General features: G+C 35.9%; 7 protein-coding genes and 2 pseudogenes across 13 annotated transcripts in view; 5 read left to right on the plus strand and 4 right to left on the minus strand.

Annotated features, from left to right (window-relative positions):
* The window catches only part of LOC103935869 (acireductone dioxygenase 2), a 3,422-nt gene extending 774 nt beyond the window's left edge, over window positions 1-2,648 (plus strand). Inside the window, exons 2-7 of the mRNA XM_009345683.3 lie at window positions 446-557; window positions 832-926; window positions 1,263-1,377; window positions 1,461-1,585; window positions 2,157-2,227; window positions 2,336-2,648. Coding sequence (XP_009343958.2) covers window positions 446-557; window positions 832-926; window positions 1,263-1,377; window positions 1,461-1,585; window positions 2,157-2,227; window positions 2,336-2,402 — 585 coding nt within the window. The 3' untranslated portion in view covers window positions 2,403-2,648. The remainder of the gene's footprint in view (window positions 1-445; window positions 558-831; window positions 927-1,262; window positions 1,378-1,460; window positions 1,586-2,156; window positions 2,228-2,335) is intronic.
* Window positions 2,649-7,247: 4,599 nt separating this feature from the next.
* On the plus strand, window positions 7,248-9,823 carry LOC103935870 (heat stress transcription factor A-6b). Its single transcript, XM_009345685.3, has 2 exons — window positions 7,248-8,087; window positions 8,678-9,823. Exons 1-2 carry the CDS (start codon window positions 7,812-7,814, stop codon window positions 9,470-9,472), a joined length of 1,071 nt encoding a protein of 356 aa, XP_009343960.2. The 5' UTR covers window positions 7,248-7,811; the 3' UTR covers window positions 9,473-9,823.
* Window positions 9,824-18,078: 8,255 nt separating this feature from the next.
* On the plus strand, window positions 18,079-25,748 carry LOC103935871 (dymeclin). The gene is made up of 18 exons (XM_009345686.3): window positions 18,079-18,581; window positions 20,401-20,643; window positions 21,448-21,511; window positions 21,595-21,724; window positions 21,808-21,952; window positions 22,075-22,323; window positions 22,412-22,496; window positions 22,836-22,938; window positions 23,168-23,293; window positions 23,371-23,484; window positions 23,719-23,837; window positions 23,993-24,080; window positions 24,162-24,254; window positions 24,380-24,469; window positions 24,586-24,705; window positions 24,817-24,908; window positions 25,204-25,261; window positions 25,461-25,748. Exons 1-18 carry the CDS (start codon window positions 18,377-18,379, stop codon window positions 25,539-25,541), a joined length of 2,205 nt encoding a protein of 734 aa, XP_009343961.2. The 5' UTR covers window positions 18,079-18,376; the 3' UTR covers window positions 25,542-25,748.
* A 429-nt stretch (window positions 25,749-26,177) lies between these two features.
* Window positions 26,178-30,955, minus strand: LOC103933155 (early light-induced protein 1, chloroplastic-like). 3 transcript variants are annotated; one of them, XM_048571971.1, is made up of 7 exons: window positions 30,674-30,955; window positions 30,465-30,551; window positions 28,263-30,112; window positions 28,042-28,087; window positions 27,628-27,732; window positions 27,243-27,371; window positions 26,178-26,543 (listed from the first exon to the last, which is right to left on the minus strand). In XM_048571971.1, the coding sequence occupies exons 1-3, from the start codon at window positions 30,821-30,823 to the stop codon at window positions 29,765-29,767; spliced, it is 585 nt and encodes a 194-aa protein (XP_048427928.1). In that variant the 5' UTR covers window positions 30,824-30,955; the 3' UTR covers window positions 26,178-26,543; window positions 27,243-27,371; window positions 27,628-27,732; window positions 28,042-28,087; window positions 28,263-29,764. The 3 variants fall into 3 exon arrangements, with proteins under 3 accessions (XP_048427928.1, XP_009341099.2, XP_009341095.2); XM_009342824.3 differs by having other exon boundaries at window positions 28,037-28,087; XM_009342820.2 differs by having other exon boundaries at window positions 28,037-28,087; window positions 28,263-30,109; window positions 30,674-30,948.
* A 3,583-nt stretch (window positions 30,956-34,538) lies between these two features.
* LOC103933160 lies at window positions 34,539-35,658 on the plus strand (annotated as a pseudogene).
* LOC103935874 (probable beta-galactosidase 2) lies at window positions 35,195-37,086 on the minus strand. Of its 4 annotated transcripts, none has more exons than XM_018644671.2 (5): window positions 36,765-37,086; window positions 36,261-36,374; window positions 36,084-36,149; window positions 35,934-35,977; window positions 35,195-35,802 (listed from the first exon to the last, which is right to left on the minus strand). In XM_018644671.2, exons 1-5 carry the CDS (start codon window positions 36,866-36,868, stop codon window positions 35,795-35,797), a joined length of 336 nt encoding a protein of 111 aa, XP_018500187.2. In that variant the 5' UTR covers window positions 36,869-37,086; the 3' UTR covers window positions 35,195-35,794. The 4 variants fall into 4 exon arrangements, with proteins under 4 accessions (XP_018500187.2, XP_048427944.1, XP_048427943.1 ...); XM_048571987.1 differs by having other exon boundaries at window positions 35,934-35,981; window positions 36,765-37,069; XM_048571986.1 differs by having other exon boundaries at window positions 35,195-35,672; window positions 35,934-35,981; window positions 36,765-37,066.
* Window positions 37,087-40,781: 3,695 nt separating this feature from the next.
* Window positions 40,782-42,043, minus strand: LOC103933161 (early light-induced protein 1, chloroplastic-like). Of its 2 annotated transcripts, none has more exons than XM_048571985.1 (3): window positions 41,793-42,043; window positions 41,584-41,670; window positions 40,782-41,233 (listed from the first exon to the last, which is right to left on the minus strand). In XM_048571985.1, exons 1-3 carry the CDS (start codon window positions 41,940-41,942, stop codon window positions 40,886-40,888), a joined length of 585 nt encoding a protein of 194 aa, XP_048427942.1. In that variant the 5' UTR covers window positions 41,943-42,043; the 3' UTR covers window positions 40,782-40,885. The 2 variants fall into 2 exon arrangements, with proteins under 2 accessions (XP_048427942.1, XP_009341101.2); XM_009342826.3 differs by having other exon boundaries at window positions 40,782-41,230; window positions 41,793-42,041.
* A 7,745-nt stretch (window positions 42,044-49,788) lies between these two features.
* On the plus strand, window positions 49,789-51,896 carry LOC103935873 (serine/threonine-protein kinase WNK8-like). Its single transcript, XM_009345688.3, has one exon. The coding sequence runs from the start codon at window positions 50,371-50,373 to the stop codon at window positions 51,724-51,726; it is 1,356 nt and encodes a 451-aa protein (XP_009343963.1). The 5' UTR covers window positions 49,789-50,370; the 3' UTR covers window positions 51,727-51,896.
* Window positions 51,897-52,202: 306 nt separating this feature from the next.
* LOC103935872 lies at window positions 52,203-58,555 on the minus strand (annotated as a pseudogene).
* Between the last annotated feature and the right edge of the window lie 6,338 nt (window positions 58,556-64,893).

A 64,893-nucleotide genomic window follows, 5' to 3' on the forward strand; every position in this document is an offset into this window, starting at 1 on the left:
TGGATTGGATTAATGGGTGATTAAGGTGATTCCAGTAGTAGATTATATTGAATTTTGAGTTATTACCTATTTATCTTTGTGTGATAAGTTGTGGGAATTAAGATATTGCTTGAATGTAATTTTGTTGAATTGAAGTAGTAATAGAAAGGCAGCTAGGTACAATTTTTTTTGGCTATGGCGGCAACCCCGCCAATGGGTTTGTTTTGATTGTAAAAATTGTGATTAAAAGGGTTGGAAATGTGATTGTCAAAGAATTAAACAGAGAGGATACACATTAGGTTCAGATGTTTTTGGGAGTTAGACACTTTTTCGGTTCAATGGTACTGAATCTTGGGGTTTTCTATGCTACGTTCAATGTTATTCTGTTTGTAGGAATAAAGAGGGAAAAGAAAAAACATGCATTTTTGTGATCAGGATATCATTCTCATAATGTTGTCATATGCAGGATCCTAGAGAAGAAGTCATCCAAGCATGGTACATGGATGATAGTGATGAAGACCAGAGGCTCCCCCATCACAAGGAGCCCAAGGAATTTGTATCCCTGGACCAACTCGCCGGTAAGCATTTTTTGGGAAACAAATATTTGTTTAACAGATAATGCTTGTTTTAGATTTTAAAAATCAATGTATTATAGAAACCTTGAGAGCGACATCTGTAATTGATGAAATAAGATGAACTAGGCTTAGGTGGTATTAATTTATACGAAGCAGACCAGTAGATGCATTTTTAACCAAATGATGCTGGTTAATGTAAAAGGTAAAATACCAAGCATGCGGAGACTAATCTGGTCCAGTATTTAACTTCCTGCGAGCAATTATGTTTATCTTGCAGAGCTTGGAGTGCTCAGCTGGCGTCTAGATGCTGATAACTATGAAACAGATGAGGAGTTGAAGAAGATTCGTGAAGAACGTGGTTACTCCTACATGGTTTGTCACACTAACTTACGTTTTTCTTTTCTATATTTTTAATTTCATTTTGTCATGTACCTAAACTCTTTAGTTCATTATGTCAAGGCACTGATTCACAACACTGTCAAGTTTTGTCCATTGATCACAATTCACTGGTATCTTGTGAAAATGATTGTTTCTTTCGACTATTAGAAATGTTGACCCTTTTTGAATGCACAATTTGGAATGTTTTCAGCCATTTTCCCCTTCCCGTTTATAGTCCAGATTATGGGAACTGTGAATATGGAAATTCACAATAACTCTTTCTGCATTGTTTTACGGTATATTTAACCGGATAATGTTTTCCTCTTGTAGGACTTCTGTGAGGTTTGCCCTGAAAAGCTTCCTAATTATGAGGAGAAGATAAAAAATTTCTTTGAGGAACATCTTCACACTGATGAGGAAATTCGATATGCTGTGGATGGAAGTGGTAGGATTAGTTACTTTATCGCAGTATGTTATCCCTTCTTTACTCACCTCTTTTGATTAATGATTGTGTACTTTTTTGTGAAGGTTATTTTGATGTTAGGGACCGCGATGAACGTTGGATTCGCGTATGGCTGAAAAAGGGGGGAATGATTATTTTGCCTGCTGGAATTTATCACCGATTCACTTTGGACACAAACAACTACATAAAGGTATTAGTTCATAGCGCCAAAATGTTCTAATGACCACTTTTTGTTTTTTTCCCCTTCTCTCTTTTCTCCAGTTAAGTGGAGTCTCATTACGCTTGTATGAAGACACACTTCTACATTTTGTGGCACCGACTATTTAAAAGCATATTATTTATGGGACGATGATGAGGGTTCAGGATGTGATCTTCCATTATTTGCTTCAATTTTTTTTTTCTTTTGTAAGAAAACAAAACCTTGCCTCATCTTACGCCTCCCTATCATTCATTGGTGTGTACTTTGTCATCGTGATTTCCCAGTGAACTTGTGACAAAAGACACCTAAGTAGTTGAAGCACTGTCACATAACACTAAGGTAGACATCAGCACTTGATATGGCATTTGATGGACTAGTTCACCAAAGTGCATTAATTGTAATGTAGACGAGAATAATGATTTCGTGTGCCTTCGAGATGCCAGGCATTACTGTTGTTACGTCTGTGTCTGTGGTGTAGTGTCAATTAAGAAGTCACAATTTACCTTATAGTGTTTAATCTATGAAATTTAAGGATGTTCAAAAAAACATATGTTTGATGTAGGCAATGCGTCTATTTATTGGCGATCCAGTTTGGACCCCCTTTAACCGTCCTCATGATCATCTTCCTGCAAGGTATGGTTCTGTCTTTCTCTACATTTTGGACTTACCTACTTCCATTCATGCATGCAATAGAATGCCCGATAGGCTTTGAGTCTTCTCACAAAGGGACCTTCCTTGCAGGGAGGAGTATCTTAAAGCTTTTGTGCACAAGGAAACTGGTGACCATGCAGTTAACGCTGCGGCATAGAATATGGCGTTTGTTTCTAAATGTGGGGTTTACAAATAACAAAATACGGTATTGGCTATGAAAAAGTTACGTATGGTTGTATTGTCTGGGATGTATAACTTGTGGCCTTGCGATGCTTGTTAAGTTGTGTTGTAGTAGTGCTGGCCTTTCCATAAACTCGAATAAATTCCGAGTATCTTACCAGATGTTCTTTATGTATGGTACATAACTCTCTAAACATTTAATAACTATATAGTTCTATTGTGTGTGTTTATGGTTCCAGCGTAACCCTTCATCCCTGGCATGCTAGAAGTAGGTGTTGGTTCCTTTTGGTTTTTGATTCAGCCAAACACCTCATTCAGATTTGGAAGCTATGACATGTACCTGCGTTGTGGGTTTCAATGGTTTCGATGATGTGGCTAAACTCGCGAAATTGGAGAAACTTTTTCGTGTGATGGTTAAATTGTTGCGACATTAGTTCACATACTATAAAGGTGGATGGCAGATTAATACGTTATAAACACAATATAATAGATTGATAATATTACGTGATTGTGTGATGGTTGCGCAGAAAAACTTCTCGTCACTTTGAGTGGTTCTTGGCTGCCTAGCCGAAGCCCAAAACAACAAAAGCTTTCTTTTGGGGCTTTCTGCTGAGTTGAAATAGGATGGATGGGTTAATACTTGACATGCAAATTGAAATGATCCAAAACATGGTTTGAATACTATCCTTTTGATTTAGCTTCTTCCAAATGCTTATAGAAGTTGAGGAGGCTTTCACTTGGTTTCGATAATGCAGAGGAGTTGGAAACTAGAGGAATGTACGATTAATTAGACCTGGCATTCGTGTCGTTTTTGTGTCATACTCGATATTTTAACGGATCGTATTGTGTAATATCCGTTAAAATAAACGGGTAAAATGACCCGATCCGAAATCGATCTGATAATATTAATAGGTAATATAATTCGACTCGTTACCCGTTAAGGAAAATATATTTTAAACCAATAAATAAACAAACGAAAAACATAATACTAAATAAGTATATACATACCATATTGTCACATCCAAAACATAAAAACGTAATTTTGTTTTAAGTATATTTTCACTTACCTAAATTGATCAAATGGTAAAATTGGAAAATATTGGAATAGAGTAGGGTTTTTTTTCGTCCAAAAAGTTCTAATAATATAAGTGAAATAGAATCCAACGGTACAGATTTACTTTCATTTATCTTACAACTATTATTTAAGTAAAGTCTTTAATAGTTTTTTAATTAATGTAGAAGTGTAAAAAATATAGAAAAAAATATATATATAAACGCTCGTAATGACAAGCCTTACAACTTTCATGAAGAATTTAACTTCGAAATTCGCCACTATAATCATATAAATCATAGATAAAAATTTAACCGTTGATTGTTGTTTACATTTACGCTTCATTGTTCTCATGAATTTTTTTTTTTTTCAGATTTTCTTTTTTGAAAACATCATCTATTAGAGGATGCAGGAAGATGAACGGTTTGGTTCGTTGTTATTATATTCAGAGTTTTACAGTTAGTGAAAATATTACTTGATGTTTATAAAGTTTCTACAAACTATATAACATTGACTCATATTTCAGTTAACTGTAAATATCGAAATGTGATATCAAGGATCTGAACCGTTCATCTTTTTACATCCGCTAGATGATCATGTTTTCAAAAAAGAAAATTAAAAAAATGAAATTCAGTAAGAAGAATAAAGCGTAAATGACAATCGACGGTTAAATATAAATTTAAGATTTATGGATTATATTGTTGGATTTCGAAGCTGACCCCTTCATGCAAGTTTTAAAGCTTGTCAATATGAGTGATTGTATTTTTTTTTTTTTTACATTTTTTACACTTCTAAAATAATTATTATTAATTTTGCCCTCAAATAAAAAACATTATTCATGAGGGTTTGGAGTATTTTAAAAATCTAAACGATAATGTAAGTGTAACAATTATTTACTCGTGGATGAATAATGATGAATCACGAATGTTTATATATTTTTTCACATTTTTCATACTTGTATGTATGTCTTCTTAGTTCTTGGCTATACAAATACTATAATAGTTTATTTTAATTTTGGACAACAACATGTTAAGTAAAATTTATCCTAGTAATGATAATAAGGAACTCTCATAATAAAAATAAATAATGACTAAAACTTTTTTTTTAAAACTTTTATAGAATAATAATACAAAACTATATATATAATATAGAATATATTGTATATATTAATATGGCTATTGTATTTTATAATAAATCTTTTAGTAATTAAACTTTAAAATTATCAAAATAAATTTTTTTTAACAGGTCGAAACGGGTTACCCACGGGTTATTAACGGGTCACCTAACAATGACCTGATTAGTTATGATGTTGACCCAAAACCCATTATTTTCGTATAGTTTTTATGTCGTGTCAGAAACTGCCGAGCCTACGATTAATGAGTTTGTAACTCAAGTAATTACGATTATTTTCTGGTGCACGTGATGTCACTTTCTCTCCAGTGTTGCACTTGCAAAGAAAATTTGGATTTGAATTGTGCTTGACTTTAGAATCGATCCTACTAGTCCTAGTTGTCAATTATGACTTTTTTAATTTTTTGGGTTTCTGTCTAGCAATTTCCCGAGTGTTCGTATTTCTTGAGTGAGATTAGGTGATGACAAAGAACCGGATGTCACATTATGGTTACCGGATCCTGGTGCAATAATTCAAGACCAAATTTGATTCTTATTAAAGTTAGATAATGGACCCCCTGATCGCACTTTTCTGTCCTAATCTTCTTTTTGAAATTGTATTTCTGTCGTCTATATTCCATGCAGTTCTACACTCATCTTATAGGCCCTTAAAATATTACTTAGTTTAAGCACTTGTTTAATCACAATTGGTCTCCTAAACTGTTTATTTTTTTGTGTTTTAACTTTTACGTGAATCATTTTCAACTCGGAGCAGCAGAAATTCCAAGTTGCAATGAAAAGTTTACTCGTCGGCTGTTTTTGTACACTGTAAAGTTTACTCTATGTTTATGTTTAAGTTCACTCATCAAAACTTAACTAAATGGTTCATTTGTTAGCGGTGACTTTGACGTGGTCTCGATTGTTAATGAAAGTTTTGTTGTGATCTTGCTTGTTTGTAATATGCTTTATGGAAAAAAAGTCGGCCTTTAATATTAAGTGTTCATGTATACATGTATAATGGGTTCCAGTTATAGGGTTATACCAAAACACCCACATGAAGAACCTTCCAAACTCCCATTTTTTATTGGTTAAATAGGAGGACCAACGAAATCAAATCCACAAATTTTTTTTTTTATCAAGATAAATCCCACAGCTTGTTCTCCAACCTTCTAATTTTAAATTCATAAAGTACAATCATACTATTGTTTGAAAACATTTCTGTTATTTAAAGGTTTATTAATTAATTTGTCCCTTAAAACTAATATTTGTCTCATTTGTTTTTTAAATTGTTATTTTTGACTACTCAGTCTTAATTTACTCAATTGTAATCCATTTCGTTAAATAGAATTAAATTAAAGGATAGTACAGACATTTCAATTTTGACACAATTTTTTGCTAACGTGCCTACTAAAATGAGAGAGGATCCTCGCTGGATCCTCTTTGTGAGGATTATGGAGATCATCCAATCATATCCGTTCATCGTACATCATATAACTAGTTTTTATCAGGTACTGTTTATATTCAATTTTAAATAAAAAAATTTACAATGATTTATGACCGCACGATGTACAATGAACGAATGCGATTGGAAAATCCTCAAGATCCTCCTGATACTAAAACAATCTCAATTCAATTTTGACAACTCTAATTTAAACCACCGTATATCTCTGTTGTAGATGATTTTTTTTTGCCGATTGATTCGAGCTGTAGCTATAGTCGTTGAATTCAATGAGTAGCTTAAATTAAATTTTGAAATACAATCCATTATTTGCTTCTCTCCTAACCCATAACTCACATAGTCCAAAAAAATTATATCACCATTTTACTAACTTTTATATTAACGTCTATTTGACATAATAGATAACATTATGGTAAATTAAAACTAAATGAGACGAAAATAACAATTGCAAATGGGAAAGTAAGACAAAACTAGTTTCATGAGGCAAACTCATTGATAAACCTTATTTAAATGCTTACTCCATACCACTCTCTTTATCATTGGCTATGATAAAATCTAATGTGCCAAATGACTTTCCCAAAGGGAAAAGAACATTAGCACTTGGGACGGATTAAAATATCTTAAATTATGACTGCCATTTTTCATTGAAAAAAAATGCTCTAGATAATGTATTCTTTATAAAGTGAAGTTCACAAATAGTAATCCAACTTGAGCGGATTCAACTTGAGATTTGATCCCCTACAATGGCTTAAAGAGAGGACGGTTGAAAGTAACTAGAGTGATTAAAGTAACTGTAGAGTACGTTGAATCTAAATCATACATTCATATGAAAACAAACCTCATCTATAACTTTATGTTATTAGATTATATGATGAAAAAAGATTTTCGACCATAGTATAATAAGTATTAGACAAGAAAAAATATTTGTCAAGTTTAAATTTTGACTTTTGAGTTGAGCGGTATGTGATTATTCAAACAACAAAGGTAAAAAAAAATTTCAAGCATTGAGCTTGAGTGTATTCAAACTCCAATTCGTTTGAGCTCAAATCAAATCAATTCGATTCAAATCTTTTATTAGCAAGGAAAAGGAAAATCGAACTTAATTAAGTCTCTTCTTTTTGGATCCGAATCTTTGCCGGTTAAATCCTCCTGTATTTTCATCCCTACTCACTGTATAACATTAGTGGTCATTTCATGAGTGAGGAAGAAATTTGGCAAAAAAAAAAAAAAAAAAAAAATCAAAAGAGGTCATGTATGACATCTATCGACTATCATTGTTCTTCATCCAATCCAACAAATCTTTGTCTGGCCAAAAAGAAAAAAGAGAAAGGGAAGAAATGGGAAAAAAGCAAAAAGGCGCTACTACCCCCGTTTATAAATCGTTGGGTATCCCCATCTCCAACTCTCCAAGTTGCCTGTTGTCTTGAAACCATAAAAACCCAGCTGCCTTCTTGTTTCTTAAGCTCCCGGTCTCTGGGCTTCTTCGTCTCCGTAGCAACCAGATAGCTTTATCTCTCTCTTTCTCTCTCTCACAACCATTTCTCTGTATTTTTTTTCAAGGTTTACTTATACTAATATTTCTTTGTTATAATAATATTTCTACCTGCATTCCCAAAACCCATTTGAACAAACACTCCAGTCTCCATTGCCACCAGAAAATTCACTTTTTTTGTTCATAAAAAAAAAAAAAAAAAAAGAAGAAGAACAAAAGACAGCAACCCAGATCAGTAATTAGTAACTAAAGTTTACTATACATACACAAAAAAATGAATCTTGATCAAGACCCAGTAAGCTTTTCGTCTTCGAGTGCGGTCGCTGATCATCCTCTACCACTGGAGAGGCTCTATGACCAAGGCCCTCCTCCATTTCTCAACAAAACTTATGACATCGTCGACGACCCATCAACCAATCACATAGTTTCATGGAGTAGAGACAACAACAGCTTTGTTGTTTTGGATCCCAATAGCTTTGCCATGAGTCTTCTCCCCAGATACTTCAAGCATAACAACTTCTCCAGCTTTGTCAGGCAGCTCAACACCTATGTAAGTATATATCACTCTCTAGCATCCCTTTTTATTTGAATATTGCAAAGCTTGCAAACCTGAGCCCGAGTGTAGCCATGTTGATTAGAGCACTGTGCTCTTCTTTTACACTCAAGCTCGAATTTTTCTTCTTATAGTTTAGATTAGATTAAAGTATTGCTTAGATGAATTTATTTATTTTTTTATATTGTATACATCTTTGTGGGGTTCTCTAGATCTGACTACTTTATGCATTCATGCTCTTGAAACAGCCAGAAAATGTCATTTTTATTTGTTTAATTGGGTCCTTGTTGTGTGTTTGTTTAATGGGGTTATTACTTAATGTGGACATATTGTTTCTTAAATGGCTTCAAAAGAGAAAGTGCAGAAACCAATGTATAAAATATGAATGATACTATTACAAAGGGAGCTGCTATTGCTTATGATGTATATTAAATTTTATATCATAATCTGATAGATCAGTGTTGTTTGTTTGATTTTTTATTTTTGCTTTATTTTTGCTATTGCTTTCTTTTCCGTTGGATGTGTCGGATCTAAAGCTTCACACGGATGTTGTGGTCATGAAGAAATTTTTTGATTACTTAATGTAGGGATTTAGGAAGGTTGATACAGATAGATGGGAGTTTGCTAATGAAGCGTTTCTCAGAGGGAAAAAGCATCTTTTAAAGAATATCAGAAGAAGGAAGGCATCCCATCTTCCTAAGTCTTCACAAAAAACTTTGGACTCTTGTGTTGAAGTTGGAAGGTTTGGATTGGACATAGAGATCGATCAGTTGAGGCGCGATAAACAGGTACTAATGGGGGAACTAGTGAAGCTTAGACAGCAACAGCAAGCTACTAGAGTTTACATCCAAGGAATGGAAGACAGACTGAAAAGGACAGAAATGAAACAGCAACATATGTTGAGTTTCTTGGCAAAGGCAATGCAGAATCCCAACTTTGTACAACAATTGTCGCAGCAGACCGACTTTAGGAAAGAACTTGAGGAAGCGATTACCAAGAAGAGAAGGCGGACTATTGAGCAAGGCCCTAGTAATGTTGAGGTGGATGAATTAGGCCAAGTTGGAGGAGATACTTTTGTTGAAGTTGAACCGCAAGAATATGGTAATATTTCTGATCAGTTTGAAGTTTCGGAGTTGGACCAATTTGCTATGGATATGCCGGGTGTAAGCGGAACCCAAAACGTCCTTGGTGAGGAAGAATGTACAGAGAAAGAAGAGGAACATGAGAGTAGAGGCAAAGACCTGGATAAGGGGTTTTGGCAAGATTTGTTCCATGAGAGTATTGATGAAGAAATTGATTTGCTTGGTGTTCAAGAAGAAGATGAGCAAGATGTCGATGTGTTAATTGAGGAGCTTGGTTTCTTGGCTCCCAGTCCCAAGTAAAGAAGGCGATGAGCTTCTTATATATATACATACTTTCTTCAAGGATTTGGGTTTGAGACCCTCATAATTCAAGAAATCTTCAAGTTCCTTGCTCGTTTCTAAGTTGGCAAGAGTGAAGGCGAACACATGAATACTGAGAAGCTGTACTGTTGTTCCACTGCAAACAGCTCCCTGTGGTCAGGTTCCTTTTAGGATCTCTTGAATTTCCTGGTTGTCTTGTATCACTGCTTTCCATTCATTTCTCGTCTACAATCTGATTAAAATATTCCAGCTAGTGTTTGAAAACCAAAGGTATGTATTTCTCCTGATCAATCATTGATCTTGACACTCATGACCCTAGAAATTCAGTTTTTCATGGAATCCTTAACAATGTCATGTGTGTTTTATTTTCCCTAGAGTACAATTTGTCATTAATCATTCGATGAAGGGGGTTCAAACATCATACATGATGGTGGTCTCACGAAAACGTTTAAAACCTCGAAATCTAAATTGTATCTTGAAGGGGGCACACACATCATAAAATGATTGCTTTGTGTTAATTAACTATTAGATTATTGATAGGATTTTTATTACCTACGAGAAGAAGGTTAAAATTACACAAAATACTTGCAAGAGTACAATGGTGTCAGTATAGATGTTCATGCAATGTCGTTCTCCATAAGAACTAGTTAAATATTTATGTAAGAACAATTCCTAATTAACTACTTAAAATTAAAACTAAAAATTTAGAAAGGAGATTTTGAATTTGGGTAATATTAAAAACGAATTTTAATTAAAAACAAATAGTAAATTCGCTCAAAATTAATACGATAAAAGAAAAGAATTTTTAAATACCAATTTATAAAAGCACTAGAGTTCCGCCATCACCTAACTATCCTATGTATTTTTACCAATTAATTATGATCTGCACATGCCACTTTGAAGGTTATGTTTTCCTAATATATATTCTACTTGAAACCTCCAATATAGAACGTATATCTAACATGCAATACATCCATATGTTTAGATCAAATATGAACATAAGAGACTTATTATGTTTTGTGAAAACCCTTTGTAAAACCATGCAACTCTTTAGACGTGGTGTTCATCTTAAGTGAAATTATAATTATTAATCACAAGAAGCCAGCGTCAATTTCAGGGAACCTTCCGGCCAAAATTGCATCAAATTACTTTTCTAAAGATTCTAATGGTGATCAAGCATTAAGACAATTAGATAGTTGAAAACGATGATCAATAATTTAAAGTATCAACATTCTTCCAAAATATTAACCAAAATAAACTAAGATTAGGATAGAATATGTAATATAATATTGACTTATCAATTACTGATGGTTTTAGAAACAATATTGTTAGTCTACAACCTATCAACCAAGAGTGCATGACATATATATAAAAGAGTAACCATGTTAGTTTACTTATGGTGTTAGATGATGGTTGATGCAAAACATTTTGGACTTGTAGGTCAAGTGGGTAAAAGTGTTTACTTGTGCATACGGGCTCTATGTTCGATCTCCCCACCCCATTAATCGCTTGTACTGCTTGCGTTTTATGGTTTCGATCTTTTCTTAGAGCTTGGGGAACCAACAGCCTAGCATCACGAAGCATATTATTATACATGTGCGGTTGTTAAAGATATGGGTTGGCAATATCTCTCCTCTTCTCTTTCCGGGCCAAAGGGATTTTCTTTTTTTAGAATATTAGCTTACTTTAAGTGACAGAAAATGTTATGGTGCAACATCTACAATTGAGTTGGAAGACACAGAAATGCTGCAATTGTCTGCTGAAAGCGATAAGGCTCCACGTGATGTTCATGAGGAGTGTAGCTGGCATTATCGCAAGAGGAGTGACTTTTCTTGAGTTCGTAACACCATCACGTCGATAGTAACATTACATGGTTGTGTTCTAGTAACTGCACAACGATAAGAGTTTGGAAACATAGATAGGGCGGAAAGTAAAAAACTCACTCGTATCTCTACCTAAAAACTCCATGCTAGTTTGATTAGTGATATGAAAATGAGTTTCCGAGAGCTACATTTATAACGAAAGTCTGCTTTCGATCCTTGCATTTTACCTAAAATCTGCTTTCAACCCTAATAAACGTTTCACATTATACTAATTACTTGATATTAGTCTTTCCAATATTAAGAGGGGGTGTATTCAATTGGGATTTTGAGATATTTTAATTCTTCTAATGAATCTAGGGGTATTCAATCAAGATTTTAAGTAATTATCTGAAATTCATGGTGTATTCAATTAGAATTTTAAGATAGTTTATTAAAATCTTTAGAAATCCGGATGTATTCAATTAGGATTTTAAAGAAATTTATAACATTCTAGGTGTATTCAATTAGAAACTAATTTTAAAGAATTTGAGAAAGTTGAGGAATTAGAGGGAGTTGGAGAGATTTTGTAATGTATTTTAAGCATCCACAAATCTCACCTCTTCCCATGAGATTTCGAGAGAATTGAATTAAAATTTTATATGAAATTTCTACAAATCAATTAAACTCTATAAAAATCCATGGTTCTATAAATCTATTAAAATTTCTCAAATTTCCAATTCAATACATCCATTTAAAGAAGCGACAAGTTTGAATATTTCTTCGCCTTGATTATGGTAAACCTGTTCGACGTGAAACTAGTCTCAATATTTTATTTTTCTTTCTGTTTTTGATCCTCGCGATATCAAAGAAAATGAAAATCAAACTCAAGACATCGGGTGCAAGGGAAGATGAATGCTACAAGCCCTTGCAACAAAGTGGAGAAAGAAAGAAAAAGAAAGAGGAGGCAGAGAGAGGTGGAAGGGGGAGATAAGAGAGAAAGGTAGCTGGGTGTGTGGTTATTGATGTTTTGGTTTTGATGGGTAGCTGGGTTTTGTTAGAGTGGCAAGGCGGGAGGGGTTTTCGGTATGGCCGCTGACGAGGGCGGTCAGGAACGAGAGAGAGAGAGGTGTGATGGTAGTTAATGTTGCGGCGGCAAGTTAGGCAGTCGAGGAATGGGCATGTGGGTTTTGCAGGAGGAATGGTGTAATTTTCAGTTTTTTTATTGTTATTATTTTCAAATTTCCTTTGGTTATTGATTTTTTATTATTTTTAATTCACATGACCTCCCTTAACTGGACATGTGGGTCCACGCATTGTGTACATCTCAATCTACTTCTATCCGAATAATTAAATTGATTTGTGACATTAAGGTTCAAGAACAACATTGATAGATTAGTAACTTCAGATACTATAACGAGGAATTAGATCAATTTAAAAGAACTTTGTGACAAAAACTCAATTTAGAAAGGGTTGTGATTTTCACACACCTGTAACTACTTTTCACACACCCTTAACTACTTTTCTCACACCTCTCCATATTTTTTAATACTTAATTAGTATCCTACTATTTAATCTTCCATATATACCCCTCTCTATTTAATTTTTCATTAATTACCATTAAAAAGTAGGAAGGGTATGTATGGAAGATTAAACAGTCGAATACCAATTAAGTATTAAAAAATAGGAAGAGATATGAAAAAAGTAGTTAAGGGTGTGTAAAAATTACAACTCTTTAGAAACCACGTAAAATGTGTTTAGTTATTGGGCTAACAATTAAAAAGCAGTTGAGGCCCAAGGCCCAACATGCATATCTTTTCCTTTGCTGCATGGCCTTTGGAATTTGGATACATAATTCACAAGTGACGAATTTACCACATTTCCTACTTGGGGTCTCTACGCCATTATTTTGCATGCGATCGAAAACCTTTTTCCACACGGGACATTTTATGTATCAGAAAGCAAAAGGCAGTGTTATTCTCACTCATCCATCTTATTTTTCCACTCATATATTAGTGAAGATGTTCATAACAAGTTGACAACTGAATATAATATAACGTAAACAAAAATATACAGGTAGAGGATGATCAGGGACTGCATTATACACAAAAACTGAATCTTGATCAAGACCCAGTAAGCTATGTGTCTTCTAATGCGGTCCCTAATCATCCTCTGCCACCGGAGAGACTCTATACATGCCACCGGAGCACATGAAATTTGAGGACGATCAAACAGAACAGGCCGTGGAGGTCCGTAAGTCTTTATACATGCCACTTAATGTGAATGGGGGGGCACATCCCAGAGACCTAGAGGGTGGCAGTGTTGTGCATGTGAATGGTCTTGAACTTGGATGATCTCAGACATGGGAATGTCATGATCCTTTCAAAAATAAATAAAAACCTTTGAGATTGTATGGAGGGATGTTCTAGTTTCTAGAGACTGTTAGTTATGAAGAATCAGTCAAATAGTTTGAAATCAGACTATCAGAGTTTGGAGTATCCCCAACTTTTTTGGCCATTTGGAATTTTCAATTTTTGCGTCAACCTTCCAACCTAACAAACAAAACTAATATTTGGTGAGTAGCATTGAAAATTGTTAGCTCTACAAGTAGGGGAATTTTCACTTACAGTACTTGTAGTCTTGTTATGCATCTACTAAATTCCAATGGATGTTGGGCTATATCTACTTTGAATTGACGGATAAGGGTTTCGAAAGACTTTTGAGGGAAAAACTGTTGTACTGAAGAAATAACAATTAGAAAAAAAACACTCCGACATTGATAAGTTTGGATACATTCGCATATAATCTATAGTACTGAGAGGGTGGGAGAGTGAATTAAACCTTATAATTGATTCGAATTCGTGTTTGTCAAGAATCGAACCTAAGACCTCTTATTTACAAAGGTTTCACTTGGAAATTAAACTCATCATTTTTTTCAATTGTCATACTCTAAATAATTCTTAATTGTAACATTCTTTTAGTGTTACAAAGTAAGTTGCCTGAAAAAAAAAAAAAAAACAAAATAAGCTGAGTTTGCAGTATTCTTCTGTAAAATGTGGTTCTCACCTACTTTGATGTGAAGAGTCTCTGGAAAAAGTTAGGGTATGAAACAAAACTTTGGCAATACCATATGCTATATAACTACTGAAAATAAGAAAGAAAAAGAAGCAATTTTAGTGTTTGGTGCATTTGAATTTTATAATAATTTTTGGAGTCTTACATATAAAATATTTATATTTTGCTTGCAAATCATAGTCACACATACTACACAAGAACAACTTATCAAAATTTTAAAAATTAATTAATTAAGTTTATTCACGCGTGTCAAATTGCAATAATTTTGTGACATTTAGATTTCGTTTGTATTTTTGTACTATTTTGAAAAGAAAAAAAGTTTAAAGATAATATGGATCCATCAAAAACCAAAAGCAGAAGCAACTTGAATAAAGATATTATTGAAACGCTTTCCAAAAGCACTAAACAAAACAATCCAAAATACTAATTAAGCAAATTAGCCAACTTTTTCTTTTGTTTATTTGTTTAGGGTTGAGATTTCGTTTTCGTTGGTGGTGGGTCGTGAGAGGACGTTGGCAGCTTCAAATTCAAATGAAATCCAACGGCAGTGTCCATCAATGATATAACAAAGTCTTCTAGACTCTTCCTAAACAAGGCCCTATCATGACATCAACTTAGAAAGCTCGTCCTTAGCCACCGACGGACACCCCAACTTGATCTTAATCCCATTCAATGAAAACCCTAGGTTGCCCACTATGTCATCATCCTACCCACTGGTTTGGCTCTCTCAATCCCTACCCTTTCATCAACATTTTCCAACACTTCTCTATTATGATTGGTATAAAACCATTCCTCAATAACCATCAAGACAAGTCCAACCCATCAATATAATTACCCCATTTATGTTGAAGAATGTAATATTATTGAATGACACTTACGTCTTTTGTGATCAAACTTCTAACTTACTAGTTAAGTTGTTGACAATAAATGACCCATTAGTGGCATGTCGAATCCGTCTTTGAAGTGTTAGTTAACAAGTGAAATAGTTTTTTGCTACACTTTTATATGGTTATGGTGTTGTCTACATTCGCGATTAGAGTTAGCTGATAAACACTTTTTTAATGAGTTATTTTTCAATGTGACTGTCCCTTGATGTCATAAATGCACTCAAACTATAATTATCATACTTGTGCTTCATTAATTTTGTGTCTTAGGTTCATAGAATATCAATTAGGTGGTCTAATGATATTGTAACAAGTGAATTAGTGATATCACGTGACGATTTGATCAACACATTCAAAGACTTCTAATCTTTGACAACCTAAATGTGTTACAACAATCTTATCAATAATAATTAGGGTTTTTATCATAAATGGTCCTTAAAATTGATCAAACTAATCATTTTGGTCCCTCACTTTCAAATTCAATCAATGTCGTCCCTAGTATTCACTACCGCACATCAATTTGGTTATTCCATTAGGATTCTGTCGACCATTCTGTTAGTTTGTATGTGGGACTCACAAATCCAATGAAATGATGACACGTGAATTACACAAAATAAGGGTTTTTATCGTAAATGGTCCCTAAAATTGATCCAACTCCTCATTTTAGTCCCTAAGTTTCAAAAATCAATGAATTTGGTCCCTGACTTTCAATACCGCACATCAATTTAATCCTCCCATTAAAGTTTCGTCAATATTTTTTGCCTCACTAATCCAATCATATAGCGCCATGTGGATTAACTATAAGAAACTTTTTTTTTAAGATTTAAAACTAAAAGTAAAATAAGAAATTAAAACCAAAACTAAAAGAAAAAAAAGTCATCATCGTCTTCATCAGGGTATGCTAAAAAACAAAGGGAAGGCACCATAACACCATTAAACTACTTGGCTTCCTAAACTACTCCTGATTCTCTCTAGTTGGTTACAATCCTATCAAGTTTGAATTGAATTTGGATTCAATTTTATCCAATTTAGATTGATTTTTTTTATTTTCTAATTGGGGTTGTGGAATGCGAGAAAAATGTCAGCACAAAATACTCATCCATTGATTCACTCGTAAAAAAAAAAAAAAAGTTTCTTATAGTTCATCCATCTAGAGCCATATAATTGGATTAGTGGGACCACATCAACACAAATGAAAAATATCGATGAAATTTTAATGGAAGGACTAAATTGATGTGCGATAGTGAAGGTTAAGGACCAAATGTATTGATTTTTGAAACTCAGGGACCAAAATGAGGAGTTGGATTAATGTCAGGGACCATTTGCGATAAAAGCCCTTATTTTGTGTAATCCACGTGTTACCATTTCATTAGATTTGTGGGTTCCTCATACAAACTAATAGAATAATTGATGAAATCTTAACGGAAAGACCCAATTGATGTGGGGTAGTAAATGTCAGGAACGACACTGATTGATTTTGAAAGTAAGGGACCAAAATGATGAGTCTGATCAATTTCAGAGATTATTTGTGATAAAAATCCTAATAATTATGTTATCCCTTAAGGTGAGATTCGCATGTATACTCTAGCTCTATATATACAATCCTTGTAGAAAATTGTAATTCGTAAATGTGATACATGTAGAAACTAAGTTACAATTACCATCAAACCCATGAAGCTTAAGTTAAGAAAGTATGAATGATTATTGATTAAGTCAAATATGATTTAGTCTTGGATCACCCAACTCAAAGGTCATGGTTTCCCATGGTGCACATTTATTTGGTGCCACGTTGTGCACCCTATCAAAGTTTAATCTTAATAAAAAAACTATTAATTAATTTTGACAAAGAAAAAAACAAAACTATTAATTTATATGAGAATTGTACACTACTGCTGAATGATGATTGACAGAGACAGACTTAAAATTTTAATTTTGGTAAAGAGAGAATTTTCCTGCCAATTGAAGTCATGGTTTTTGAACAAAATATTGCCTAAAACCCTCAAACATGGAATTAGCAATTTTGGTGTCAAAAGTCTTCCTTCCAAGCTATATATGTAGAATGACTAAAGTGCCATTACTTTTGACTGCTCGAATTTTCTCCAAAAACCTATTTGAAAAATAAAACAAGACAATATGTCTCTCAATTCGGACTTATTCGAATTTTCTGCGAAGGTCTATTTGAAAAATAAAACAAGACAATACTGAATGATCAATTCGAACTAATTCCTCTCCAAAAAGAAAAAAAAAATCAATTTCTTATGAATAAAAAACTGAGAGAACTTGTCTTTTCTAGAGAGATTTAAGTAAAAGGAGAGTAATATGTGTCTCAATTTGTTTATGTCCTCGTTATCTTTAAGGAAATAATGAGATAGTATCAATGCCAGAGGAAAACCAAGATGAAAGCTTATTCATACCTACGTCTACGTGGGTCATCTATATGCACGGCATATTTTTTTCTTGGGCTAATATTCTTTTACAATTTTCAAGTTAGGAGTCTTTTTTTTTTTTTTAAAATTAGTCATGAGATTTTAATTTTCTTACCTTGCATAATAAAGTTTGATATCGTAAGTTTTTTGGCTATTTTTTTGTTGATATTTGCTTAACAAAATCGTGGCCATGTCAAAACTAAATATGTTGGAAAGATAAGGCTAAAACGTAAATGGTATTTTTTGACAAGAAAATAATCTACGGGGTAACAAATATTTTGGGCGTAAAAATTTGTAAATTAAATTTTGATCATGGAGGGTAGAAAAGGGAATTCAATGAAAAATGAAATTAGGATTGAAAAAAAGAAAATAAATGAAATTAGGACGTCGTTTTTCGAAAACCGAAAATTGCTCCAAAGTCATAGACAGGCACCGGCACAGGCACAGCAGCACCTTCCTTTACAAGCACCCCTTTCCTCCTTCGTCGTCTCCACCGCATCAAACGCCTCATATATCGATTTCAATCTCCTCTGAAGATCCAAACCCCCAAACCCCAAACCCTCTCTGTAATGCCATCCCCTTCGACGACCTCCGCCAATTGCACCTCCGAGATCTTCTCGCCGGCCCTCTGATCTTAGTCGTTGTCGGTTCAATTACTTCACTCGGCGCATTCGAAACGACTCTTCTGCATTTGTTGTAATGGGAGCCGTGCCTTCTACGCCGCGATGGGGCAGCAGCACCAGCTCCGCCTCGCGCCCACTTGACACGGTGGAGTACCTGATTAGCACCTTCATCGGCGACGAGTCGTTTCCGTTATCTTCCGATTTCTGGAACAAACTCCTCCAACTCCCTCTCAATCTACACTGGCAGCCTGACCGCGTTCATCAAGCTTGCCAAACTCTCGGTTCGTCAATCTCTCTCTCTCTCTCTCGTGGTTTTTATATAACAAAATGCTCTCTTTGATCAATTGTGCGCCAAAAGTGCAATTAGGGTTCAGTAATCTGCGGCATTGGCATTATTTCTGATGAAATCGAAGCATGACTACGTCGGTTTGTAGTTTTGGATATTGATTAATAATGTTCTAATAAGGATTAGGATCAACTTAGGTTAACAGATTTTCATTGTTAGTGTAAACCGTTGTTAAAGACAGTTAATTGTCCTCCAATGGACCCAGAATTACTTAATCCACTATACAGAGAACAATAATTACTTAAAAAAGCAACTATCTTGGGGCAGAAATCAGTGGAGAAAAACTTGTTTGCTGTGTGGAAATTTTTATTTTTTATACAATGAATACGTTTGTGTACAAATACCTTTCGATTCGAGATTCGGCCTTTAAAGACTCCCTACACTTACCTAACTGCTTTATTCTGAGCTTGTGTTACACCAAGGCCATAGGATCTTTCTCCAAGAGGCTTTCTGTTCAACTGGTCCTTAGACTGTTGAAAACACTATCTGTGGGTTACTGGGAGCAGCCCAATTGATGTAGGACAGTAGAAATAGATAGGAATATAGAAGAAGATCCGGACTCACTTGAGTCACTTTCGCCTTTGGCATCACATCGAAGGTGTATTGGGATCCCTCCAATAGAGAATTAAAAAAAAATCTGGCATCACACCGAAGGTAACTTGGAATCACTCCAAGGTTAATGTGCCTCACACATAAGAAAGTAGAAAAAAATCTAATTTATTGAATGCTCCTCCATCACCAATGGTCTTTTGATATATTGAATTCTGGAGGACTGTTGTAAAAAACAAGGTATTGTTCATTTTATTTATTTTCTTTTTCTTTCTGGGAGCCTGATTTTCAAGTCATTTAATCTTTCTATCTGTTTCACTATTCCATAGTAGATACTGATAAGGGCTATAAAGTTTTGAGCAAAGGAATATCTAGCCACAGTTCAATTGCATTTAGCAATACAACCAATCACTCCTTCTATCCATTAGTAAGTGAAGTAGAGAATTGCCCAAACTTCTGCACGAGTGTATATAGAAATATTGGGGTAGATTAAATTATTAGTATTTATTTTAGATCAGCCACAATGCTGCTCACTACCTGAATGTTTTCTCGTCAGAATGTCAAAGCACCTATGTCATCAAATTAGATCATTTTGAAAGTTAAATATGTACATGGAACTTAAAACAGTTATGGGCTAAGCTTGTTGAAATATTAGATGTAGGTTAATAAGTTGAGCAGTGACTTAGACACTTTTTCAGATGACTTTCTCAAGTATTTTCTAAATAACCCAGCCCAAAGAATGAACTCTAGTGAATCCAAACCCATAACCCATTTGTGGGAACACGAGATTTTGTAGAATTCAAATCCTGTCAATAATTGCAAATTTGCAAATATATCACACGACCTCAGCCGTGACCGTTTAAGGTTTCCACAAAATCTTAAAAATTGTGATTTGCTGCTAGGTATTGAATGATTTTGTTGCTGTGCTTCCCTCTTTTCCAAAAGGGTTATGTAAAGTTTTGATATTATTTGGTCATGGCTTCTTGAATCTTGAGATTGATGACTCTGTTCGTACCAAACATGCACCCATAATTCCTGTAAGTTCTAGAAATGTGCATGAGAATCCATTTTAAACGCATTTCCAGTTGACCATCTGTTAGCTTATATGCATGTGCTTATCTCGGCTCTTTGTTTTAATGTTAAATATTTCATATATACATTATAATTTTTCTACGTTTCCATATCTCATTTTCCCTCATTTGCAGCACAAAACAACTATCGTACCAGGCATCTTGCAAAGATTTTGATCCACATGGCACGGTGTTTGCAAGAATCGATTTCAACCTCTTCTGGTGCGCCTTCTATTGTTTATATGAAGGCTGTAAATGCAGTGTACATCTCATCCGTCTTTCTAAAGTACTTCATTGAAAATGCGAAGGATGAGAAGATTGAAGAGTTGCATTTATCCCTTGAAGAAAGTGAACCAATGCCAACTGATATTACAAAAGGTACTTCACTTGGTATTCTGTTGGCTATAATTAATATCAATCCAAGAATGAGTTTCTATCAAGGCCCTTTTTATGATTTTCTTATGAAATCTTCACGAAATCAGAATGTTCAGCTTAAATTGCATCATAAATTAATTTGTTGTGTCACGAGACTTGGTAGGTGAAAGGGTTGTTTTACTCTCGTTCCTATTCTGATGATAGCCTATGGTCTTGCGAATCAACTAGAACCTAGAGAGAGAGAGAGAGAGAGAGAGAGAGAGAGAGGGTTTAGGAGAGAGAAGTTTTTGCCTTCCTTCAGAGAGAGAAGAGAGGCAAGCGTGGGTGGTGGTGGTGGTTAGAGAAGCTGGATTGTGGAGGATTTCAATGAGCTTTTGAAGAAGTTTTTTCCTTCCTTCTCTACTGTCTTTCCGAGTCCAATTAAGAGAGAGAGAGAGAGAGAGAGAGAGAGGTTTTTGAAGTAGTTTTTGCCTTCCTTCAGAGAGAGAAGAGAGGTGAGCGCAGGTGGTGGTGGTGGTGGTTAGAGAAGCTGGATTGTGGAGGATTTCAATGAGCTTTTGAAGAAGTTTTTGCCTTCCTTCTCTACCTTCTTTCCTGGTCCAATTAAGTTTATGTTTCATCTTTTATTTGGTTTGGTTATCTTTTCTACTCTACCATCTTTCCAAGTTAAATGATGTTTATGTTACTTTTTTTTTTTTTTTTGTTTAGTTATCTTTATTACCTGGGTTACGCTTCATTTGATTTTAAAATAAGATATATTTGACCACAACATAAATCTATAGTTATTTTTGTATATCAATTTTGCAGATTTAAACACTCAGGAATTTGTTATGCATAGTGTGCTTAGCTTTATTGGGTCAATAGATGTAAGGTACATCTTCAAGCACCCACTTGTTCCTTATGATTGAGATTATGTTGTATTTTTTTCTGATTATATATCATCTTTGTCACAAGTCCTGATACATACCTCCTTCATTTGGAGCTGCTTAACTTCATGCTGGTTGTGATGTCAACTCAGCTTCTTTCCGGGCCATCTCCAGGACCGGAAGATGTGAACCCATTCATCGATGCAGCAATGTCTCAGGTTACTTGATGAAACTCTTGCGTTATGTTTCATCCAAATTTCCTGTTGTTTCAATTATCTTACACCACTTCTTCAATGCTCAGGAAAGTTCTTTGGTTCTCGTGGTTGTCCGTAGACTGCTCCTCAGTTACATTTCAGGACCTTCCATATCCCTAAATAGTGCATCTTATTCTGTATATTCTGAAGGAAGTCAGCCTGGTGTTTTACAAAGAGTTGGTTCTGCAGCTGGTATGGCGGTATCCCTGATGCATTATTAAAACTTACTGTTTACTTATATAAAGATTGTTTACCGGTTGGGAAATGTTGAATCTTAAATTTCTTTCTGTTGACGTCAATTTTTTGATTTGCAGCAAATTTCATGTTATTGCCATTCAACTTTCTTGTCAGTTCTAGTGGTGAAGGCTCAAGAAGTCTGTTGGCAGACTGCAGTCTCCACGTGCTACTTATTCTCATTCATTATCGTAAATGCGTTGAGGGCATTGAACCAATTACAGATAAAAGTAATGATACAACTGCTTCAGATTCCCTTTTGAAAGGGAGTACACATTTTTCTGACAACCCTTACTGCAAGGCCTTAGAACATGCAACAGATGTTGAATGTAAAATGCTTTCTTGTTTGTCTCTTTACGTAATCTTATTTCGAAGGCATATTCACATAACTTGAGTAGATATGTTCCTTGCTTGCAGTTGATCGTGCAGATACTGAGGGTAATGTACATGTTGGTCCAGTTTTGAGGTTACCTTTTGCGTCTCTGTTCGATGCTCTTGGGATGTGAGTCGCTCTCTTTTCTTGTGTACTTTTTATTTTTAAATTTGATTTACTATTTTATCAAGTATAGGCTAATTCTTTATCTGCATTATTATGTAGATAATAAGATTGTTGACAATTGAGTGTGATACAGCAGACACCAAATTAGGGTTTAAAAAGATCGTAGTGGTGTGGGAGAGGACAAATATTTTGTTAGTTTTATTTATTGTGGTAGGGGAAAAAAATCTCTCACTCTTAATTCAAACAGATTTAATCTCTATTCCTTATTTCAACCTTGCTCCAAGTTTGTTTCCCCCTTTTGTTTTTTGAGTATCACCTAACAATTTTGTTGTGTTTCTGCAGGTACTTGGCTGATGAGGCTGCTGCTCTTTTGCTTTACTCTTTGTTGCAAGGGAATGCTGGCTTTCTGGAGTATGTCTTGGTGCGAACTGATTTGGATACACTGGTATGGAACAGAAGCTTATCTTGTCATGAAAAAAAGTTATTAAGATGATATTGTTTTTCGACTTATGTCCTTGAGTGTTAGACTTTGGAGATATTTCATAGGTTGTGATTTACCAATTTTGATTCATGCTATTTGGACTAGTCATTTCTGTTTGAAAATGCCTTGAGTCATCAAGTTTGCTTCTACATTGATATGAAACTTGATGCTAATATGTTTTTGAAATGGACAGTTGATGCCTATACTGGAAGCTTTATACAATGCTCCAAAGAGGACATCTAATCAAATCTACATGTTGCTTATTATTCTTCTCATACTTAGTCAGGATTCTTCTTTTAATGCCAGCATTCACAAATTGGTAAGGATCACCTTTGGTAGCCAGCACTAGACTTTTATTCATTAGGCCTCCTGTTAATGTATTTATCATGTGAACAGATACTTCCTAGTGTTCCCTGGTATAAAGAACGTCTCCTCCATCAAACATCTCTTGGTTCGTTAATGGTCATTACGCTGATACGGACAGTGCAGTATAACCTATCGAAGTTGCGGGTATCCATCTTTCCATTTTCACAGTGAATTTTCATGAATTTTCTTGCAAGTGTTATTGTCAGATTGCTTATATGACTTGATATTTATGTCAGTTGGATGTAAGACCTCGAGATTAAGCTTTTAAATACTTTAACAAAGTCATGACAATAGTTTTAGGGTGGTATGATCATGGGCATCATTTCTTTGAAGATTTTGTAACTTTCCTAACATGTTTGGTTTGTTACATTGTAATAGGATGTTTATCTCCATACAACTTGTCTGGCAACTTTGGCAAACATGGCACCTCATGTCCACCGTTTGAGTGCATACTCATCCCAGAGATTGGTCAGCCTTTTCGATATGCTCTCTCGAAAGTATGACCTTTTATGTCTATGGTGTTCTCCATGAGCTTTATATTTTTCATTTCTACTTGTTTTGTAGTTTACAAAGTTATTCTTTAATGCACTTCTGGCATGATTTTTTTTGTTAAAAGTTTTTAAAATATTTCTCTGTGTAATATTTGATTTAGGTATAACAAATTAGCAGAAGTGCGAGATAATCAGATGCGATTAGCCAAAGGCAACTCATTTGAAGGAAATGGCCTTGCAGATGATACAGTAATGACAACACTCCTTAACTTATCATTGACACCCTTTCCCATTCTTTTGTCGACTGAGCTAGAATTTTTCCTATTGCAGTCAACAGAGATGCATATATATACCGACTTCTTGAGACTAGTTCTTGAAATATTAAATGCAATTTTGACTTATGCCCTGCCACGAAATCCTGAGGTACTCTCATGTACACTAGCAGGGGTCTGTCTGTGATAGTGTTATATTGTTCACACAAAATGATTAATGCTATCACTTTATAATTTTTTCCGTTTTCCATATTCCTCACTGTATGCAATGGACAGGTTGTATATGCAATAATGCACAGGCAGGAGGTTTTTCAGCCTTTCAGGAATCATCCACGCTTCAGCGAGCTGCTTGAAAACATCTACACTGTATGTTACAGAACTTGTAGCTTATCCTGTTTTTAAATTAATAGGCAAGTTTTGGTGATTACTTGGTCCATGTTTTCTTAGTGCATTTGAATTGTACTTTTTGTTTGGCTTTGTAGGTGTTAGATTTTTTCAATAGCCGCATGGATGCCCAGAATACGGATGGTGAATGGTCAGTAGAGAAAGTACTCCAAGTCATAATAATTAATTGCAGATCATGGCGGGGTGAAGGGATGAAGGTAAAAAAGGAAAAGAAATGAAAAAAGAAATTTTGATTGTTGAATAACGTGGCCTAAGTGCACGGTTGCTACCTGGAGATTGTTTAAAATGTCCTAAAAATCTTTTCTCAGATGTTCACTCAGTTGCGGTTCACATACGAACAAGAGAGTCATCCGGAGGAGTTCTTTATTCCGTACCTGTGGCAGCTAGTTCTATCTCGCTGGTAAACTATTTTCTCTCCTTATAGAGGATAAATTAAAAAGCAACAACGTGCTCATTTTTCCCCTTCTGTCCTTACTTGAAATAGGCTGTCCTTACTTGAAATAGGTTGTATATTTGTCAAATTTTCACAGTGCAGAACTTTCCGTGTAAATATTGAACATGTTAGATATTCATCGATTAAATTATGAATCTTGTTATCCATTTTGCATCCCGTGCGGGTTGAATACAGTTCCTATAAGGTGTTGTCTTTGGGTCGTCTCTTTAACTGACATCTGTTTTCTTTCATGTGTTTTCAGCACGCTCGGTTTCAACCCTCGATCCATAAATTTGTTTACAGTTGATCCTCCTTCCGAAGTATGTACATACCTGCAGGCCTCCTCATATGCTTATATTTTGTGTGCATGGAATATGATTTGCATATATTGCCAGAAGGGGAAATTTTCAACATCGAGATGGATTTGTTTTCCTGCCTTTAGCTGACTCACCCTCTTGCCATTCTCTCCATCGGTGTGTTCGATTATCGTTGTAGTAACAAGTATTTGGTGTTGTGCAGAAACAGAGTGATTATGAAGTGGAATCCAGCGATCGTGTTAATGGAGAGTCGGCGAAGCAAGCAGTCTTTGTTGATCCGTAGATGTGATACAGAACGATGCTGCAAGAGACGCTGAGGCTCTCCGGAGGATGTGTAGATACGTGAAATAGTAGCAAAGATGTATTCTTGTCATTCTTTTTCTGTTTATATGTTTGCAACACTAGTACCTCTTATACGAAAACGTATTCCAAAATCCAAATCTCCAATGTAATCTATACTACCTATTAACTGAACTCTACTTCTCACCAAGTTTTGTCTCCTTTTGTAGTAATGCCGTACCGAGGACATGATACAGTTAATCTGACCGCTGCAATTTCATGGTTTCAAATTTTCTGTCCCTATTTATTGAATTCCCCACCTTTTCAAATTATAGTCTACGCTCGTCCGTCTTTTAAGTATTACAATGACAAGGAGCAGGAGCAGGAGCACGACCACCATGAGCATGATTATCAAGCAGATACTCCATTGATGATACATCCTCCCCCTGAACTGTTTCCCAAATGACAAAACTAACAATGAATATTTTCTGGTTCCAAAAAACATATTTCTTCCGTATCCTTAGATCCCCATCCTTTATATGTTTGTACCTACTATGGAGGTAATTTCGAGGCACCTGTGGAGAAAATTTGTCTTGTAACCGAGACGCCATTTTAGTGGCACTATCACCTCAATACTATCTATTACGAAGTTATTGCATGTATGTATTCTTTGGGTGATGGTGCTGTTTTTTCTCGATTACAAGATAGGACTTCTCCTTCTAAATAGCTTATACTAGCACAGATGTCCGCGCTCTGCTGCGGGTTTAAAACTGTAACCACAATTTAACACACCCATCTCAAGTAATTGGACTAATTAACCTTTACAACAATGATTAGCAACTAAAATTGGTCCACAAATTAATAAAAATACTTAAGTGAAAATCTGAACACTATTAGCAGATACATACGTATCCATACATGGCGGATCCATAAATTTTATCATGTGTTCAGGTGTAAACAACTTGATTGTGGGGTATACGAGGTTTAGCAGCACCACTTCCAAAACCTACACAAATCGTTTACAGAGCAGGAGGTTATGAGAACACATCATCTAAAGCTTAAAGTTGTTTCTCAAAGCTAGTTATAGAATACAGTAGTGTAATCAACTCCTCTGGATATGGTGTAAAAAAAGGATTTTTCCTGCCTACCGTCAACATCCTAATACATGGATAATGCTGTTTGGTTAACAACTCTCCTCCCCTGCTTCTTCAAGGCTCAAAACTTTCACACTCAATGGATCAAATAAACCTTGTTTTTAATACCCTTTTGGAGTTTGATCTTTAAGTCTGTTAAAATTTATATTTATTTTTTGTCTGATTTGAATTTGTAGGTTTTGTTTCCCAATCTAAAAAGCTTATAGTTTTATATATGTTAGTAATAATCCACAATATCTCAATTTTTTTCCAAGCAAAAAGAAATATCTCAACAAATCAGTGCCTCATTTGGTATTCTTCTTTCTAGTTCCATCACTTTCGTTTTTTCCATGTTCTTAGGTCCTTGATGACAACGACCTCACTCAGTCACACACTCGCTTATATTTTCTAATCCCCATAAATCAACAACTAATCCCAATTCTTCTATCATATAATTACCATTAATAATACATATGTGAAATCGTAATCTATGTGATAGAAATGAGAAAGAATAAAACTCAAATTCCAGAAATAACAAAAATGCAAACTTCATATGGAAATGGAAGGTTTACATGCAGATCGTCAACCAAGGATGCTTTTGCCCTAGCAATCTGATCAGTTCTCTCGGCCTCGAGCAGAGCAGCCACCTTGGATTTAGTAAGTCGGTCAAGTGTTCTGTTGTCATCCTGCAACTTGGTTACCTAAGAAAGCAATACATCCATAAGGTATACAACAATTTAACTCATTATAATTATTAATTCATGTAAATAAATGAGTCGATAAATCCGTTAACGCTATAGAAACCAAATACATGTTGAATACTCTATATCTCACATTTACAGACCAATTATGGAAGCCAAAATAGACACTCAAAACTGATACAAAAATACTACATAAAGTTTTTTCAACCCTATCTGTCTTAAAACAAAATTAAAGGGCTCATATTACACAACAGACCTCCTGCAGCAAGCTTAAGCTCTGTCTCCAGTGGAGTAATGATGGACTCAACGGGTGGCATTTCTTCATCTTTCTGTGCAGCATGAACTCTTCAAAGTGTGGTTTCTGCCGCAATATTTTGATATAAAACAAAACCCCCATAATCAGATTAATTAGGGTTTTTTTTTCTTCATAGTTTCATGTTCTTCAAAAGATATATGATGTAAAATATACTTGAGTATTATCACTGTACAAAAAAATACTAAACGGATATATCACATTTAAGTTTAAGTATGCTGATTACCAAAATTAATGAATTATATTTTAAAAACAAAGGTTAAACTTATGGTAAAATTACACTAAATATATTAGATGGTCAAAAAAAAAAAAAAAAAGAAAAAAAAAAGAAAAGAAAAAGAGTATCATTTACCGTACAGTTGATATTGTACTCTCTCATTACATTATTAAGGTCGCCTGTGTGCTGCAGAGATAATGAACAAATCTTAAGTCAACTAATGTTGAGGCAAAATAAGAAATAATATCATAATTATTAAAAACAACAATGCTACATGTGGGAATTCCTTAGCCCACCTACAAATGACTGAATGTCTCTGTCGTAGCTGAGTTAATTGATAACTTGATTGTGAAGCTTGTACCTGGATGAAAACCTTCATCGGAGTCGTCTCTAACGAACAAAGATGGGTGAGCTAAAGAGGGAGCTTGATGCTATTGGTAGCAGAATTTCTCAAAATTAAGGGAAGAAGAAATGCAGAGTGCAAAGAAGAGTTGGATAGCAGAACATGTTTGGCCTTGTACATACATCTGCGTTTACGGTTAGTAATGAAGATTTTCTTGTTCCAAAAAAAAGTGTTTCTTTTGCCTACTATGAAGGTAATTTCGTGGCGCATGTGGAGGTAATTTTTCTCTCTACTCTAGGCATACTTAAAGATAGGATAAAATTTGTCTTGTATCTGAGACGCCATTTTAGTAGCACCATCAGCTCAATACTGTCTATTACCAAGTTATTGCATGTACGTATTCTTTGAATGATGGTGTTTTTTTTTTTTTTTTTTTTTTTTTTCGATTACAAGATAGAACTTCCCCAATGATACTGATTGGGCTATACTGATGTTGATTGGGCTAGTGACCCCAATGATAGGAGGTCTACCACTGGCTTTGTGATTTTTCTGGGGTCTAATCCCATCTCTTGGAGTTCTAAAAAGTAGCATACTGTTAGTCGATCTTCTACATAGCCTGAGTACAGAGCCATGGCCACTACAACTGCTGAAGTAGTTTGGATACAACAGCTTCTTCAGGATTTACATGTGTCCTGTTCTGATGCTCCCTCCCTACATTGTGATAACATCTCAATTATGGCTCTTGCCACTAATCCAGTTCTTCATTCTAAAGCTAAGCACATTGAAATTGATTGTCATTTTGTTCGTGAAAGAGTTCAACAAGGCACCATTCACCTACAGTTTGTTGCTTCTGCTGATCAGTATGTAGACATCTTAACCAAAGGCTTGTGTTCTTCTCAGTTTAACTATTTTTGTTCCAATCTCATGCTTGGTTGTTCCAAGCATGGGATTGAGGGGGAATGATAGGTTGTAACATGTGTTTAGTGTACAACAGAATGGTTAGTGTAATGACAAGTGTCATATGATGATTAGTTGAGGTAGAGTGTTAGTTACAAATGTAAAGGATGGTATAAGCTATAAATACCATAAGGATGTATTTATCAAAGTAAGAAGAAAGAAATAGAAAAGTGAAGTATTTTAGATAATTGTTTTGAAGCTTTCTCTCTCTGTATTTGTTGATTTCTTGATTCCTCATTGTTAACAAAAGATAGGATAAAATTTGTCTTGTATCCGTGACGCCATTTTAGTAGCACCATCACCTCAATACTGTCTATTACCAAGTTATTGCATGTACGTATTCTTTGAATGATGGTGCTGTTTTTTTTTTTTTTTTCGATTACAAGATAGAACTTCCCCATCTAAATAGCTCATAATATTTATGCTTGCTGAAATTAAAAGTATGTTTAGATTATGGGGTACCAAAACGTAACATTATTCTTATAAACATCTGTGAACACTAAATACATGCGAGAAATTATAAGGTATTAAGCCAGAAAGCATCCTAACATAATGATCAAGACCTAAACTAGGGTTCCGCCCTTCACATACTCGGTGAAGGCCAAGGCTATGAGACCTAACATGGCCAACCTTCCATTTATGAGCTCAGCATCTGGGGTCATGATCCCATCTGATTCTGATTCCACGCTGAGTCCATTAAATAGAGGAATCAATGATGCCACTGTTATCAAAATACTAGTTCCAAGGAACAATGAGACTCCACCATTGGATATCTGAGCGAACACATCCTGCCCCTTGGATAGTTCCACTGCTAGAGCTGAAACAAACCCAACCATTGCAAGTCTGCCGTTGATCCTCTCCGGCACTGGCCCACTGAATGCAAACAAGTCTGAAAACTTTGTGCTAACCTGCTATGAGATACGTGTCACATATTATCCATGTGTGAATGCCACAGTAACGACATATTGTTATGGAACTCCTTAGCAGTACATATATACATTGGGGTAGCTAAATTTAATCTTTGGATGAATATTCGTGTATTGCTCTCGAATAAATTGGATTGGACTTATATCAATACCGACATACAAACTTGTAGTTCCTTTGACAAAGTCCCATATTATCTTGATTTTAAAGTTTTAAATGTACAAATGCATAATTAGCATGAGTAAGGTAATATTTATTAAACTTTTAATAGTTAAGACAATACAACAAATAAATAACGGATCAATTCAAGTAACACTAGACACTTAAGCAAAACAATACCTTGCTGGGAGAAGAAGGTGTAGGAAGTGGTGGTGGTGGATTTTTTGATGCATTTGTAACTATAGATGGTTGTTTCTTCTGACCATCCTACAAATGAAAAATAAATCAGATATGGTACGTAATTAGTATCATTATTTTATAAATATATGTACTTAAGATGCACATATATAAGCCAAATAACGAAGAAGACAGAAGAATAGAATAATTACCTTGGCCATTGAACATATCCTTATTTGAGGGTAGATGTGCACAGTTGGTGCAACAAGGTGATTCACTCTAACTGATTTGTTCTTTCCCGCTCCATAAGCCAAGGAATTAGCTAGGAATGTTGAATGCATGAAAGTTGCTGATGCAGCCATTGTATAAATATGTATTTTGGTTCTTGGTTAAACACTAACAAAAAGATCAAACTCTAAGCTTTTGGAGACGTAATTTGTTCTTACTTCTTGATATCAAGGTTTGAGCACCTTAGTTGCTTTTTATAAGGTAATGGTGCCGTAGTGGGGGAAGCTCTCTATGCGGTTTATAGTTTGGCACCTCATCACTGTTTTACTTTCCCAATGACACCTGACCACGTCTGTTAGGAAAAAAAAAAAAAAACTTACTTGAAACATGCATTATGTAGCTGTAATTATATGACTAGAGAAGAGAATAAAAAGAAGTATACTTCTCTTGAAGGAACGAGAGGCCGACGTAGATGCATGGCTGCAGAACATACAACATTACCATCTAGCCAGTAGTGACCATCCTGGGGTCACATTATTTTGTCGGGTCTTCAAATTTTTATGATATTTTGAGCAAGGGAATGATGTCTCACAGGACCACGACTCCTTCCAGCTAGGGGACACTGTATAGCAATAGCAGACACAATTGCACTAGAGAACGGATCTGTATGCTTCATTTAGTTTCATCCGCAAGAAAAATGTAAGATGAGTACTTGGTGGCCCACTCTCTTGGTCACTTTGCATAATTGCACTTGTTTGATAGCTAGGACAGCTTTGTGTGTTTGATCTTGTCCATATATCCCAGGTGCACGGTACGTATAAGAGACGTGGCACCCCGCACACACTATAACGTCGCACACAGGGTTGGTTTGTTGTTTGATTTTTTTAGTTCGTCAATATACTTGAGCTTAAACAAAAAGAAAAATTTAATTCAACCAAAACTATATGGATGAGTTAGTCTAAAATACTCTTTAATTTAAAAAAAATAGTTTATTGGTATTATTGTAAATGTAAATTTTGTTCAAGGTTGAATTGACAAAACTCCACTGACAAAATAAGACTCACTGTTAGTCTAATTGACGAATACCCGAGAAATAAGGAGGGCGTCTGCCAAAGGGCCTTTGATGGCTAAGTCAGCGAATAGTTTAAGAAAAACTAGAACAAAGAGAATTATGAGTAGTAAGTGGCGATTATCGGTCCCCTGTTGGAACATGACTATTTATAGGAGTAAACCCTCACATGCAATAACAAACACAATTGCACTAGTTTCTAGGTTTCAACTAGAGGACATATGTAATAACAGACACAATTGCACTAGACAACGAAGCTTTTGATTCGTTTTCGCCAAAAAGAAAAAGGTTGGATTGGATGGTTATATTGCTTTGCTTGTTCATCATGGGCCATGACTACCCTCTCATCATTTGCATTTGTCTGATAGTTTTGGAGAGCTTTGTGGGCAATTTATCTGTTGTCTAGTCCATGTATGGTGATCTGAGGGACGTGGCTCCCCAAACACAGCACAATGAACAAGTCAAAGAATTAATTCTGCTCCCCTTAATTTTTTAAGGTTTTTACTTTTCTAGTATTTTCAATGTAGTTTAGCCATATGCACAAGTACACAATTAATATTAATTAGCACCAAGTTTAATTCTATATTGCAGTATGCGTGTATGCGTTTTTGAAGGTATTTACCATTTTATACGACGACTAGCTAGTTTAACTTTTGGGTCCTATTACATGTGTTAACATATATGAACTTGAAGCATAAAGCATTTGAAAAGGGGATGTTACGAACTTTCACCTTATAAGTCCTTTATAATTTTAAAATTCCTGCACTGTTATTTAATAATAAAAAAATATTTTCACGGCCATTGTTAATCCAACAGTATCCTCTAGATCCTCTTTATGAGGATCCGGGGTTCATAAATCGTGTTCATTCATTGTACATCGTGCGATCAGTTTTTGTCAAGTACTGTTTGTGTTCAATTTTAAATAAAAAAAAAATTTAAAATGATTTTTGACCGCACGATATACGATGAACGAACACGATTCATGGACTTCCAGGATTGTCACAGAGGATTCGGATTCATCATTAATGATATGCTCTGTCAGCATTATATAAAAATAGAAATCATCTAACCATTTTATTAGCAATATCATAATTTCATTGTTTAACTAACAAACGTGATTATGGATTTAGTTAATTTTTGTAAAAATATCTTTAAAGAATGATCTAAAAAATAGATGATTTGGATCGTTATGAAACATTGGAGGATAAGAAATGAAAAAGAAGAAAATCTATATAAAAAAAAATGCTAGCATTTCTTTTCTGACTAATATTAGGTAAACCAAATTTGTCAAACCATGTGATGTGTCAACAATAGAAAATAAGCACGTTAATCAATATTTAAGTAATAATTCATTCATCAACAACCACGTCATATGATTTACAAGGTACAATTTAAATGGATGATTTCCATAGCATTACTGAACTTTCGATTTTCCTACTAAACTTTTTAATTGAAAAACTAAGTACTCAAACTAATTTTTTTTGCCGATTACACCCCTATTATTAGTTTTTCATTCATTTCATCCAAGTTTCTGTTAAATAAAAGTATGTGCACAACATGTGAATGTACTTCGGTCGCTTCATTCTTTAAAGTAATTGAAAACCCTAGATTTCTAAAATGTCGACTTGTGCAAATATGTGTGATTCTATAGCTTTTGTATCTGAAGGTCTAGTGAAGTGACACTTTTGTCCTCAAAAGAGTGTCATATGGTGTGCATGTAATAAGAGTTAACGTTAATTTGGATGAAATCTATGAAAAACTAACGGTATAGGGAAATCAGCCAAAAAAATTAGTTTTAAGCCCTTAATTTTCCAATTAAAAAGTTGAGGAAGGAAATCGCAAGCTAAGCAAAAAGTTCAAGGGGGAAATTAGCAGTAAACTCTTTTTTCTTTTTTTTTTTTTTATAAATAAGTGAAAATGAGAATTGCTAAATTCTTTAATCTAGATCATTTATAATAAGGGTAATGCTGATGAGACTAAATTTATAAACTATATATGTGAACTAAATTATGTGTCACCAATAAAAAAAATAAGTATGATAATTAACATTTAAGTAATAATCTAATCATCAACAACTATTACCTTTTAGTTTACAAAATTTAGTATTCCTAAAATTAATAATAATTGTTTCCAAGTACACAGTAACAGAGGTCCTCGAAAATCAGAATTCCCAAAAACCGTAATCAAACTCCATTAGTTTGGTGTACAAGTACCACTAGAAGTAGAAGTCCTAAAAAAATTGAAATTCCCAGAAACCCTAATCAAACTACAATATATAACGTCTCCCCCTACCCTACATAATTGATTAACAGGTCTCTCTCCCAATTCCAATCGCTAGGTTTTCATCTCTAATCTCTCTCGCTCTCTCCGTCATTCAGTCTCTGGTTTTTAGGGCATTCTTAGGTTTTTGAATCAAGTAGTTTCCCTCCCGGCTAGAAATTTTTGTGACTTTCGTGGTTCAGCATTTGATTTTGGGGATGCAGATAGCGCCATGGCTAAGTCTCGGATAGTTTTAACAACGGGGAGCTCCGCCGCAAACCGCCAAAATTCTGGTACAGAATCGGGGACATGTGGTTTATGGGATGCAGTTTTCGTCTTCGATCAGCGTTTGATTCCTACACCGTGGCTTGCAAGGCATTTTTTGAGCATGCACCGTCTTAATCTGATTCCAGTTGGGGTTGAGAACAAGAAGCTTTGATCGATAGCGTTTTTGAGATACGTTTTTGTCTTTTCTCCAAGGAACGAAAGAAAAGATTGTTCCTTTGCGGAGATTTAAGGTTATGGATTCCTATAGCGGTTTGGAAGATGCTGCCGTTGTCGAGAAAGATCCGACTGGGAGATACTTGCAGTATGACTAAGTGTTGGGGAGGGGAACATTCAAGACTGTATGTAAGGCATTTGATGAAGTCGACGGAGTCGAAGTAGCTTGGTGCCGAGTGAATATCAAAGGAGTAGAAGTGGAAAGATTGTATTCGGAGGTTCATCTGCAGAAGTCACTGAAACATCAAAACATCGTACAGTTCCATAACTCTTGGGTGGATGATAAGAACATGACCATCAACATGATAACAAAGTTATTCACTTCCGGAAGCTTGGGGCAGTACCGAAATAAGCATAAGAATGTCGATATGAAAGCCATCAAGAATTGGGCTAGACAGATTCTTCGAGGCCTGGACTATCTGCATTCTCACAATCCTCCAATTATTCATAGAGATTTGAAGCGTGACTACCTATTTGTCAATGGATTTAATGGACAACTGACAATCGGAGATCTCGGATTGGCGATTGTCATGCAGCAGCCTACTGCTCATAGCATAATTGGCACCCCTGAATTCATGGCTCCAGAGCTTTATGACGAGGAATACAATGAATTAGTTGACATCTATTCTTTTGGCATGTGCTTGCTAGAGATGGTGACTTGTGAATACCCTTATAATGAATGTAAAAATCCGGCGCAAATTTATAAAAAGGTTACCTCTGGTGTAAAGCCTGCTTTCCTCAGTAAAGTAGACAATCCTCAAATCAAGCAGTTCACGGAGAAGTGTCTAGTTCCAGTTTCCATGCGATTGTCTGCGGTGGAACTCTTGAAAGATCCAATCCTTGCAATTGACAATTTGACGGGGTCCAGCTGTGATCTTTCACAACTACACAAGTTGTTGAACTTGCCAGACCCCGCATCTAACTCTTCAGTTCTGGAGTTACAGGGTTTTTCTAAGAATAATGAGTTCAGGTTAAGAGCGGAGAGAAATCCCGTCAACACAGCTTGTGAGGTATATCAGGTTTGAGTTCTATCTCGAGTCTGATACTGTGATTTCAATTGCTGGGGAGATGGTTGAGCAGCTTGATCTTTCACATGAAGATGTCCCTGTCGTAGCTGAACTAATTGATAACTCCTTGTAAATTGTTGTGCTCTGCTATTGAACAACAAATGAGCGGCTAGTAAGACAATTTTGTGTGATGTTTTACTTCACCCGTATAGAAATGTGTGATCTCATAAACAAATCCATGTTTTATCTTCGGAGCAACTAAATTATAATCATCTTTCTACATGATTGAACGAAAAAGGAAAAAGTTAGCAACAAACAGATTATTAAGTTAAAAGCTTTTTCTATCAACGAAAAGCGATTCTAACAATATTTCACAGAAAAACTTAAAAACTCGACCACTTTTCTAACCTGAGAAAGAATCATAGGACCTCCTTGAGTTTGAAGCAGCTTCTCTGCCTTTATCATAACAGATAATTAGAAATTAAATTTAGCTTCAAAATTATTTATTAAAAAAAATTAAATTGCATTGGTGTAAACGGAAGATTTATAATATCCTACCCTGAAAGGTTCATTGTCCTTCGAAAAGCGATTCCGGGGACATATTTCAGCCAAACAGGGAATCCCCTGTTTCAGAAACAGAACAAAAAACAGAGTAATGAATATAAGCATAATTACATAAGATCATAAAAAAAAAAAAAAAAAAAATCACAAACTATTCGTAACAAAAATAATTACCCGAAGTTCCATTCGGTGCAAACATAAGGGCCAATCTGGAGATTAACAAATAGACCTGCTTGTTGCACCAGCTTGATGAACTTGACCAAATCATATTCGTCCCTCAAAATAATACTGCAAATTTGAAAAAATAAAAAACCAATGAATTAGCAAAAATATATTTGCATTAGAGAGGGCAAAGAAAATGAAAATTTTAAATGTGAATTGCTGATTGCATTACTTTTCCGGGAGAATGTTCATGGCCATTCCAAAACACAAAGGATGACAATCCCAAAACACAGAAGTTAAAAACCCTAATTCACAATGCTAAATTTCTTGTTGGGGTTTATCAGAAATTTGTGAATCAAATTCAAATTCCTATCCAAACTCAATAACCAGAAAACCAAACAGAGAATACAAATTCAATAATCCCAAAAGTTATTGAAATCAAACCTATTTCAACTCTAATATAATCCAAAATACCAAATTGGCTTACCTTTAGGAAAAAGAAAAAAAATTATATACCTTGATGATAAAGAGTTTGGAAAGCCGCAGAGAAACAACACCCAATGTTGTAGAATAAGCAAAAGCTGAGAATGGGGAGAAAGACGATCGGAAAGAAGCACCATCGATGATGAACATGTGGAAAAGATGGAGCAGAAGAGTCCAGGATAGAGGAAAAGCGAAAGGAAGCACGGATGAAAACACGTGTAAAAACGGTCCAAACGAAATTAAACAAATCAAGTAAGGATAAAATCGGCACCACACTGGTATTATAGTGCAAACACGTTTAAGAGGCCAAGCTAGAAATAGCGTTCACGAGAGGTCTAACTAAGCAATGGTGGCTGCAGGTCATTGTTAAATTCCAAATGCCCTAACTATTTTTTCAACTTTAAGCGACGCATTTTAAGGAGCATTTAACCCATACTCATTATTGTGTGCTTTGTGTACATCTCCACCTTTTGTGTCATTTTAGTTGTATTTTTAGGTTTGTATCCTTAGGCTCAATATTGTTATGGTGAATAAATTAATAAATATACTCTATATGTACAGAATTAGGAGGTCAGATTTAGTTTATTAGACGTAAAAGAGTAGAAAATTCAAAATAAACAGTGTATTTTTTGACAACAAATCTAGTAAATATCGTGACACGTTGATTCTCTCGTCTACGCGTAGTGGTTTGAGAGACGTGCCACAAGTATACATCACAATGTACTAGGTAGTGATTTCTGAGGTTACATTTGTTCAAGGTTTTCAAAGTTTTGTATAGGGGAGGAAAATGACCGACTAATGCCTCACGGGACCACGAGCACTAGTTTCAAGGTTTCAACTAGAGGACATATGTAATAACAGACACAATTGCACTAGACAACGAAGCCTTTGATTCGTTTTCGCGTTGGATGGTTATATTGCTTTGTTTGTTCATCATGGATCATGACCACTTTCTCATCATTTGCATTTGTCTGATAGTTTTGGAGAGCTTTGTGGGCAATTTATCTGTTGTCTAGTCCATGTTTGGTGATCTCAGGGACGTGGCTCCCCAAACACAGCAAAATGAACAAGTCAAGAATTAGTTCTACTCCCATTAATTTTTTAAGGTTTTTACTTTTCTAGTATTTTCAGCGTAGCGTAGCTATATGCACAAGCACACAATTAATATGAATTAGCACCAAGTTTAATTTCTATATTGCAGTATGCGTGTATGCCTTTTGAAACTACTTACTGTTTTATACGATGATCAACTTCTGGGTACTAGTACATGTGTTAACATATATGAACTTTAAGCATAAAGCATTTGATAAGGGGATGTTACCAATCTCCACCTTATAAGTAGATCATTAAACGATGGCCTTCTCTTTCTGCTTTGTCCTTTATTGCATTGTTACTTAATAATGAAAATCATATTTTCACGATCATCGTTTAATGATCTACTCTGTCAGAAATAAATCTAAATTTTTAATTAATATTATCATAATTTTATTGTTTAACCAACGAACATGATTATGGATTTAGTTAATTTTTTGTAAAAATATTTATAAAGAGTGATATAAAAAAATAGATGGTTCAGATCATCATAAAATAATAGAGGATGAGAAATGAAAAGGAGAGAATCTAAAAAAAAAAAATGTTGCTAGCATTTCTTTTTTAAGTAATGTTAGTTAGACCAACTTTTTAAACCAAATTTGCAAATCATGTGATGTGTCACCAATAAAAAATAAATACATTAATCAATACTTCAGTAATAATTTAATCATCAACAACAACATCATATGATTTTTCAAGCATTAACAACCACGTCATATGATTTACAAAGTATGAAGATTTAAATAGATAATTTATCTAGCATTACTTTTATTTAATATAAATAAGTGAAAATGAGATTTGGTAAATTCTATGATCTAGATAGTCATCAATGTACTAAGTTGGCAACTTATTTTATTATTTTATTTTTTTTAAAAACGATACTATATACAATGAGTTAATAATAATATGGTTCAAATTTTCTTTTGACGATAATCAAACCTAAGACCTCTAACTTACAAGTGAAGAGGAAAACCATTAGACCATAGTACTAAGTGGCATCAAACTTGTTTTTAGATTAGAAAAAGGAACAAATGCCCCTGTGATCTGAGATGGAGAGGCATACTGGCCCAGGTAACCTCTAAATTGTTTTTTAAACTGGTCCCAAAGTAACACTAACACATGCCCCTCTGATCTAAGTTGGTTACTGCATTAGTTTAACAAAATAATTTATAAAAATAATTTGTTTCCAAGCACTACTAAGAGCAGTTCCACCCCAGCCCTTTAGGCTAGCACCCAGGCCAAAAAATGGATTGGCATGCCCTTTTTTTGCTCCATCCCAGCCTAATAGGCTGGCACCTAGCCCAAGCCAGGCCACAAGCCGGCTTAGAATTGATAGAGTAAAGGACGGCTCATCTGGCGTCATGCTGACGCCAGCGTGACGTTGGATGACATTTTATTTTATTTTTTACACCAGGTGCACATCACCGACAAGAAATCAGAGGTGAGCCCACTTGCGCAGGTGCACTAAACCAATCTAATGAGAGGCCACGTGGCCAATCCTGGGCCATTAGATTTCCAACGGCTAGTTTTCTAGATCGTTGGACTCCCAACGGTCAAAAAATTTTGAATTTGAAATCCAACGGCTAGTGATGTGGCTTGATCTGGACCGTTCGATATTCCAGAGATCAACGGTCCATGTTTTTCCCCCATAAATTAAAAAAAAAAAAAAAAAAAAAAGCACTACGGTCAGAAGTATGACTGTTGGCCACATGTCAACGTATAGGCTATTAATCAAAGATCCAGATTAATAAACTAAATTAAAATTGTTAAAAAATAAAAAATTAATTAATTAATTTTCTTATAAATACCTAATCCTCATCCTTTCTACCAAAGCTTTCATATGCTTTTTGTGTGAAAAAAATACCCAGAACCTCATCCTTTCTTTTTTTGTCCATATAAACCCTACATCCCTACATCCATCTTCATCGTTTTCAAATCTTGAGCTCTTACAATGTCTTCTTCAAGGAGAGTGTATAAACAGTTTGAGGACCAACAGAAAGATTGTTGGCATAACAGGAAGAATTGGTTAATCTCAAGGAAGGTGGAGATGGAGATGAGGCTTTCGCAATAAAGGAGGATAAGGAAGATGACCATAGAAGGCAAAGAGCCTCACATTCCCTCTGTGTAATGGAAGTTATGGGTCAGATAACCAAACTCAGACATGTCGCAAACTTTGATAGAAAAAGCGAAAGACGAGGTAAAGATCTCTTTGAAGATTATTTTATTCCCAACAGCGTATTCCGTGATCATGTTTTTAGACGTCGTTTTAGAATGCAACGAAGTTTGTTTGACAAAATCATGAGTGCTATTTGCAACCATGATCTATACTTTGTGCAAAAAATGGATGTTTTTCATGTTCTAGGTTTTCTTCCTGAGCAAAAAATTACAGCTGCCTTGCGAATGCTTGCATATAGAGCATCTACAGATCTAGTGGATGAGATCGTGAGGATGAGAAAAACCTTCATCAGAGTTGTCTCTAACGAACAAAGATGGGTATGGTGAGCTAAAGAGGGAGCTTGATGCTATTGGTAGCAGCATATCTCGAAATTATCGGAAGAAGAAATGCAGAGTGCAAAGAAGAGTTGGATAGCAGAAAATGTTTGGCCATGTACATACATTTTGCGTTTACGGTTAGTAATGAAGATTTTCTTGTTTCAAAAAAAAGTGTTTCTTTTGCCTACTATGAAGGTAATTTCATGGTGCATGCGGAGGTTATTTTTCCCTCTGCTCTAGGCATACTTAAAGATAGGATAAAATTTGTCTTGTATCCGAGACGCCATTTAGTAGCACCATCACCTCAATACTGTCTATTACCAAGTTATTGCATGTATGTATTCTTTGAATGATGGTGCTGTTTTTTTTTTTTTTTTTTTTTCGATTACAAGATAGAACTTCCCCATCTAAATAGCTCATAATATTTATGCTTGCTAAAATTAAAAGTATGTTTAGATTATGGGGTACCAAAACGTAACATTATTCTTATAAACATCTGTGAACACTAAATACATGTGAGAAATTATAAAGTATTAAGCCAGAAAGCATACTAACATAATGATTAAGAACTAAACTAGGGTTCCGCCCTTCACATACTCGGTGAAGGCCAAGGCTACGAGACCTAACATGGCCAACCTTCCATTTATGAGCTCAGCATCTGGGGTCATGATCCCATCTGATTCTGATTCCACGCTGAGTCCATTAAATAGAGGAATCAATGATGCCACTGTTATCAAAATACTAGTTCCAAGGAACAATGAGACTCCACCATTGGATATCTGAGCGAACACATCCTGCCCCTTGGATAGTTCCACTGCTAGAGCTGAAACAAACCCAACCATTGCAAGTCTGCCGTTGATCCTCTCCGGCACTGGCCCACTGAATGCAAACAAGTCTGAAAACTTTGTGCCAACCTGCTATGAGATACATTTCACATATTATCCATGTGTGAATGCCACAGTAATGACATATTGCTATGGAACTCCCTAGCAGTACATATATACATTGGGGTAGCTAAATTTAATCTTTGGATGAATATTCGTGTATTGCTCTCGAATAAATTGGATTGGACTTATATCAATACCGACATACAAACTTGTAGTTCCTTTGACAGTCCCATATTATCTTGATTTTAAAGTTTTAAATGTACAAATGCATAATTAGCATGAGTAAGGTAATATTTATTAAACTTTTAATAGTTAAGACAATACAACAAATAAATAACGGATCAATTCAAGTAACACTAGACACTTAAACAAAACAATACCTTGCTGGGAGAAGAAGGTGTAGGAGGTGGTGGTGGTGGATTTTTTGATGCATTTGTAACTATAGATGGTTGTTTCTTCCGACCATCCTACAAATGAAAAATAAATCAGATATAGTGCGTAATTAGTATTATTATTTTATAAATATATGTAGTTAAGATGCACATATATAAGCCAAATAACGAAGAAGACAGAAGAATAGAATAATTACCTTGGCCATTGAGCATATCCTTATTTGAGGGTAGATGTGCACGGTTGGTGCAACAAGCTGATTCACCCTAACTGATTTATTCTTTCCCGCTCCATAAGCCAAGGAATTAGCTAGGAATGTTGAATGCATGAAAGTTGCTGATGCAGCCATTGTATAAATATGTACTTTGGTTCTTGGTTAAACACTAACAAAAAGATCAAACTCTAAGCTTTTGGAGACGTAATTTGTTCTTACTTCTTGATATCAAGGTTTGAGCACCTTAGTTGCTTTTTATAAGGTAATGGTGCCCTAGTGGGGGAAGCTCTTTAAGTGGTGTATAGTTTGGCACCTCATCACTTTTTACTTTCCCAGTGACACTTGACCACGTCTGTTAGAAGAAAAAAATAACTTACTTGAAACATGCATTGTGTAGCTGTAATTATATGACTAGAGAAGAGAATAAAAAGAAGTATACTTCTCTTGAAGGAATGAGAGGCCGACGTACATGCATGGCTGCAGAACATACAACATTGCTATCTAGCCAGTAGTGACCATCCTGGGGTCACATTAATTTGTCAGGTCTTCAAATTTTTATGATATTTTGAGCAAGGGAACGATGTCTCACAAGACCATGACTCCTTTCAGCTAGGGGACACTGTATAGCAATAACAGACACAATTGCACTAGAGAACAGATCTTTATGCTTCGTTTAGTTTCATCCGCAAGAAAAATGTTAGATGAGTACTTGGTGGCCCGCTCTCCTGGTCACTTTGCATAATTGCACTTGTTTGATAGCTAGGACAGCTTTGTTGTTTGGTCTTGTCCATATATACCATGTGCACAGTACATATAAGAGACGTGGCTCCCGGCACACACTATAACGTCGCACACAGGGTTGGTTTGTTGTTTGATTTTTTTAGTTCGTCAATATACTTAAGCTTAAAAAAAAAAATTTAATTCAACCAAAACTATATGGATGAGTTAGTCTAAAATACTCTTTAATTAAAAAAAATAGTTTATAGGTATTATTGTAAATGTGAATTTCGTTCAAGGTTGAATTGACAAAACTCCACTGACAAAATAAGACTCACTGTTAGTCTAATTGTCGAATACCCAAGAAATAAGGAGGGCGTCCACCAAAGGGCCTTTGATGGCTAAGTCAGTGAATAGTTTGAGAAAAACTAGAATAAAGAGAATTATGAGTAGTAAGTGGTGATTATCGGTTCCTCTGTTGGAACATGACTATTTATAGGAGTAAACCCTCACATGCAGCTAGGAGGGGGGCTGTAGGCCATACTAGGCAAATCTCTGTGTTGTGCTAGTGTGATGCAAATCAGTCTCCACAGACTACTTACAAATAGTCTCAAAGGTCTTTGGTAGATAACTACCATGTAACGCAGGACACTCAAGGGAGACTCAAAAGAGTCTGCTTCTTGCTACCTTAGGTCGAGTATGGCATGGTGTCAGGATTGGGATATCCTGGCCTAAAGGGTATCTTGATATGAAATTGACTCGAAAATCTAATACATATGGGCCGAAAGGTGCCAGGCCCTTTGAGGTACGTACCATGTGCTTTGCTCACAATGTCAAGGGTAAAACCATCATATTCTCCTATTGGATTTAGTCATTTTGTGCATCCAAATGTATTATTAAATTTTAACGTTTGTAGTCCAATGCAATCATGTTCAAGTATAGTTTCCTATATTTACGGTATAATACAACATCTAGAACGTAAATGTCAACCTTTTTATAGTATTACTGACGTCATTTTGTGTAATTAAATTATAGCATTATATGTAACCTTATCTATCTTGTAGCTCACGCCTTGAATGTTAAAATCATGTTGTAACATTGTTATAATTCAGAATGGGAGGACATAAGTGACTAAGAAGTTGTGTATTATCATGACGTACCCTAGTAATAACTTACATCTACATTGTAATAAGATGTTCATGGTCATCAACGTTGGATTGTAATGCAAACACATTTAAGAGGCGAAGCCAAAAATAGCGTTCATGAGGGGCCTAACTAAGCAATGGTTGATGCAGGTCTTCATAAAATTCCCAAAAGAGCGCGAGCGGCCCTAACTTTTTTTTTTTCAACTTAAGTGAGGCATTTTATCAAGCACTTTACCCATACTCATTATTGGGCGCCTAGTGTACATCTCCACTTTTTGTGCCATTTTCGTTGTGTATTTAGGGTTTTATCTTTAGGCTCAATATTATTATAGTGAATAAATTAATAGATATACTTTATATGTACAGAATTAGGAGGTCAAATTTAGTTTATTGGACGTATGAGAGCTGGAAATTCAAAATAAACAGTGTATATTTTGGCAAGAGGTCTCTGATTAATTTGTCTTCCAAGTATATATTGTGCCACATGGATTCACTTGTCCATGTAATGGTTTGAGAGACGCGCTAGAAGTATACACCACAACGTACCAGGCAGTGATTTACATTTGTTCAAGGTTTTCAAAGGTTTGTACGTGGGAGGAAGAGGACCGGCCGACTAATGCCTCACGGGGCCATGAGTACTAGTTTCTAGGTTTCAACTAGAGGACATATGTAATAACAGACACAATTGCACTAGACAACGAAGCTTTTGATTCGTTTTCGCCAAAAAGAAAAAGGTTGGATTGGATGGTTATATTGCTTTGCTTGTTCATCATGGGCCATGACTACCCTCTCATCATTTGCATTTGTCTGATAGTTTTGGAGAGCTTTGTGGGCAATTTATCTGTTGTCTAGTCCATGTATGGTGATCTGAGGGACGTGGCTCCCCAAACACAGCACAATGAACAAGTCAAAGAATTAATTCTGCTCCCCTTAATTTTTTAAGGTTTTTACTTTTCTAGTATTTTCAATGTAGTATAGCCATATGCACAAGTACACAATTAATATTAATTAGCACCAAGTTTAATTCTATATTGCAGTATGGGTGTATGCGTTTTTGAAAGTATTTACCGTTTTATACGACGACTAACTAGTTTAACTTTTGGGTCCTAGTACATGTGTTAACATATATGAACTTGCAGTATAAAGCATTTGAAAAGGGGATGTTACCAACTTTCACCTTCTAAGTCCTTTATAATTTTAAAATTCCTGCACTGTTATTTAATAATAAAAAAAATATTTTCACGACCATTGTTAATCCAACAGTATCCTCCAAATCCTCTTTATGAAGATTCGAGGTTCGTGAATCGTGTCTGTTCATTGTACATCGTGTGATCAGTTTTCATCAAGTATTGTTTGTGTTCAATTTTAAATAAAAAATAAAATAAAATGATTTCTGACCGCATGATGCACGATAAACGAACACGATTCACGGAATCCCATGATTCTCACAAAGAGGATTTGGATTCATCGTTAATGATATGCTCTGTCAACAATATATAAAAATAGAAATCATCTAACCATTTAATTAGCAATATCATAATTTCATTGTTTAACTAACAAACGTGATTATGGATTTAGTTAATTTTTGTAAAAATATCTTTAAAGAGTGATCTAGAAAATAGACGATTCGGATCGTTATGAAACATTAGAGGATAAGAAACAAAAAAGAAGAAAATCTATATAAAAAAAAAATGCTAGCATTTCTTTTTTGGCTAATATTGGGTAAACCAAATTTTCAAACCATGTGATATGTCAACAATAGAAAATAAGCATGTTAATCAACATTTAAGTAATAATTCATTCATCAACAACCACGTCATATGATTTACAAAATACAATTTAAATGGATGATTTCTGTGACAACCCGTTCCAAATTTTATTATTTAATAAATTTTAAAAGAATGAATTTACGAAAATGCCCTTGAGGCAAGGGTATTGACTTTCGTTGACCAACGTATAGTGAGACATACGAGATATTCCTTTTGAGTATTCCTGAGTACTCGACGATACAGACACGTAGGCATAAGCAGAAGTGAATTTGGAGTTACGGTTAAAGTTTTACGGAACTGTAAACCCAAGAAGTACTTTGTTTTAGTTACTATTTATATTTTTATAATATTTTTATTAATTGTTTTTTTAGTTTTTTAAAAGGGAAAAAGAAGAAAAGAAAAAAGAAAAGAAAAGAGGAGTGGCTGCCTGATGGCAGCGAAGGAGAAGAGAGGAAGAGAGTAGGAGGAACCGGGAGAGAGTGGCCGAATGAGGAGAGGAGAGAGGAAGGTGAGTGACCAACCAGAAGAGGGAAACAGGAGGGGAAAGAAGGTAGAGGGATACATCGGATCCCTTTACCCCGTTTTCCATTTCGGGTCGACTCGACGGCACCATTAATTCCGGTGCATTTTCTAGTTGTTCTCTGGCAAATTAGAACCCCTCAACACTTGGAATCATCCTAGAATTCTTCCCTCTACCTACTCCACGCCAAATTGGAGTGAATTTGGCCTTGAAACTGGGAAATCCGCACCGTAGATGCCATAAGAATCCTTGCTTGTGATCTACCAAATGTGAAACCACCTCCTTCAATTACCACTACCAAAACACTCCCCTAGAATCCAGGAACAAAGCCGAGGTAGTGGTGGAGGCGTCAAAGCAAGTTTGGAGGTCGAATTGAAAACACCCAAGTATAGGGTTTCCGATGGGTTTAACAAAATTAAAGATTTTCCCGGCCTAATTGGCCTTGGTCACAGGTATGAAAGTTACTCTACTCATTGAGATCTTCATTCCTATAAATTTTGGTAATTTTTGGAAATAGTGGAACTTTCCGGCGAATCGTGGCGGACGGCCACCACACGCCGCGGCGCGTGTGGCGGCACGTGGACCGAGACTCCACCTGACCTTCCTAGGCTACTTTTGAAGCCCCAATTCCATAATTGACATCCGTTTAGTACAATTGTGATGTTTAATATGGTTTCATAGTTGACCACCTAGTTGGCCATTAAGAGGTCCTTGCATGAATTGATGATCCGACCATTGGATCGTCACCAAACATGGATACATTATAATACATAATATTTAAGGACCATAGGAATTTACGGATCGGGAATCCGATGTACGAATCTTCCTGAATTGGATTTGTAAATTCGTAAAATAAATGTTAATCGTCACTTGGTTTTGGGCAATTGGCAAAGATCTAACCATTGGATCGTAATGAAATTTTAGTATGTTATTCTAGAAGCATAATGTGGACTTTTGGAAGTACGGATTGGAAATCTGATATGCGGATCTTCTGGATCGAGTTATACAGGGTTGTAGACCCTACTGTCGATCTTTGATCTACGGTTAACTTGTGATCAATGGGTCTCAAACTATTTTAGAATGTCCTTGAAGATGTGCTTTATTTGAATTATGTATCCTATTGATATGAGTTCTGAGATATGATTCGATAGTTGTTATAGGCGCCAATTGTTCGGGACGTTTTGATGTACGTGCTAGTGAATCATAGCGTGGACTCCAGGTGAGTGGATCTTTTCCTTCTTATCATATGTATATAATTGATAGTTCCACAAATGTTTCTAAATTGATTTATGCATGTCACATGCAAATAATTAATGTGAACTACGAATGGCTTGATCCATGTTTAGGGCACGTAAGCAGTTTAACGAGACGTTAGATGCAGCCATATAATAAATGAGACTAAATAATTGAGACAATAGCCTTGTTTGAGGAATTGAGTAGTGTGAGGGAGATTGGTGAAAAATGTGAGATTTAACCTTAGGTTTTGGTAGTTAAATGTTGGTCATAAATTAAGATGTAAAGAATCAAGAAATTGAAGTAAGGAAAGGTAAGTACTGATAGTTAATTTAATTAGTGTCTATTTGGACTTATCAGTGATGATTATTCTCGAAAGTAAATAGTTCGGGAGTGGGGTGTTACAATTATGCATTTCATGCCATTTGTATATATGTTTATATTTAGAAATATTATAATATGGTTAAATTTTAAATTTACATCATGGCATATTCATATGTATAGTACCTGAACCTAATTATTGTGAATGCTTTGAAGTACCAAATGATGTTGCGGACGTCCAGGTAAGCTTCAGGTGAGTACATGTTGATGATAGTGATAATAGTGAGTATAATTGTGTTGAGATATATTTGAGCTCATAAACCTGCACCCCGGTGTTAGTGCTCCCGCCTGTGACCAGGGCCTAGCCTTCACATGATCGTTCACTTCCTGCACCACACGCTCACTTTGAATCCAAGGTAGGTGCCAGCCTGTCGTACATACCACATTAGGTGGTTCCGACTCATAGGTGACCTGCGATTCGTTGCACAACCTTCACGTGATTATAGCACTTGAGCGTACTTATTTACACCCAGCCTGTTGTACAAATCACTTTAGGTGGTTCCGACTCGTGTGCAGGTATACTTATGGATGAGCTATTGGCTAGCATATTGATGAGCTATTGGCTAGCATATTGATGAGCTATTGGCTAGCATATTGATGAGCTATTGGCTAGCATGTTATTGAGCTATTGGCTAACATATTGATGAGCTATTGGCTAGCGTGTTATTGAGCTATTGGCTAGTATGTTGATGAGCTATTAGCTAGCATGTTATTGAGCTATTGGCTAGCATGTTATTGAGCTATTGACTAGCATTGATTGATGAGAGATGGATAAGTCGTACAGGTCACTATAGGTGACTCCGACTTATGTGCTAGCATTGATTGAGGAGATATGGGTGCAATCGTACATGTCACCATAGGTGACTTCCGACTTGCATGCTAGTATGGATTATCAAACACATGATTATTTATGTTGCTAATGAGATGCAATGTCGTGGTATACTTTTGGATTTACTATTGTTATACATTTGATTTCATACTTATACGTAGTATGATTTTCTGGAAACTATTCGAGTTTTACGGCGAGGGGTTACTACCTTTGATAATGGAAATGATTTTGAAAATCCTAGTTTCGATCACTCACTCACACTTTCTATTTATGCACCCCTCCAGGTACTAGCAATAGAGTTTCTGTATCAACGAGGATTTGTGGCACTTCCCAGTATAGGTGGATTCTTTTATGGTATAATCATTATCTTACCTTACTGTACTATATCTATGCTCTGTATCACGCCTAAAATGGGTCCAGACCCGCTCACCGCTCACTCGTGTACTTAAGCACTTTTAGATTTTAATTTATTCACATTTTCTACATTATCACACTTTATAGCTTCATCACCTTCCTGGTGTCGGCTAGCACGTCTAGATTTGGGGTCCTAATGGATATTCCGGGTCGGGGTGTGTCAATTTCCTTAGCATTACTGAACTTTTGAAGTCCCCACTAAACTTTTTAATTGAAAAACTAAGTACTCAAACTAATTTTTTTGCCGATTACACCCCTACTATTAGTTTTTCATTCATTTCATCCAAATTTTTGTTTAATAAAGGCATGTGCACAACATGTGAATGTACTTCGGTCACTTCATTCTTTAAGGCAATTGAAAACCCTGGATTTCTAAAATGTCGACTTATGCAAATATGTGTGATTCTATAGCTTTTGTGTCTGAAGGTCTAGTGAAGTGACGTTTTTGTCCTCAAAGGAGTGTCACGTGGTGTGCATGTGATAAGAGTTAATGTTAATTTGGATGGAATCTATGAAAAACTAATGGTATGGGGAAATCAGCCAAAAAATTAGTTTTAAGTGCTTAATTTTCCAATTAAAAAGTTTGGGAGGGAAATCGAAAGCTAAGCAAAAAGTTCAAGGGGAAAATTAGTAGTAAACTCTTCTCTCTTTTTTTTTTTTTTTTTTATAATAAATAAGTGAAAATGAGAATTGCTAAATTCTTTAATCTAGATCATTTATAATAAGGGTAACGCTAATGAGACTAAATTTATAAATTATATATGTAAACTAAATTATGTGTCACCAATAAAAAAAATAAGCATGATAATTAACGGTTAAGTAATAATCCAATCATCAACAACTAACATCATTTAATTTACAAAATTTAGTATTCTTAACATTATCATAATAATAATTGTTTCCAAGTACACAGTAAACGAGGTCCTCGAAAATCAGAATTCCCAAAAACCCTAATCCAACTCCATGAGTTTGGTGCACAAGTACAAGTACCACTAGAAGTAGAAGTCCTAAAAAATTGAAATTCCGAGAAATCCTAATCAAACTACAATATATAATGTTTCCCCCTACCCTACATAATTAATTAACAGGTCTCTCTCCCAATTCCAATCGCTAGGTTTTCATCTCTAATCTCTCTCGCTCTCTCCGTCATTCAGTCTCTGGTTTTTAGGGCACTCTTAGGGTTTTGAATCAAGTAGTTTGCCTCTCGGCTAGAGATTTTTGAGACTTTCGTGGTTCAGCATTTGATTTTGGGGATGCAGATAGCGCCATGGCTAAGTCTCGGATAGTTTTAACAACGGGGAGCTCCGCCGCGAACCGCCAAAATTCTGGTACAGAATTCGGGGACATGTGGTTTATGGGATGCAGTTTTCGTCTTCGATCAGCGTTTGATTCCTACACCGTGGCTTGGGAGGCGTTTTTTGAGCATGCACCGTCTTAATCTGATTCCGGTTGGTGTTGAGAACTAGAAGCTTTGATCGATAGAGTTTTTGAGATACGTTTGTCTTTTCTCCGAGGAACGAAAGAAAATATTGTTCCTTTGCGGAGATTTAAGGTTATGGACTCCTGTAGTGGTTTGGAAGATGCTGGCGTTGTGGAGAAAGATCCGACTGGGAGATACTTGCGGTATGACGAAGTATTGGGGAGGGGAGCATTCAAGACTGTATATAAGGCATTTGATGAAGTCGAAGGAGTCGAAGTAGCTTGGTGCCGAGTGAATATCAAGGGAGTAGAAGAAGTGGAAAGATTGTATTCGGAGGTTCATCTGCTGAAGTCACTGAAACATCCAAACATCGTACAGTTCCATAACTCTTGGGTGGATGATGAGAACATGACCATCAACATGATAACAGAGTTATTCACTTCCGGGAGCTTGAAGCAGTACCGAAATAAGCATAAGAATGTCGATATGAAAGCCATCAAGAATTGGGCTAGACAGATTCTTCGAGGTCTGGACTATCTGCATTCTCATAATCCTCCAATTATTCATAGAGATTTGAAGTGTGACAACCTATTTGTCAATGGATTTAATGGAGAACTGAAAATCGGAGATCTCGGATTGGCGATTGTCATGCAGCAGCCTACTGCTCATAGCATAATTGGCACCCCTGAATTCATGGCTCCAGAGCTTTATGACGAGGAATACAATGAATTAGTCGACATCTATTCTTTTGGCATGTGCATGCTAGAGATGGTGACTTGTGAATACCCTTATAGTGAATGTAAAAATCTGGCGCAAATTTATAAAAAGGTTACCTCTGGTGTAAAGCCTGCTTCCCTCAGTAAAGTAGACAATCCTCAAATCAAGCAGTTCATAGAGAAGTGTCTAGTTACAGCTTCTATGAGATTGTCTGCGGCGGAACTCTTGAAAGATCCAATCCTTGCAACTGACAACTTGAATGAGTCCAGCTGTGATCTTTCACAACTACAAAAGTTGTTTAACTTGCCAGAGCCCGCATCTAACTCGTCAGTGCTGGAGTTACATGGTTTCTCTAAGAATAATGAGTTCAGGTTAAGAGCGGGGAAAAATCCCGATAACACAGTGTCTTTAACTTTGCGCATTGCTGATACATGTGGTCTTGTGAGGAATATCAGGTTTGAGTTCTATCTCGATTCTGATACTGTGATTTCAATTGCTTGGGAGATGGTTGAGCAACTTGATCTTTCACATGAAGATGTATCTGTCGTAGCTGAGCTAATTGATAACTCGATTGTGAAGCTTGTACCCGGATGGAAACCTTCATCGGAGTTGTCTCTAGCGGACAAAGATAGGTATGATGCGCTAAAGAGGGAGCTTGATGCTATTGGCAAGCAGTATTTCTCGAAATTAAGGGAAGAGGAAATGCAGAGTGCAAAGAAGAGTTGGATAGCAGAAAACAAAATAGCTGTAATTGATGTACTATACTATTGCTAAGTATTTTCTTTTCGTCTGTTTTCCCTCTAACATTCATTTGATTCTTGTGAATTCCTTTCCTTAAGAAATGCGGGGACGTGTTTTTAAGTTTGGATTTGTACTTACATTTGTATTTATGGTTAGTAATGAATATTTTCTCGTTCGAAAAGAATGCATTTCGTTCATATGCATAGCTCCTCCCTCTTTATATATTTGTGCCTACTATGAAGGTAATTTCGTGACATATGTAGAGGTACGTAATTTTTCTCTCCTCTCTAGGCATACTCATGTTGATAGGAGAAAATTTGTACCAGAGATACCATTTTAATGGCACCATCATCTCAATACCGTCCACTTTCAAGTTATTGCATGTAACTATTCTTTAAATTGATTTTTTTTTTTTACAAAAAAATATTTTTTTCTCCATCTAAATATATATATATATATATATATATTTATGCTTGCTAAAATTAAGAATATGTTTGGATTATTTGGTACAAAAACGTAACATTATTCTTATAAGCATCTGTAAACACTAAATACATGTCAAAAAAAAAAAATATATTAAGCCAAAAAGCATCCTAGCAAAATGATTAAGACCTAAACTAGGGCTCCGCCAGTCACACATTCAGTGAAGGCCAAAGCTACGAGACCTAACATGGCCAACCGTCCATTTATGAGCTCAGCATCTGAGGTCATGATCCCATCTGATTTTGACTCCACGCTGACTCCTTTAAATAAAGGAATCAATGATGCCACTGATAGCAAAATACTAGTTCCAAGGAATAATGAGATTCCACCGTTGGATATCTGAGCAAACACATCCTGACCCTTGGATAGTTCCACCGCCAGAGCTGAAGCGAACCCAACCATTGCAAGTCTACCGTTGATTCACTCCGGCACTGGCCCACTGAATCCAAACAAGTCTGAAAACTTTGTGCTAACCTGAAAAAAAAAAAAAAAAAAAAAAAATCCCTGCTATATATGAGATGCATGTCGCATATTATCCATGTGCGAACGCCATAATAACAACATATTGATATGGAACTTCTTTGCTTTGGATAAATATCACTTGTACTATTCTCGAATAATTTTTAGCTTTGGATAAATATTCTGGACAGACAAACATGCCGTAGGTCTTTTGATAAAGACCCATTATCTTGGTTTTAAACTTTTAAATGTAGAAATGCATAATTGGCGCGCGTAAGGTAATATTTGTTCAACTTTTAATAGTTCAGACAATGTATTGAATTTTGAATGTCTATATTTGTATTGTGTGAAACCAAGTACAAGAAAAGCTCATATAAATGAGCGGAAGAAAGGAAAAGAAACAGGAGGAGCCGAAAACAAGGAAAAGCAAAACATAAAGAAAGAAAAAGCAAAGCATGAAACATGGAAGCAGAAAACATGGAAGGAAACATGGAAAAGTAAAGCAGCCCTAGAAAAGTAAAGCAGCAGCCCTAGAAAAGTAAAGCAGCCCTAGAACTTCTTCCATGCTTTCTTCCAATACTCCCCCTCAAGCTGGATCAAAGGGATTAATTGATCCAAGCTTGAACAAAAGACGTTGAAAATCAGCAGAGGGTAATCCTTTTGTGAAAATATCCGCAAGTTGATCATGACTGCGCGTGCAGTGAGTGTCGATCACCTTGGACTGAACTTGATTTCTGACGTAGTGACAATCAACTTCAATATGTTTAGTTCGCTCATGGAATACAGGATTCGATGCAATGTGCATCGCGGCCTGATTATCACAGTGTAGGGACATGGGTTGTTGATGAGGAAAACCTAAAGTCAACAGAAGGCTTATGAGCCAAATAAGTTCACAAGCAGTGGACGCCATAGCACGATACTCTGCCTCTGCACTAGAGCGTGCAACAACACTTTGTTTCTTGCTTTTCCAGGTAACTAGGTTGCCTCCCACAAACGTACAAAACCCAGTGGTAGACTTGCGATCGAGAGAATTGCCTGCCCAGTCAGCATCGGTATAGCCTGAGATCTGAGTGTGACTATTGTTGCGCATAAGAATTCCTCTACCAATGGAACCCTTAAGATAACGTAGCACACGATGAACAATCTTCAAATGATCCATGCTTGGAGAGTGCATAAACTGGCTAACAATGCTGACAGCATATGATATATCAGGACGTGTGATAGTCAGATAAATGAGTTTGCCAACCATTCTTTGATAGTAACTTAAATTGGGAACTGGATCACCGTGAGTTTTTAGCTTCAAGTTGCTATCCAAGGGAGTACGAGCAAGCTTGCAATCTGTCATTTTTGCTTCGTGAAGAAGATCCATGACATACTTGCGTTGGTTGAGGAAGAAACCCTTGTGAGAGTGTGTCATCTCGATGCCCAGAAAGTATTTGAGAGTGCCAAGATCCTTGATAGCAAACTTGTTGTTGAGATACTGTTTAAGAGCATTAATCTCTGACATATTATCACCTGTCACAATTAGATCATTAACATAAATGAGTACAACTAGTTTACCCATTAAGCTGGAACGAACAAATAGGGAAGAATCCGCAATACTTCGACAAAAACCAACCCTTTCCAGAACATGACTGAGCTTGGCATACCATGCACGTGGACTTTGCTTGAGACCGTAAATGGATTTATGGAGTTTGCACACCATTTCTGGATTGTTTGATTGAGGATGACCTGGGGGTAGCTTCATGTAAACCTCTTCTTCAAGTTCACCATGCAGGAAAGCATTTTTAACATCCATTTGAAAGAGAGGCCATGCATTGTTAATTGCAACCGACAACAATACTCTAACAGTGTTCATTTTTGCCACCAGATCAAATGTCTCTTTATAATCGACGCCATAGGTTTGTGTAAAACCTCGAGCAACCAAGCGAGCCTTATTCCTTTCGATTGTGCCATCTGAATGAAACTTAGTTTTGTACACCCAACGACTCCCCACTGCCTTCTTTCCTTTTGGAAGTTTCACTATAGTCCATGTGTTATTTTCATGGAGGGCTTGAAGCTCCTCTGCCATAGCATTTCTCCACTCACTGTAAAGATTGGCTTCTTGAAAACTTTGAGGTTCTCGAGCTTCATTAATGGCACTTAGGAATGTAGCAAAAGAAGATGAGACTTTGCTATAATCAATAACATCAGTCACGGGATACCTGGCAGTGTAGGTTACATAATCATGCAACTTGGATGGAAGTTTCCTCTCTCGTGCAGGATTGCGACGAACTGTAGGAGATTGAACTACAGGTATTTGAACAACATCATGGTTGGAAGGATCACTGGAGGGTGCAGTGTGAATCTCTGATGAGGAAGGGTTTTCATCTTCAAGATGTTCCACCGAGTGAAGGTTAACATCATTCGGCACATGATCACTAGGAGTGCATGTTGCATCTTCTCCGTTTGGATATGGAAAAGGAAATAAGTCCATTAAATGCTCCCCCTGTCTAGAGTAATCCAGTGATTGTGAGAAGTGAGGAACATGTTCTTCAAATTTAACATCCCTTGAAACAACCATTTTTCTAGTTGTTGAATTATAGCACTTGTAACCTTTTTGGGTAGATGAATAACCTAGAAAGACACATTTGGCAGCCCTTGGGTCTAGCTTGTCACGATTTTGAGTTTGAATGTGAACAAAGCATGTACACCCAAAGACTCTCAAATGGGAAAAAGTTGATCTTTCTATTTTTCAAGACCTCATAAGGTGATTTAAAATTTAACACTTTACTAGGCAATCTATTGATGAGATATGCCGCAGTAAGGACTCCTTGAGACCAAAACTTCTTAGGCACATTCATGTGAAACATAAGAGCTCTAGTCTTCTCAAGTAGATCTCTATTCTTCCTCTCGGCCACCCCATTTTGTTGAGGTGTTCCAACACAGCTTGTTTGGTGTAATATACCATGCGTGCTCAAGTAGTGTGACATGTTATGAGACATATATTCTGTGCCATTATCTGATCGTAAAATATGAATTTTTGAAGCAAATTGGGTGGCCACAAGTCTAAGAAAATCTTGAAAAACTTCCATCACTTCACTTTTAAATTTCAAAAGATACAACCAAGTAATCCTTGTGAAATCATCCACAAAAGTTACAAAATATTTGTATCCATCAAAAGACTCTATAGTTGGTCCCCAAACATCGGAATGCACAATTTCAAAAGGGTTACTAGCCCTAGACAAAGAGGAAGTAAATGGTAATCTAGTAAACTTAGAAAAATGACAAACATCACAAGGACTTGTAACTTTGCACATATTTGGGAACAAGGTGGATAGAACTTTTTCAGAAGGATGTGCTAGACGTTGGTGCCAAAGTTGTTGTTCTTGAGCTAAGCTTGAAGTGACTTGAAAAACCTTGGGAACTTGAATATGCTTGGAAAGATAATAGAGACCATTTAAGAAAAATCCTTCACCAATCGTCTTCTTGGTGACTACATCCTGAAAGATCACATTTTTGGGAGAGAAAATGGCAAGACAATTTAATGAGTTTGTGATCTTGCTAACATATAAAAGTTGAAAAGGGAATGAGGGAACATAAAGAGCCTCAGACTCAACATCACTTGAGATCAAATGTATTTTTCCTTTTCCCACAACCATAGCATTTTTTCCATTGGCAACTGACACTTGGGATGGAATAGAAAACTTTCCAAATTTATGCAAGTTTGTAGACTTGTTAGTCATATGATCAGTGGCTCCAGAATCTATAATCCAATAATCATGCACATTACCAATGTTGAGAGCAGTTGAGAAGGAGTGTAAGATACCTGGGATGTCCCTTTGTACCACGCCTTCATTTCCAGCCAGGAAGCCAGCAAACTGTCCTAGTAGTGCAGTTTGATTGTTGTCACACTGATTTAGTGGTCCTTCACTATCTCCAAGACCTTGTTTCTTGTGAAGAAACATAGCAAACTCGTTGATCAGTGCAGCTGGATTAGTGGTGAACTTCAGTGCTCCATCAGAAGAAGTTGTGGCAACATGATTTGCCTTGTAAGAAGGGTTGTACGAGCCTTTCGAGACACCTTTGTTATCCCTAGGAAACTTTGGTTTTAACTCTGGATGAAGAATCCAGCATCAGTCTCTTGAGTGCCCACCAGCATCACAATGGCTACATTTTAAGCCAGTTTTCTTTCCTTTGTAGCCTCTCTCCTCACCAAGTTTTTGGTTAGAGAAGTAAGCCCTAGCTTCTGGTATATTTGCCTTCATGTCCAAGGTCATGACTTTCCTTCGAACCTCTTCTCTTTGAATTGTGGCACACACACTTGAAAAAGAAGGCAGGTCGGGATTCATGAGGATATGGCTTCGAAGATCTTCGAATTCAAGGCTCAGGCTTGCTAGGAGTTGGAATATTTTGTCTTCCTCGACTCTTTTAGTTAGCACAGCAGCGTCGATGGTGTGTGGTCGATACACATTCAGCTCGTTCCACATAGTGGTCAGCTTTCCAAGATGTTGCACAAATGGCTTCCCTTCCTGTTGCAAACCAGCAATGTCCTTCTTTAACTAAAACACTCTAGCCGCATTGTTCTGATTTCCATACATTTCCTTGAGATTTTTCCAAAGAGTCATGGAGGATTCAGCATAGCTAAAAATTTCTGCAATCTTACGATCCATGGAATTGAGTAGCCACGACATGACCAACTGGTCTTTGCATAGCCAAGCATCATACTCCGGTGAGGTAGTCTCAGGCATTGGAATAGCACCATTAACATAACCAAGCTTTGATCGTCCTCCCAGAGCAAGAGAAACTGCTCTCTTCCATGGAAGATAGTTAAACTCATTTAGCAAGACAGAACTAAGACGTTGATTTGGGTTGATATCAATATCTGAGTGTGGTGATGGTGGAGTAGCATGAAAGCCGTCTCCTTCCAAATTTACTAAGCTTTCTTCAGCCATGATTGAAGGACAAGAAGCTCACAAATCTCTCAAGAGAAAACCACAGAGACAGGTCGGTTAGGGTCACTGCTCTGATACCATATTGAATTTTGAATGTCTATATTTGTATTGTGTGAAACCAAGTACAAGGAAAGCTCATATAAATGAGCGGAAGAAAGGAAAAGAAACAGGAGGAGCCGAAAACAAGGAAAAGCAAAACATAAAGAAAGAAAAAGCAAAGCATGAAACATGGAAGCAGAAAACATGGAAGGAAACATGGAAAAGTAAAGCAGCCCTAGAAAAGTAAAGCAGCAGCCCTAGAAAAGTAAAGCAGCCCTAGAACTTCTTCCATGCTTTCTTCCAATACAATGCATATAAATAATTAATGGATCCATTCAAGTAACACTAGACAATTTAATAAAACAATACCTTGCCGGGAGAAGGAGAAGGTGTAGGAGGTGGTGGTGGTGGTGAATTTTTTGATGCCTGTGTAACTGTAGATGGTTGCTTCTTCTGGCTATCCTACAAATGATAAATCAGACGTAGTACGTATCATTATTTTATAACTATATGTAGTTTAAGATGCACATATATAAGCCAAATAAAGAAGAAGACAGAAGAACAGAATAATTACCTTGGCCATTGAGCATATCCTTATTTGAGGGTAGCTGTGCACAGTTGGTGCAACAAGGTGGCTCATTCTAACTGATTTATTCTTCCCCGCTCCATAAGCCAAGGAATTAGCTAGGAATTTTGAATGCATGAAAGTTGCTGATGCAGCCATTGTATATATATGTATTTTGGTTCTTAGTTAGACACTAACAAAAAGATCAAACTCTAAGCTTTTGGAGATGTAATTTGTTCTTACTTCTTGATATCAAAGTTAGAGCACCTTAATTGGTTGCTTTTTATAAGGTAATGGTGCCCTAGTGGGGGAAGCTTCTTAAGCGGTGTATAGTTTGGCACCTTATCACTTTTTTACTTATCCAGTGACACTTGACCATGTCTGTGAGGCAAAAAAAAAAAACCTTGAAACACGCATTGTGTAGCTGTAATTATATGACTAGAGAAGAGAATAAAAAGAAGTATACTTCTCTTGAAGGAATGAGAGGCCGACGTACATGCATGGCTGCAGAACATACAACATTACTATCAAGCCAGTAGTGACCATCCTGTGGTCACATTAATTTGTCGGGTCTTCAAATTTTTATGATCTTTTGAGCAAGGGAACGATGTCTCACGGGACCACGACTCCTTTCAGCTAGGGGACACTGTATAGCAATAGCTGACACAATTGCACTAGAGAACGGATCTTTATGCTTCATTTAGTTTCGTCCGCAAGAAAAATGTTAGATGAGTACTTGGTGGTTCACTCTCTGAGTCACTTTGCATAATTGTATTTGTTTGATTGCTAGGACAGCTTTGTGCATTTGGTCTTATCCATATATACATAAAGGATCCTCTACGGATCCCTTCCATCAAATCCACCAATTCAGACTCTTGAAATTTGATCCAACGGTTAAAGTTAATATAACTTTTAAAGCGGGCCCCTGACCAAATTTCAAGAGCCTGGATTGATGGATTTGGTGGATTTGGTGGAAGGGACTTGGAGATGATCCCTTTCCCATATATACAAGGTGCATAGTACGTATAAGAGACGTGGCTCCTTGCACACACTACAACATCGCACACAGGGTTTGGTTTGTTGTTTGATTATTTTAGTTCGACAATATACTCGAGCTTAAAAAAAATTAATTCAACCAAATTTATAGGGATGAGTTAGTCTACAATACTCTTTAATTAAAAAAAAAAGTTTATTGGTATTGTTAAATCTAAATTTCATTCAAGGTTGAATTGATGAAACTCAACGTACCAAATAAGACTCACCGTTAGTTTAATTGACGAATACTCAAGAAAAAAGGGAAGGTGTCCACCAAAGGGTCTTCGATGGCTAAGTCAGCGAATAGTTTGAGAGAAAATAGAACAAAGAGAATTCTGAGTAGTAAGTGGCGATTATCGGTTTTCCTGTTGAAACTTGACCATTTATAGGAGTAAACCCTCACATGCAGCTAGGAGGGGAGGCTATATGCCATAATAGGTAGACCTTTGTGTTGTGCTAGTGTGATACAGACCATTCTCCACAGACAACTCACAAATAGTCTCAAAGGTCTTTGGTAGATAATTGTCCTGTATCGCAGGACACTCAAGGGAGACTCAAAAGAGTCTTCTTTTTGCCACTTTAGGTCGAGTATGGCATGGTGTTAGGATTGGGATATCATGGCCCAAAGGGTATCTTGATATATATGTAACTGACTTGAAAGCCCAGTACCTATGGGGTTGAAAGATGCCAGACCCTTTGAGGTACCATGTGGTTTGCTCACAATGTCAAGGGTAAAACCTTCGTATTGAGTAGTCCATTTATGCCTCCAAATGTATTAGTAAATTTGAACATTTGTAATGCAATGCAATCACGTTCAAGTATAATATCTTATATTTACAGTAAATTAATACATCGTCCAGAACATAAATGTTAACGTTTTTATAGTATTACTGATGTCATTTTGCGTAATTAAATTACAGGATTATATGTAACCTTATCGATCTTGTAACTCACACCTTAAATGTTAAAATCATGTTGAAACATTGTTATACTTTAGGATAGGAGGACATAAGGGACTAAGATGTTGTGTATTATCATGACGTATGCTAGTGATAACTTATGTCTACATTGTAATAAGACGTTCATGGTCATCAACGTTGGTATTATAATGCAAACACGTTTAAGATGCCAAGCTAGAAATAGCGTTCAAGAGGGGTCTAACTAAGCAACAGCGGCTGCAGGTCATTGTTAAATTCCAAATGCCCTAACTATTTTTTCAACTTTAAGTGAGGCATTTTATCGAGTACTTAACCCATACTCATTATTGTGTGCTTAGTGTACGTCTCCACTTTTTGTGCCATTTTAGTTGTATCTTTAGGTTTATATCTTTAGGCTCAATATTGTTATAGTGAATAAATTAATAGATATACTCTATATGTACAGAATTAGGAGGTCAGATTTAGTTTATTAGACGTATGAGAGTAGAAAATTCAAAATGAACAGTGTATATTTTGACAACATGTCTCTAATTAATTTGTCTTTCCAGTAAATTTTGTGACATACATCACAATGTACTAGACAGTGATTTCTGAGGTCACATTTGATCAAGGTTTTCAAAGTTTTGTATAGGGGAGGAAAAGGACCGACTGATGCCGCATGGGACCACGAGCACTAGTTTCAAGGTTTCAACTAGAGGACATATGTAATAACAGACACAATTGCACTAGACAACGAAGCTTTTGATTAGTTTTGGCGTTGGATGGTTATATTGCTTTGCTTGTTCATCATGGATCATGACTACTCTCATCATTTGCATTTGTCTGATAGTTTTGGAGAGCTTTGTGGGCAATTTATCTGTTGTCTAGTCCAAGTATGGTGATCTCAGCGACGTGGCTCCCCAAACACAGCAAAATGAATAAGTCAAGAATTAATTCTGCTCCCATTATTTTTTTAAGGTTTTTAGAGCATGTTTAGTATTCTATTTGAATCTAATTTTTTAAACTTAAATACAATTTTTAAGTTTTAGACCTTAAAAACTTGTTTGGTATGACTGTTTTTAAAAACTAAACTCAAGACTAACTCAAAAATATAGTATATTCTTTAAAAACACAAAAAATGAGTTTTTAGAGTTTTTAAACTTAAATTCACTCTTTTTTTTTTTTTTGCTCTCCCTCCTCCCCTCTCACTCCAAAGCTATCTCTTTCTTTTCTTCTTTCTCTCTACCCTTCTCTTTTTTTTTTTTACCTTTTTGGTCTCTCCTCCAATCCGCACTCATTATTTTCTCGGTTTTTTTCTATCACTCCTCTTCCTCTTCCTCTCTATCTCCTCCAATCCTCTCACTTCTTTTTCTTTTCTCCAATCATCTTTTACTTTCTTTCCTCCTCTCTCCTCTTTCTCTCTCAACCCTCTATTTTAATATCTTTTTGTCCCGTTTAAGTTGTAAAATTTAAAAATTTTAAATCGCATACCAAACAAGTTTTTGAGTTTTAAAGAAAATTGTTTTCAAGAAAAATTCTTAAGAAATGTTTTGAGAAATTATAAAAAATTTCAAATAGGATACCAAACAAGCCCTTACTTTTCTAGTATTTTCAGTGTAGTGTAGCTATATGCACAAGCACACAATTAATATGAATTAGCACCAAGTTTAATTTCTATATTGCAGTATGCGTGTATGCCTTTTGAAACTATTTACTGTTTTATACGACGATTAACTTCTGGGTACTAGTACATGTGTTAACATATATAAACTTTAAGCATAAGGGGATGTTACCAATCTCCACCTTATAAGTAGATCATTAAACGATGGCTTTCTCTTTCTGCTTTGTCCTTTATAATTTTTAAATTCTTGCATTGTTACTTAATAATGAAAATCATAATCATATTTTCACTGTCATCGTTTAATGATCTACTCTGTCAGAAATAAATCTAAATTTTTAATTAATATTATCATAATTTTATTGTTTAACCAACAAATGTGATTATGGATTTAGTTAATTTTTTGTAAAAATATTTATAAAGAGTGATATAAAAAAAATAGATGGTTCAAATCATCATAAAATATTAGAGGATGAGAAATGAAAAGGAGAAAATCTAAAAAAAAAAATGTTGCTAGCATTTCTTTTTTAAGTAATGTTAGTTAGACCAACTTTTTAAACCAAATTTGCAAACCATGTGATGTGTCACCGATAAAAAAATAAATACGTTAATCAATACTTAAATAATAATTTAATCATCAACAACAACATCATATGATTTTTCAAGCATTAACAACCACGTCATATGATTTACATAGTATGAAGATTTAAATAGATAATCTATCTAGCATTACTTTTATTTAATATAAATAAGTGAAAATGAGATTTGGTAAATTCTATGATCTAGATAGTCATCAATGTACTAAGTTGGCAACTTATTTTATTATTTTATTTTTTTTAAAAAACGATACTATATACAATCAGCTAGCAATAATATGGTTCAAATTTTCCTTTGACAATAATCAAACCTAAGACCTCTAATTTACAAGTGAAGAGGAAAACTATTAGACCATAGTACTAAGTTGCATCAAACTTGTTTTTAGATTAGAAAAAGGAACACATGCTCCTGTGATCTGAAATGGAGAGGCATACTGGCCCAGGTAACCTCTAAATTGCTTTTTAAATCGGTCCCAAAGTAACACTAACACATGCCCCTCTGATCCAAGTTGGTTACCGCATTAGTTTAACAAAATAATTTATAAAAATAATTTGTTTCCAAGCACTGCTAAGAGCAGTTCCACCCTAGCCCTTTAGGCTGGCACCCAGGCCAAAAAATGGATCGGAATGCCCTTTTTTTTGCTCCATCACAGCCTAATTGGCTGGCACCTAGCCCAAGCCAGGCCCCAAGCCGGCCTAGAATCGGCATAGTAAAAGGATGGGTCATTTGACGTCATGTTGACGCCAACGTGACGTTGGATGGCATTTTTTTATTTTTTGCACCAAGTGCACGTCACCGACAAGAAATCAGAGGCTGGCTTGCTTGCGCAGGCGCACTAAACGGCTAGTTTTCTGGATCGTTGGATTTCCAACAGTCAAAAAATTTTGAATTTGAAATCCAATGACTAGTGACGTGGCTTGATTTGGACCGTCCGATCCAAAGATCAACGGTCCATGTTTTTCCCCCATAAATTTTAAAAAAAAAAAAAAACACAACAGTTAGAATTATGAATGTTGGCCATGTGTCAACGTATAGGCTGTTGGATTTGAATCTTTTTCAAATTCAACGGTCCAGATTAATAAACTAAAATAAAATTTATAAAAAGATTAATTAAAATTTGTTAAAAAAATACAAAAAAATTAATTAATTAATTTTTTTGTTATAAATACCTAACCCTCATCCTTTCTACCAAAGCTGTCATATACTTTTTGTGTGAAAAAAAAATACGAAGAACCTCATCCTTTCTTTTTTTTTTTTTTTTTTGTCCATATAAACCCTACATCCCTACATCCATCTTCATCATCTTCAAATCTTGAGTTTTTACAATGTTTTCTTCAAGGAGAGTGTATAAACAGTTTGAGGAGCAACAGAAAAGATTGTTGGCACAACAGGAAGAATTGGTCAATCTCAAGGAAGATGGAGGTGGAGATGAGGCTTTCACAATGGAGGAGGATAAGGAAGATGACCATAGAAGGCAAATGGCCTCACATTCCCTCCGTGTCATGGAAGTTGTGGATTAGATAACCAAACCCAGACGTGTCGCAAACTTCAATAGAAAAAGGGAAAGACGAGGTAAAGATCTCTTGGAAGTTTATTTTATTCTCAACAGTGTATTCCCTGATCATGTTTTTAGAGGTCGTTTTAGAATGCAACGAAGTTTGTTAGACAAAATCATGAGTGCTATTTGCAACCATGATCCATACTTTGTGCAAAAAAATGATGTTTTTCATGTTCTAGGTCTTCTTCCTGAGCAAAAAATTACGGCTGCCTTGCGAATGCTTGCATATGGAGCATCTGCAGATCTAGTGGATGGGATCGCGAGGATGGGAAAAACTGGTGTCCCTGATGTGGTTTTGCTCTACAATTGAAGCCCTCTACACCAATGAGTACCTTCGGAAACCCACGCCAATGGACATGCAAAGGCTTCTGAGGAAGGGTGAGATGCGAGGCTTCCCTGGCTTGATTAGAAGCATCGACTTCATGCATTAGACCTGAAAAAATTGTCCAAGTGCATGGCAAGGAGTGTATGAGACAGAAAATGAGCAAAAAGTATCATTTTAGAAGTGGTGGCTTCATTTGACGAAGTGCTCAGAATGACCTAAATGTCCTTGCCTAATCTCCAATCTTCGACGAAGTGCTGCAAGGAAAAGCACCCAGAGTCATATATTCAGTGAATGACCACACATACAAAATGTCGTACTACCTTGCAGACGACATTTACCCAAAGTGAACAACGTTTGTCAAAACAGTCTCACATCCACAAAGTGAAAAAGAAAAACACTTTGCAAAATGTCAAGATAGGTGTAGGAAGGATGTAGAACATTGTTTTGGTATCCTGCAAACTTGTTGGGCAATTCTCCGGTTAGCTGCCAAAATGTTTGATGTTGAGGCACTTCGATCTATCATGATAACGTGTATCATTCTCCACAACATGATTGTGGAAGATAAGTATGATTATGATGTTGTTAACGAATACAAGCCGGACACAATGAACAACTCAAGAACACGTATCTATTGTGCTCATGACGCCACCGAAGATCCCATGCAACACGA

The sequence above is a fragment of a genome, unplaced genomic scaffold (assembly GCF_019419815.1).
Source record: "Pyrus x bretschneideri cultivar Hongxiangsu unplaced genomic scaffold, Pyrus_bretschneideri_v1 Contig6, whole genome shotgun sequence".
NCBI lineage: Eukaryota > Viridiplantae > Streptophyta > Magnoliopsida > Rosales > Rosaceae > Pyrus > Pyrus x bretschneideri.

Excerpts from the sequence above, each read along its gene's own strand:
- LOC103935870 (XM_009345685.3), top strand. The coding sequence starts at position 7,812 with ATGAATCTTGATCAAGACCCAGTAAGCTTTTCGTCTTCGAGTGCGGTC. Across the intron at positions 8,088-8,677 it reads TCAGGCAGCTCAACACCTAT|GGATTTAGGAAGGTTGATAC; the intron begins GTAAGTATATAT and ends TACTTAATGTAG.
- LOC103935871 (XM_009345686.3), top strand. The coding sequence starts at position 18,377 with ATGGGAGCCGTGCCTTCTACGCCGCGATGGGGCAGCAGCACCAGCTCC. Across the intron at positions 21,512-21,594 it reads ATTGGGTCAATAGATGTAAG|TCCTGATACATACCTCCTTC; the intron begins GTACATCTTCAA and ends CTTTGTCACAAG. Across the intron at positions 22,324-22,411 it reads ACATGCAACAGATGTTGAAT|TTGATCGTGCAGATACTGAG; the intron begins GTAAAATGCTTT and ends CCTTGCTTGCAG.
- LOC103933155 (XM_048571971.1), bottom strand. The coding sequence starts at position 30,823 with ATGGCTGCATCAGCAACTTTCATGCATTCAACATTCCTAGCTAATTCC. Across the intron at positions 30,552-30,673 it reads GGATATGTTCAATGGCCAAG|GATGGTCAGAAGAAACAACC; the intron begins GTAATTATTCTA and ends TTTCATTTGTAG. Across the intron at positions 30,113-30,464 it reads CACCTTCTTCTCCCAGCAAG|CAGGTTAGCACAAAGTTTTC; the intron begins GTATTGTTTTGC and ends CGTATCTCATAG.
- LOC103935874 (XM_018644671.2), bottom strand. The coding sequence starts at position 36,868 with ATGGTGCTTCTTTCCGATCGTCTTTCTCCCCATTCTCAGCTTTTGCTT. Across the intron at positions 36,150-36,260 it reads TGCACCGAATGGAACTTCGG|GGGATTCCCTGTTTGGCTGA; the intron begins GTAATTATTTTT and ends TTTCTGAAACAG. Across the intron at positions 35,978-36,083 it reads AGGACAATGAACCTTTCAGG|AGAAGCTGCTTCAAACTCAA; the intron begins GTAGGATATTAT and ends TGATAAAGGCAG.
- LOC103933161 (XM_048571985.1), bottom strand. The coding sequence starts at position 41,942 with ATGGCTGCATCAGCAACTTTCATGCATTCAACATTCCTAGCTAATTCC. Across the intron at positions 41,671-41,792 it reads GGATATGCTCAATGGCCAAG|GATGGTCGGAAGAAACAACC; the intron begins GTAATTATTCTA and ends TTTCATTTGTAG. Across the intron at positions 41,234-41,583 it reads CACCTTCTTCTCCCAGCAAG|CAGGTTGGCACAAAGTTTTC; the intron begins GTATTGTTTTGT and ends TGTATCTCATAG.
- LOC103935873 (XM_009345688.3), top strand. The coding sequence starts at position 50,371 with ATGGACTCCTGTAGTGGTTTGGAAGATGCTGGCGTTGTGGAGAAAGAT.